The sequence below is a fragment of the Centruroides vittatus genome, unplaced genomic scaffold (assembly GCF_030686945.1).
Source record: "Centruroides vittatus isolate TY-2023 unplaced genomic scaffold, ASM3068694v2 contig_383, whole genome shotgun sequence".
NCBI classification, from domain to species: Eukaryota; Metazoa; Arthropoda; class Arachnida; order Scorpiones; family Buthidae; genus Centruroides; species Centruroides vittatus.
The window spans coordinates 17,058-89,146 of record NW_027122201.1 but is presented as its reverse complement, the minus strand read 5'-3'; the positions used below and the strand labels follow the sequence as shown (position 1 = coordinate 89,146).

The following is a 72,089-nucleotide window of genomic DNA, read 5'->3' as shown; positions in this document are numbered from 1 at the left end:
CAAATTATAAAATATTTTTGCAGTTTTTGGCACCGAAGTTTTGTATTTAATGTTTCAGAATAATTTACTTTCGTTACATATTTTGGTTTTCCTGTTTTCAATTTCATTGTGGCACAATAAACCATTAGGAGAGTAACTGAAAAACAATTTAAGGTTTGTTCTATTTGATTCCCACGCTATCTTATTTTACTTTTTCTCCAGCGGGGACATCAACTAGCGCCCTACCATGGCTAATACATAAAGTAAGAAGACTCAATTTACACGCCAATTACACTGGACGACAAAAAAATAACGCACCATGAAGGACTTGTTGCATTTGAATAACAATTGGTATGTGACATCGTCATAGCTAGACAGGTATATGATTGCAACCATAAAGCAAAAACATACTTTATTGTGCAGTAATGTTCAACACAGTGCAGGCACTAATATCCCGTTGGGCCGCCTCTAGCGCGGATACAAGCTGTGATACGCCTCGGCATGGCGGCATAAAGGTTGCGTATAATGTCCTGTGGCATATCTGTCCGCGCGTGATGCAACTGGGACTCACGATGCGTCAGATCCCGCGGCTGTCGCAGCTGGCACCCCAGGTAGTCCCACACATGTTCGATTAACGATAAATCTGGAGACCGTGCAGGCCAAGGAAGTGTGTCAATGTTACGTATGCATGCTTGGGAGACCGCTGCGGTGTGTGACCGGGCATTATCCTGCTGGAATATGCCTGTCTGAAGCCCTGCCATGAGGGGCAACACATGTGGCCGGAGGATGTATTGCACATATCGTTGGGCTGTGAGGGTAGTACGCATGATAACTAGAGATGTCCTACTGTCGTATGTTACTGCTCCCCACACCATAACATCGGGGGTTGGGCCCGTGTGCCGCTCCACAGTATAGGCTGGGTTGACGCCTTGACCAGCGGGCCACCATACCCTCACACGGCCATCGTGAGCCCCAAACAAAAGCGGAATTCGTCGCTGAAGACAATACGCTGCCAGTCGGTAGCTGTCCATGATTGTCATGCAAGACGCCACTGCAGACGGAGGCGTTTGTGGGTGGCTGTTAATGGTATAACACATACTGGGCGTCAGGAGACCAATCTGCCTTCTACTTAGCGCCTGGAAATGGTGCGGCTGGATACACAGTTCCGTAACGCAGGTGCCACTTCTGCATGAATGGTAGACGACGAAGCTGTAGGCGCTGTCCGTGCTTGACGTACAATGAGACGATCCTCCCTCCTGGTGGTCTGTCGATAGCGTCCGGAGCCTGTTTGCCGTTCATGCGTACCCCTACGTACCCACTGCTCATAACACATCGTAAGAATTCCATCAGAACGGTTCACATGGCGGCCTATCCGGCGGTATGACATCCTCCTTCTCTCAATCCAACGATGCGACCTTTCTCAAACTCACTTAACTGAGTGTAAGGCCGTCGAATGTGTCGTAGAGGCATGTCTTTCACTCAACGAAGTCACAACCATCAACACAAGCGCAGGACATATGCATAAGTCGTCACAGCGTGCACCTTTATACCAGACAGAGGAAGCACTTTTCTACCCTCTGGTGGCGATACAACACAAGAACCTGATCCCAAAAGCTAATCATTTACATATCTAGCTATGATGATGCAACATACCAATTTTTATTCAAATCTAACAAGTCCTTCATGGTGCGTTATTTTTTTTTTTTTTTTTTTTTTGTTGTCCAGTGTATATGAATTTAATACGGAATAAAATAGGATATAATACTGTATAATCATGCCTATGTGTATACGAGAGTAGTATTGAGTTTCATATATTGAGTTTTACTATATATGTATGTACTGTACTACAGATATATAGCAGTACAGTAGCTATATCTCGGCATATAGCAATCAAATTTTACTTCCATGATTATTTTAGTATACATAGTGATCCACTTTAATCAATCCACTAGAATAACTTGAATAATACGCAACCTACTATAATGGTTCATTAAACCAATATGTCAGATTCAAGGGGGACAGAAGATGGGACTACTGGTTACATCAGAAATGGCGCCGCAATCAATGAAAAGAGACTGAACTTCTTTTTCTTAAATGGATACCCATATTTTTCTATTAGATGTTATAATTATATATCAAAAGCAAAAAAACTTTCACGTGAAAGATTACTTCAAAGAGTAAATATCAGAAGTTACGAGCGTTTGAAATTTCGTGCAGCATCCACAAATGCAGGGCCATTTACGTTGAAATCGAGATCATGCCTTTTTGAAGTCGAACAATTTTGTTTTAATAAATTCTTTAGGATCAATATTTTTCCAGTTATCCCATTGCATTGAATAAAATAGATCACCTGTACGCAAAGATTACAATATACGTATTGTGGATAAAATACATCTGTGTATTTGAAGAACGTGAAATAAAAGTGTGTATTAACAGTTCTTCCAGCATTTCTAAATACATACAGTCACTGGCAAAGATGCAAACATTAAAATATTTTCATATGTGTAACTGAACCACACATTTTTATCTAAAACCTCCAAATCAGTACGGCTGGTTCGGATATCATTTTAGGATAAGAATGGAACGTCAACTAATATGCACAAGGATTACTAGTAACAATTATTGGCAAAAATCACAGAAAAGAGAAATGAAAGAACACTCTGAATGTTACTAAAGAAGGATGTCAATAAAGGATCTGACATTCGAAATGCATTTATCAAACGGATTAGAAGGGCCTGATTTGTCCTTACACTAGCAATTTAATCTCTACCTCGTCTTAATTAAAAATTTTTAAAAATTCTCTTTAATTTTAAGAGAATCACATAAAAAATAACAGTTATATTGCTTTAAAATGTAACGAATAAAGCTACCACTTACCTTGTCGACACTTGACAAATAAAATAAATACACAAAAAATGTCAGAAATTCAACTATGACACACACAATAATCATGAATGCTACTCTGTCCTCTACATTGGAATTTCTCAAAATACTTCTTCCTAATGATAATTCGATGCAGATTACGTAAATAACAAAGAAAATGGTTAGTCGAGTCTGAATGAAATTGCCTAATTTCAAAGTATCTTTCGAGTTTTGTAAGCATTTCCAAATACGTTTTAAAGGAAGAATGGTTCCTCGTCTGCTGTATTCTTGTAAACATGAAAACTGCATTTTCATCAATTCGCACATCGTGACTAGAAAAAATATAGAAGAAAGATACAACGAACAAATATAAAATATATTTATGCCGAACGAGAATAAACAAAAACTATCGGTAAGTGTCCATTTGTATTTTCTCAACGATAAGTAAAGTCTACCAGGCGCATATGAAAAGAACAAAGTAATACTCAGATTCCAACTTATCCAAATCATGATAAATATGTATTGAATATTTAGAAGTTTTGATAAGTGAGTGTCTCTGAAGAAAGAATCATTGATTAAATTTCTCAAGGCTATCTCATGCATTTTCAATTTATTTCGACAATGTTCGGAATTCCACATTTGTAGAAGTTGCCAGTTAAGTATATTAATTACAAACTGCAAAAATTTCATGCTGATGGCATGTTCTTTAAAACATGTAGAAAAATCACAAAGAGCCAGTGCAATACTTTCGTCTTCGGTGTAAAAACTTATGGCATAAGTTACAGCTTTAATAAACACTAAACTTTTTACCATAAAAACGTAAATGAACATTAACTTACTTCTTTTTTTGTTGGAAAAAGAAAGATCGCAACCAGAAATTCTCAATATTAATAATAAAGGAGTGAAAATGACGTCCGGTAAAAGTTGCTCTTCGTCCATTTTAAATGTTCGTTCTTCGACAGGAATGCGCCTTCAAGAAAGTAATATGGATAAAACATTAATTTTCAGAGGAAATTATTCTTATATAATCCTGAACTGTACGGTATCAATAAACTATCAAAAATCAATTAGTTTCTATGGCAATTGATCCTAGATAATGTTTTGCTACTTCGAGTTAATGTCTGCTATCAAGCTATAATTAGTGGAAATATTTTCTAGAAATAGCGCAGATAATGTTTGAAGTTTAAACATTAATTAGTTGCTATGGTATTACATATTTCTCATCTCCAATAAACGTCGCGATCAAGCTATACCCTGAAGAAGCTTAATTGACAAAACATAAAATTTCTTGTTTATAATTAGTTATTATTACACGTAGATTACTAATAAAGTATTCTATATTACTTCCAAAACGATCGTGCAGTACAGCGCAGATTAAGTAAATACATAATACATTGGGTTTACCAATTCTCCAAATAATGACGCTGGGTAGTCGAATACAAACTCGTGTCTAGATCTCGCGTAGCATTGAAATACGGATTAAACTCTACTACTGCACACCATACAACAAGATTTTAGTACACGTAGTACCGAATAAACGCAGTGTATGTACTGTACCTTGTATATTCCAAAATTAAATCCTGTCAAATTAGTAAATACAGTAGTAGTTTTGGCAAGCCGAATATAATGGATATTCGGCTTGCCAAAACTACTACTGTATTTACTAATTTGACAGGATTTAATTTTGAAATATACAAGGTACAGTATATACACTGCGTTTATTAACTACTGACTGAATTCTTACGTTTGCTTTAAAATAACGTTTGGAATTGCGATCTAGAAGTTTTTCTAATAAACAAAATTATTATTTTTTTAAATACTAATGCTAGAGATTTAAAACTTATCGAGCCTTAAAAACTTAACTTTAATAAAATGCTTTATTAAACTGAAATAATCGTCATTCCTTAATGAAAACCCATAGGCCACGTGATGTCAGTCGACAGAACATGGCGGCGATGAGCGCGTTCTTTTATTCCTCTTCGTAACCCAGCGAGAACGTCATCCGTTTAAAAATCCCAGCGGAACGCGTTCCTAAATTCCGGTGGAAGTGCGCGCCGTCGAACGGCAAAAACGGCCGTTTGTAGCAGTAGTTTACGGTGGAAAGCAACATGGCGTTCTCCATGGTTCAGATAGTTTCGTTTCGGGGTCCATTATGTAGTTTTATGAATGAAAATTTAGAAGTTGTGAAAGCGCAGGTTAGTGTACGCAGTGATGTGTCTTTTCGAATTTTTTCCGAATGGTAGCCGGCATTCTAATTTTTCTCGTGGCTATTTTGAATGCTCTTTCAACAAATAATCCATTTTATGGTTAAATTTTACATACATACATACATTCTTTATTTAGGTACAAAAGTACATTTCTCGGCCCCGCGTATGCATTACCGAGAGGTTTGTAAAATATTAAATAGAGTAACATTGAGTAAATATATATATACATTAGTACAATTAAAGTAAGTAAAGAATAAATAGAATAAGTACATAAGTATATGTAAGAACAATATAGTATTTGTAATAATAATTCATAGTGTTTAAATGAATAAATTAAACGAATAAAAAACAAAACAAAACACAAAAAAAAATTATAGTTATTATAGGTAATTATAGTTGCTGAAAACTGTAGGCACATCCGTGGTAGTCATAGTTTTATTCAGCAATTAAAATGTCAAAATGTTTGCCTGTAGGAAAAGCAGAGATCCAAAATGGAAAATGCCTGATGAGTGGTCTACAGGTGATCCAGTATGTCTATAGTTTAAGACACTTTGCCTTTGACAAGGCGCAACTCTCAGACGATGTAGAGTTCATGCACTAAGGGACGACCTAAAAGCAGCACCTCTCAATGCACAACTGAAGCATACATAAACACATTGGTTTCCACAAAAAACTGAAATTTCGTACTACAGTTAAAAACACGTCGAATACATCAGGGCACGTTGATTACTTGAAACACGCTGAACACTAAGATATCGAGGCACACAGAGAAAACCCATTGCACAGATTTAGGAGCTTGCCGAAACTTATTCGAAGCACACTTGACCCATTGAAAACACCACAATAATATGTTGAGACACACTCAAGCACATTGAACTGATTTAAACATTGAAACACACTAAGCACTAAGCCTATTAGGCACACTAATGCACACGAAGCACATTAAAACACTTATGAACATACTGAAGACACATTGGAGGACGTTGAGGCACTTAAGTGGTAAATTAAGAAAACTAAACTAAAACTCTAGAATTCGTTGAAAGATATTATAGACATGTTGATCGCACTAAACACGCCAAGCGCGTTGAAGGACATTGATGAACACCACTGTAAAGAAAAAAAAAGGTCGGTTTGCTCCCGACGAGACCGTCGAAGATTACAGTAGTTCACCACACCTATAAGTTCAATATCAAAGGAGCACTTCTCCATCGAAACGTTTTATTAATAACGTAGGTTGTTCGTTAAGCATCTCACCCGTAAGGGTTGACACTGACATAGTAATTTCTCTGTTCCGTCATAAGCTGTTAAAAGTACATTTCCAGCTGGTGAGTATTACACTTCTTAGAGTGTGCTTTATCAGTACACAGATTGCCGTTCTTAGTGTGTGCTCTGTTAGTACTCAAATTAATAAAACAGGCTGCGGTACAAACTGGTAGTTAGAACTCGCCAGTACAAATGTATTCTGTCAGTACATATAATTAATACAGTACTTCTTTTCGTAGGGCAATCACTAAGATAGTTAATGTTCAGTTGATTGGGAGAAAGCACCTGGTCATCGCTTCACTCAAAGTGTAGACACTTTTATTAGAGAGAAATTGAGCATAGAATATCAATAATGAATGTAGTATGTAAATGGAATTGAATATAAGCAATGATACACCAAGTTATTTTATACTAAGGATATACTAATTATATATGAGTTGATTTGCAATTTTAACAGTTTGTTTGGCAAGTTTTACAAAAGCATTGTAAACATTTTTGTTTATCCAAATATCTGATAAGTTGCATGGCCATCTCACACCAAGCTCCTCCATCAGTACCCTTAGTTCTTGTCTTTCTCTCTCAGTCATTACACAATTATAGAAGTAGTGTTTCGAGCCATCTATGATATGGCAAGTAGGGCATTCATTCGATGTCCTATTAGTGAATATGGCCAGATAGCTGGCGAACTTCCCATGGCCAGTAAAGAATTGAGTGGTATAATAATCCGGGGTAAACCATTTTAATTTATAAAATTGTTGTATGGTTAAATTTTACAATTGGGACCCTTCTCTTGCCTTTAAAAGCTTATATTTTAGAATTATAGATTCCTCCATCACGATACTATCGATAGTGCGGGCGCCGCCACTTTCTTTCTTTCACCGTCGTTTTTAAATGCCAACAAACAGCAGCGTACTCCCGTAGTAGCGGAGACGCAGAGCGACCGCTGTTAACGAACGCACCCAATGACTCTGATAATCAAGGGCGTCGCCAGCCAATGGGCCAGGGGGGGGCAAGATGATATAAATTGATAGAGGATATGAATTGTATGTAGGTAAAATAAAAACGATTCATAAATTTTAAGAAGCTTAAGAAGATTATTTTAATTAAAACATAATCTTCTTGGGTTTTTCGCGCGGGAATTATAAATCGGGCAATAAATGACTTAGCATTTAAATAATTTTTTTCGCATGTCTAGGGAGGGGCAACTGTCCCTCTGCCCCCTCTGGCGACGCCCTTGCTGATAATCTAGGTACTTTATACCCGGAAGAGTTAAGCAACTCGTTGTTGCATGTTTTTCTATATTTTAGCAATTTTTTCCCTTTTCAGTTTTACGGTTTCACCTGTTTTACTCCTACGTTTTTAAAATGGTTATTCGAACAATCAACTATACAAAGACCGGTAAGGGAAAATTGACCCGTGATGCATTTCGTGCCAATGCATTAATTTTACAACGTAAACTTTGATAGAATTTTTTACGAAAAATTGTTATGTAATCTATTAACTTCGAATTGTTATTAATTAGGAATGATTAAATAAATATATTAGTTTTAAGTTAATAAGTTGCTTTATATAAATTATTTAATAAAATTAGGAAATTTAGGTAATCTCGTCTCAAGTAAAAGTTCCATCATCTGGCAACACTATCTCGATTCGATAGCCGTTGGCGCGGCAAATGTTCTTTCGGTTGACGGCCCACGAGCGACAAATCGGCATCCAAACGGAAAGACGCTTTTCAATGATTACTGAATTAATATTATCGTCTTTCGAAGAGGATCCGACATAAACGTAAGTTTTAAACTCTTAAATGTCGAAATTCATTACCGGAAAAACAATGACGAAGTCAAGTCCCCATTTTGCGATTTTGAATTGCGACGTTGGTTGCAGACGACTTCTGATTTAGACCGAAGCGAAAGGTTCCCGGCTCGTAAAAGATCTTAGCCTTAATAGAAATGAATATGCTTATACGTATTTGGATACAACTTCGCGGTACAAAAAAAAAGTTAGGCGAGATCAACTGTGTAGAAGTTACGAATGGTATTCTGCCGGAGTACATTTGCCGCCATATTACATTCTGTCTACAAAAAGAAAAGGCGTTTACGAATAGGGTTGCCAACTGAAAAAAATAAAAGTAGCTGAAAGCAAACAAAAAACTGTCTAAAAACAGCTTAAAAATTTTCAAAAAAATAGCTAAACAAAAAATATAAACCTACCTTTAATTAATCTATTTTTAACTTTATTCAAAGAGTCCATTCGTCGCTCAATTCGGTTAATGTTACCCTAGGTATACAAAATGGCGGCTCGTCTCTGACTCCAGCGTACAGAAGCCAGGAAACAGTGGGACGCACGTTTTCTAAACCTAACATATTCTAATAATTATGGTAATTTATTAGAATAGGTTAGGTTTAGAAAACGTGCGTCCCCACTTTCCTGGCTTCTGTATGCTGGAGTCAGAGACGAGCCGCCATTTTGTATACCTAAGGTAACATTAACCCTAAAGTCCATTACTACTACAATTTCTTCATTGTGTTCAAAAGATGGTCCTGCTTCAAGCTGTAAATATTGATATGATTTTAAAGTGCCTATTTTTCGAATGACATTTGCTGGCAATTCATAATCATAGCTTCATTTCCCTAATCTTTTCAAACCATATCTAATCGTTAATATGCTACTGAGTGAAATAATATTCAATCTATTCTGCAGTTTGGTCTTAACAACATTCATCTGGCTAAATAAATGCTCTACTTCTGCATTTGAGTGAGGTAATAAAAGAATTTTTGAAACAAAATTGACCAAATCTTGAAAGGGATTTTCTCTGGCAGCATCTCAGTATTGAGCTACCTCCATCCACAGGTTTATCGTGCTGGAAGTTTCTTTCCACTGGATTGTATGGATTTTCCTCCATTGAAAGTCAATGCGAGTAAATACTGCATCATCAGTGAAAAACATTTTTGCAAGGTTTATTATATCACTTTTAATTGAGTTGAGACAATGGTCAGTACTTAGTGTCATGGTTTTCAACATTGATATATCGTCGGGTAACCTTTGCCGAAGTTGTTTTATGAGAGACAAAAGGAAGGCAATGCAGCAACTACGAATATTTTTCTTTTCTTCATCTAACAGTGCAGAATTGTTTATTTCAATTTCAAACTGATAACCCAAATATGGATTGAGTGCTAAATGGTTTTCAATCACTACATCATTTGTTATTTTTGTTCCTGGAATAACAATCTTAGAACAACAAGATTCTATTAAATGTAGCAAGTCCTGTAGCAACTTCATAGGATCATTATTCTCAGATTCAAATATTTTATTTAATCTCTGAACTTCATCAAATACAGGTTTAAGAAATCAAAGAAATAAGAAATTTCTTTGATCATCAAACATTGAGAACAAAATTTCTGCCGTATAACATCTTTCATTTGTTCTGGCCAAATTAAAATTTGTCTTTAAATCATTCCATTGTTTCAAAATTCTATCAATAGCGGTCTGAATTGACATCCAACGAGTCTCAGTACTTTGTACTAATTTTAATGGTTTATTTCCATCATTCATCAAAGAATAGAGTTCCTTGTATTTGGATTGTCTAATCGCAGAATGAGAGAACCAATTAAATGTTTCTTTAATAAGAAATTCTATATTTGTTGGAAGGCCTTTTGTAGCATGGGAAATAGCTAATTGTAATGAATGACTGAGGCAATGTACCAGAATCAAAGAAGGTACATACTTCAGCTTTGAGTTTATCATATACACCATTATTGGTTCCTATCATTACAGAAGCGTTATCTGTTCCAATTGCAACGAGTTTATGCAAATCCAAGGCATTATTTCTCAAAGAAAATTTAATTGCTTCACAAATTGTATCAGCATTGCACTCTTTAAGTGGTACTAAATCTAAAAAAGTTGTAGTTATGCATTTTTTATTTTGAGAGTAATATCTAATTACAATACCTAAAAGCTTGGAAATTGAAATGTCATTACTTTCGTCAATTAGTAAACTATAGTTGCTATCACCCATATCAACTATTAAATTTTCTTTAAAATGTGGTGCTAAAACATTTGAAATTATGGCTGAACATTTTGTTTGTTCAAGAGTCTGATTATTACAACTTTTGCTATCTGAAAAATTTGTACAGAATTTTGTTAGTTTGTCTACATGACTTATAGGACAACTTTCTGCTACAAAAAGTGCCATATTTCCCTCTGTTCTATGAATATTTGAACTTTTCATAAATGGAAGAATATTTGCACTCCGCTGAATACTAAACGATGGCTCTGTTTTTATATGTTTTTGAGTTTTCCTATGCTTTTCTAAATCAATCACTTTTGCTATCAAAATGCAGTTACAATATTTACAGTGACACTTTGTATTTTCTCCTTCTATTTCCTGCAACCAGTTTTTATACCTATCATCACGTAGCCATTCTATTCGAAATTTTTGAGTGTATTTTCTTTCATTTGGCATTTTCACTGATATCGGGGTAATAAATAATAAATTACGATACCAATAAATAATAGTAAATAATATTATCACAAAATGACACTATATTGGTTACTATATTGGCACTTGGTTACTCACGATGCGGGATAGGTAACTTATAAGGATTCCCAAATTTTGAATGTAACAACGATCACTATCAAACTTTAAGAAAATTGACAAACTATTTGAATCAGGATACTGCTAGTTGCGACGATAATGTCGATTAAGCTCCGTCCCCTTTACAAATGTTTATCATATTTGGTCATGATAAGAAAACTTGAGCTCTGATTAGTGTTGCCACTTATTAAAAATAAGATTTGCGACTCATGCACATAACTATTGCACATTAAAGATAATATAAATGAAGAAATTTATTAAATTTTAATAGTTTTATGAAATTTTTTGATTTTGTGAAAAATCTCTAAAATGTAGCTAAATTTACTTCAAAAATCTGTAGAAAAATCTCCATCGCTAAATTTAAAAAAGGGGGGGCGCTAACTAAAGCAAAAACTCGCCAAATTGGCAACACTATTTATGAAAGATGATGTTGGAAAACTGACCAATTACAGTTACCTGTCGAGAAAGACGTCAGCGTGACGTCACTTAATTTTTCATTTGTAGGGCGCATGGAGGAATAGGAGATGGTCATGTGACCAACATTATGATATGGGATAAGAAATGTGTTTACTCATGTATGTATATGTATAGGGTGCATACACTTTTGTAATCAAACTGATCTCTGATCGTTCAAATAGTGGCAGCTATACTGGATTGACCCGATTGCTATACTGGCAAACTATAGCGATCGGGTCAATCCTATTCATTTAGGATCGATTGGATTGCGATTGGATGGCAGCATCCGTGCTTAAACCTTATAGTTAAGAGCAAAGAAATATGTTTAAATGTTGAAACGAAAAGTATTTTAAAACTATAAATAGTAAGTAAAAACATCATTATTAAAATATCCGATAAACCGAGATGAAAAAGTAAAGCATTAAGAGACATTTTACGAGATTGTACAGCAAGAATGCGTGGCTTGCACTCTCCCATTTTGCCGTTTCGTTCTCAGAGTAAATACGATTTGATCCTACTTGTATACTCTTCGCCAACTAAAACCTGTGACATAAGTGATCTGTATCAGGCGACAAAGATTGATCCATCTGAAACAAATAGTATACATTCAGTTATACAGTATAGTAGATTAACTGTAGGGCCTAATAAAGTTTAATGTAAAAATGTATGAAGCATTCTGCTATTGTATTTCTTTGAAGTTTTCTGTTACTTTTTCTCCAAAAGATGCAATAGGTCTTACTTTCAGGAGATGTCTTGTCTAAATGCTTCCACTTGGGTATTTACAAATATTAATTAATTAATTTTATTTGCCAGGGAAAGTTTCCCTATAAGGAGGTGGTACAAATACATGTATTACTTAAAGAATTAATACATGATGAAGATACATATTACATATTTTTGTAGTAATTATTAACCAACATAATTTATTGCAAGGCACTGTTAGTACCTTTAGGGTATATTATTATAAATGATTTGCCTAAATGTACAACAACAAATAATTAGATGTTACCAAGAATTTTTTCAGTGATTTTAACAGAGTAGTTACAAATTTCATAGGCATCCTTTCTACTGATGAAATTTAGGTTAATTTTAAAGTCGAGAAGTGATCCATCGTTGCATATTCTTATAATGTCATATTTTTCACACAGTTTAGTTATTGCTTGGCAATTTTGGAGTAGGTGGAGCATAGAAATGTCATCAGATTGGCATAATTGACAGTAAGTAAGCAAGTTTTCAGTCTTGAATCGTGTCTGTGAACAGTAATTCTGATATACCAAATGTACAGTATTTAAGATTCATCAAAATTTATAATGCCAAAGTGCTTGTTCTTTCTCGTTATTGCACTGCTTTATCATTTTTTGATATACAAATTCGGTATTATCGACACTTTTATATTTAAGTCTGTGGTAGAAATTTTATAATACGTTTTAATATATGGGGAAAAGCCCAAATAAAACTTCTCATGACGGAAGGCGTTTCCAGGTATTGTATTTTCAAGATGGAATAACTTTCAATGGAAGTAAATATGCAGAGTTTCAAGGTTGTATAAGTAATCCAGTCCCCATATTGGGCTTGCATAATAGATGATAGGATTTACAATGGTATTGTAGAGTATAAATTGAATATTCAAATTTGATGTTTTCATTGTTGCCCATAGAAGTAATAAATTGTCAATTACTTGTTTAACTTTGATATCTATTTGCCCTGACTCTTCCGATTGATATAGTAAGGAATTGGTTGTTAGAAGAAAATTTACGGGCTTGAAGTTTATCTTGTTTGTTAATTTGTCATTTAGTTATATCTATTCTTGACGACAGAAGAAAAGTGTCTACTTGTACCAGTTTTCCAGTGGTTAAACTGTAGGTTTACTTTTCATGGTTGATTAATAGAATATCATTACGCAGTTTAACCTGCGAATATTGTTTACGTAGTTCGTAAAAAGTTGGTAATAAAAATTTCCGTTTAGCTCTTGAATTGTTAGTTAAGTCCGGAGAGATTTGTAAATTATTCCATTCTTCTAACGAGTTTTGTTGTTTTTTCTGTATAATAGTAGTAAAAATACGGTCTCTAATTTGATTATTGCTGAGAGTAACTCTTAATGTTATATTGGGCGTTTTAGACAGTTGAACTATCTCTAGTATATCCTCTTGAACTATATTTTGTAAATTTAAAAGAGAAGTAATAAAATTATGTATTTCTGCTCTTGAGGTGGTTTTATGGTTTGGATAGTTGTACAGTACATAATAATGTTGTTATAGTGATGTTCGTTAATTAACGAGTCCATTTTAAATTGAATGCAATCCTTGTTAATTTGTAACTTATCTACCTGTTGTTTTAAGTTAATTAATTGTTCCTCCATTTTTAGCTGGTGGTCCTTCGTTTCACGGATATTTTCGTGAATAGTTTCTAGATCTTGTTTTATCATAACCATTTGTCTAAAGAGTTTGTCGTTAGCAGTATTAATCAAATCCGATATTTTATTCCATAACACTGAAGTAGAGGTGTCTGGAAGTTTATCCGGTTTAGTAGAGAGATAATGGTCAGACTTGGTTAACTCACCTGGAATGTTATTTGCACTTATTTGCGATGAATTTAAGATGGGATTCATTTCGTCACTAGGTTCTTCTTGAAGGTTTTTTCCAGAATTGAAGTTAAAGTCCAATATTGTCTTAGAATTTGACGAAAGAGGTTGGTTCTTCTTGGTATCCGGTTTGGCATGATTTATTGGAGGCCTTCCCCGCTTAGGTGGAGAACGTTGCATTTTTGTTAATGATGTTATTATTGAAATAATTTATCTTAGTAAGTTACAAATTTAAACTTTTAACAGCAATAAAAAGACAAAAACGTATGTTGCTTAGGCTTAGTATAGATGACCAGGAGCACATGAAAAAAAACGCCAGCAGCCTCGACCGATGAAAACGCCCCCCCCCCCCGGTATTTACAAATATTTATTTTAAATTTTAATGTCAATAATATTATCATTTATTTGTATACATCAATATTATTTTGTAACACGTCTGTCATGAGTTGCAATGGATGTATTAAAAATGACTGTCTGGCTGACAATCTTAACTGGGATTTATTTTGGGGGTAGGACTTGTATTAGGAGCTTCTTGAAAAATTGTGCTAGGGTATATTTTCGGGGAAGTATGATATGAATATAAATGCAATAATTATAGAAATAATGCAAAATAGAATTTTTAAAATATATATTTAAATTCCTTACATTCTTATATAATAATAAAAGATCTGAGTAGAGGAAATTAATACAAAAAATTATGTACAATCAGATTCACAGAAATAATATACATGATACGATCCAAAAGTTTGGGGACTGCAGTAATCTATGACAACAAAAGCATGTATTTGAAGTTACAGCGTATGAAATGGATTCTACCAAACCACCTCTATGTGTTCGGGTTAATTTCACCCATGTCATGTGATTAAACCGCGAGCGCTGCTGTTTTTTCTGGAGATAGTTACCTTTGTTCTGCGACGTAATAAAAGTGGAGTTTCAAGAACAACCTCCAACATTTCGACTTTGCCATGGTAGAATCACCGTACACCTTTCTTAGCAATTTTAAAGTCTCCGTAGGTGTTTTATCTAAACGCTGACAAAATTTAGTGTTGGAGGTTGTTCTTGAAACTCCACTTTTATTACGTCGCAGAACAAAGGTAACTATCTCCGGAAAAAAACAGCAGCGCTCGCGGTTTAATCACACAACATGGGTGAAATTAACCTGAACACGTAGATGGTTTGGTAGAATCCACTTCATACGCTGTAACTTCAAATACTTGCTATTGTTGTCATAGATTACTATCGTCCCCGAACTTTTAGATTGTACCACGTATATAGAATATACATAAAATTTTTATAGAAGTGATATAATATGTAAAAATGGGAAAAAAATATACGTTGACAGAAGTAGAAAATAATCAGAAACTGTCAAGTCAGAGATAAAATGACAAAATAAAATATATAAAGGAATGAAATAAATATACAGGTATCCCTTGTATAACACTATAGTTACATTCCAAAAATGCATTGTGTTTCGCAAATCCATGCTGTACAAAACAAAGGACTAAGACAAAACATGAGGTTAGGTTCCAGGAGTGAACAAAAGTATACTATTTGTTTTTTCTGACTAACAAGGAGACCTTATGAGGTGTCCGTCATGGATCTTAATAATGTTATGTGTGGATGAGTCTCCATATAAACCTTTATTTAAGAAAAGAAAGAATGTGCACTTCACAAGTGTTTTCGAGAAAATTGACTTTAAGAAATTCTCAATGACTTATAAACAAGTTTTACAAGCTTCATATATTGAATGCCTTGTGGCTTGGCACTATCATTTGAGCCACTCGCAAACCAAATTGATTAACTCCACAGTTTGAAATTTTTAAATTTTAGTGTGAAAGCACTTGATATACTCCTAAATTTATATTCACAATAAGTTTCTGTAATAATAATAATAATAATAATAATCAATACTACTAAAATTAATGACAAAGTTTTATTGGATGTCGAAAAAAAATATTATTTATTTCAGAACTCTGTGTTTCTAATTAACTCCATACTGTAATGTAAATCTGCCAGTGCACAATGCCATTGAAGCTTGCCTTATAGATAATTGTAAATTATTTAATATGTCATCATGAAAAGTAAGTAAAAGAAATTAGTAACAGTCCAACTGCTGCAGAAGTAAGTATACTTGTGGATTATTAAATGATTGTTTAAATTTTGGTGGTAATTGTTTTTAGGAAAAAGAAAAGTTATACGGTTACACGAAGACGGACGAAACTAAAAATAATTTGTTTCATTCCTTCTATTAACGTGATTCTTATAAACATTTAAGAAGTTGACGTGATGGGACTTCAAATACAGCCGACAAAGAAGACATCATTTATGTTGCTGAATAATCAATTTAAACAAAATATCTTTCTTTTGTTGTTTTTTTTTTATCTAAATCAGAGGTGTGTCCAACAACACACAGCTGCCGCCAGCTGTGTGTTGTTTGTGTCTTATCTTAAACTCCCGTAATCCAATTTTTGATGGTCTCCAATCCCCATAATTTTGTGTGTCATTGAATAAAAGCTACATCTATAATACAATAGAATGTCAATTATCTGAAACAATTCAGGATGGGTTGTTCAGATAACTGATCATTTATGAAAAATATATTAAACACAAAACTGTACTGTATATAATTTGTATCACCCGTCTTACAAATACACACCTTATATAATGTAGTACATTAAACTAGGCCTACAGTTTAAGTTGGCAGGGATAGGGAATGTGTTGCAGGGTCACAGCACTAGCGGATATTTGAATTTGACAACTAAATGCTTTTGGTTAACTGATGTTTTGGTTGATCGGTATTTGGATAATTGATGCTCTACTGTAATACATTCTACAACGTTTATTTGAATTTATATTTTAAAAGGAATTTTAACAAAATCTATATTACTTTGTCACTTTTTTCCATTTTGTTTTATGGAGTTAATCAATTTGGCAAATGAACGGCACATTTCTCTTTCACATCTGCAAGGTTGTGGGATCAAATTGCAGTGAAAGAATGTTTTTTTCCCTTTCAAATAAGTGTGAAATTTTTACATAAATTAAATAATTAAAACTTGCACAGGCTTAACATGTCTATTTAACTACTAGTAAAAATGTGTATTTTTGTTTTTAATCCTCTTGCCTTGTAAATGGATTAATGTATTTAAAAAATTCTCAAGGTCTGTTTTTACAGATAAGTAAAAAACTTTATCAAGCACCTGCAAATGTGTTCATTTCTCATTGAACAAAAATGCAAAATATCATTCTAAGATGACTGCATAAAAGTTCATTCAATCGTTTGTCATCAATTCTTGGCCCCAATATTCACAAAAATGTGGCATTACGTGTGGTTTGCATCAAAACTTACAGATGAGAGTTTTTATGAATGTTAATGAAGTATATTTTGGTGTTGAGGTTATAAAAGAAGCTGTTAAAGGTTAGAAAGCAGCATTTATTTGACATGCGAGATGATGATCTGATGTTTTACGAGAAATATTATTCTGTTTCATGTTCTGGTATCTGTTTCTAATGATTACTAAAACATTCTTTTGTTTACTTGTGTTTTTACATTTTTAACTTTTAGAAACAAAGATCTTTAAAAGTATTTGTAGTAGACAACAGTTCTAGAAAAAAGAAAAAAAGACACGAATTTTCGAGGCAAGAAGTGGTTTAAATAAAGAAAAATACACATTTTTATTAGTAGATAAACAAAATGTTTAAAGCTATGTGAGTTTTAATTATTTAATTTATTTAAAAATGTCAGACTTTGGAGGGAGAAAATATATTCTGTCACTGCAATTCGATCCCACAACCTTGCAAACTTGAAAGAGAAACAATACCGCCAAGACACAAACATTCAATAAATAAATTTGTTAAACTTGTTTATAAGTCATTAAAAATTGCCGGGACAAATTCACATTTAGGAAAAGATATATTTCTTACTAGACTATACATATACGTGTGTCCATATCCTTTGGTCCCTTCACACGCTTTTTTAGAGGCAATAACAAGTCTATGGCGGAACTGACTTTTATTGGAGGCTACTGTTTGCCATACAATGTAAAAAAGTTATAGAGTCCTCTATAACTCTATTATTTTCCTAAATGTGAATTCCTCCCAGCAATTTTTAATGTAATTATTATTTTTTAAGAGTTGTGTGCATTACCGCTAGAGGACTCTAAAACATTTTTACATTGGATGGCGGACAGTAGCCTCCAATAAAAAGTCAGTTCCACCGTAGACTTGTTATTGCCTCTAAAAAAGCATGTGAAGGGACCAAAGGATATGGACTCATGTATATGTATAGTCTAGTAAGAAATATATTTTTTTCCTAATTGTTTATAAGTCATTTAGAATTTCTTAATGTCGATTTTCTCAAACACTTGAGAAGGAGAAGTGCACTTTCTTCATATCGAGACTTATCCCCCCCACACACACAATATTATTAGAATCTGTGATGGTCATAAGGTTTCCTTGTAAGAGAAATATGTTTATTAAAGCAATCAATAATTAATTAACAATCACAATTGAAAGTATTGTATTAGTCATTAACATTAGTTTTAGTTAAACGAGCGTGTTTTGTTTTTACAAAGTATTGTTGTCTTCTGAGCTCTTTTGTTGTTCTTGATAAGAAATATCAGCAACATCTTCATTTTTTTTATTTTTATCGACAAGAAAATAGAAATATGTTGTTAATCGAAAATTTATTCTAGATAGTCACATTTGGTAAGTCGAATACCAAGTGATTTATGTTTTTATTTTTCAGAATTTGTGTTCAAGGTAGGAACCGTTCAAATACCGAGATACCACAATTCGTCATTTCAATGAATGAAGTAATCATTTGTGGGTAAGTAATTCCTTTGTTCAAAAATGATTAATCTATAAAAACAAAAACATAATGACAGTCTTAAGGGCTAAATTCTGAAAGCAATGACGACAACTGAGTTCATAAGAAAGGAAAAAAAAATTCTACAATTAGTTTTCATTAAAGTAAACCTGATGAAAGGTACTGTACACGTACAAAACAAATCGAAAATTTCAATATTCCAAAATCCTTGAGACAACATGCATGTTTTTTGTATAAAAAAAAATATCAAATAACAGAATTTAAAAATTATAAAACTTTGTACGGAGGATTTACCAAACCATATTAGAGCAAAAGTGGAAACTGTGTTGTATGCAGATTTTCTCTATTTTCAAACCATGTTAGAGTGAATCTGTGTTGTAGAAGTGGCATGTTGTATGAGGGATACCTGTATTTTTTTTCTCGAGAATGAGTTTTTGATTTCTCATTTTGAAGTTTCATATAATTATTGATTATAATTACACAATTTTATGATTTTTTTTTCTGTAAATGGTAATATATGCAGATGGACCTGAATATATAATGATATCATCAAATAAGTGTGTGTCCGTCGAATCTATTTGTTTTCATTTGAAACAAGTGACGTCTGTTATCATCAAGATTAGTTAGATATTCAATTTCTTTAATAATTTTATTCACTTTCATAACTTTCTGATATCTAGTAATTTCATTTTTAATAATTTTTCGCAACATTTCTTGTCAAGATAATTTTACATTTTTACTTTTTTGACTCTGTTGTGTATATGTGGTAGGCAGCAAAAGTTTCCATTGTATACTAGAGACTGTCATATACTATTTTGTCTACCAGTGAAATTGTACTGAGGCATTCTGTAAACTGCAGAGAGTTGTTAATGGAAAATGGATGGTAAGTAGCTTTATAGTTGTAGAATTTCACTAGCTGCTTCTCAATCGAAAATGTTGGAGATTTACATTTCTCGACGACTGGATGTAGTTGGTTTCCCAGCTTTTGAGTCTTGGTGAATGCGAAAATTTGCAGTGTTTTTGGTGCTTGGACTGTGGAGCAGTGCATATATAATGGTTGTGCCAAAGGAGTGGATGTGAACCTTTGCTGTAATGATTCTAAAAAGTTGATGGTTGATAGCTGGCATTCTGTGGTTGTAATATATTTCCTTAATTTCTCAATGTTTTTAATTTTTAAAGGTATGATTTTTTTTGTGATTGTTAATTACAGTTGAGCCATTTATAAAAGGACCTTTGTTTTCATCTAAGTTTTTTTATTAATCACACAAATATTTGATTTCTCTTATTAATTAAAATCCATTTTTCATCAAAATAATTCTTATAGTAATGGTTAAATGGTTATAGTATGGTAATGGTACAAGTGTCCTCTAATGCCATGTTTCTCAACCCAAAACTCATTGCGGACCGGAAAATATCTGCTTTTCTTTACACGGACCGGTGACAATATTATTTTTAATAAAAAACATTTTCTGTTGTAAAAAAATCTGCAAACTATATTGAGCAATAAATATTTCTCATTTATTTACCAGTACATTAGTGTACAAATCAATGTGATTGCTGCTTTCTGCTGATCTTTTTTCCTAGTAAGATCATCAATTTGTGGATTTAAGGTGGTAACTGCAAGGCTTAAAGCGGAACTAACACTCAAATGATTTCGTTGTTTCGATTTTATCATTGCTGTTGCTGAAAATGTTGATTTACATAAGTACGTTGTCGAAAAAGGTAGTAACATCCTAACTGCCTTTTCGTGTAAAAGTGGATATTCAGTTTTAACTTTAATCCAAAACTGTGTTATGGGCATTGATTCAAACAATGCTTTTAATTCCAAGTCTGAACTTAATTCGATTAGTTTTTCCAGTTCAAAGTCGTTCAATCTATTAGTTTGCTGACCAACAAATGGATTAATAATCCACATATATCCTATTCGTGGATAATATTCGTTGAATGCACAAGAAAGTGCTTGCAGATGTTTCCAGACTATATGATTTATGTATTTTATATCCAGATCTCCTGAATTAATAAAATCTGATAAAGAATGGAACATATCATAGTTGTCTTCTTGTATTTGTTCATTCCACAGTATTAACTTATTTTTAAATGCATCAATTTTACTGTATAAGTTAAAAATGGTAGTGTTGTTTCCCTGAAGGCCTAAATTTAATTCATTAATAAGGGAAAATATAACCGATAAGTATGACAGTTTTGCAACCCAATTATTGTCGTGGAAAAATTTGGATAATTCGGAGTTTTTTTGACATAGAAAAGATTGAACTTCCTCTCTTAATTCAAACAAGCATTTCAAAACTCTACCTCGCAACAACCATCGCACTTCTGCATGAAGTAACAAATGTTCATGCTCAGATTCCATTTCTTTACACAAAATTGCAAACAATCTGGAATTCAATGCGTTACACCTAATAAAGTTTACAATTCTTACACATTGGGAAAGTAAGTCATTTAGTTGGGAAGACATTTTTTTTTGCTGCCAAATGCTCTCGATGTATAAAACAGTAAGTAAAATATCATCCCATGTGCAGCTACTGCTTTTATTTTTGTTATAACTCCAGAATGTTTACCTGTCATACATGCTGCTCCATTGGTACATACACCAACACAATTTTTCCAGACAATGGAATTATTTTCAATGTAGTTATTAACAGCTTTGTATATTTCAGTACTAGTTGTATGACTTTCTAATTCCAGACAACAAAGTAATTCTTGTTTTACATCGTTGACTTCGTAATCAATGTCGGACATAGCATAAAAGAACGGCATTATTTGACACATCAGTTGATTCGTCCATTTGAATTGCAAACAATATTGATTCTTTTAATTTTTGAATTAGTTGATATTCTACATCAGCCGATAATTCAGAAATTCTGCGTTGAATTGTGTCATTAGATAGTTTTCATTTTATCAGCAGCTACAGGGCCTAGCAATTCTGAACACACATCGATTAAGCATGGCTTTACTAAATCCTCGATAATTGAGTAAGGCTTTTTGCATTTTGCATCTCGTAAAGCTACTAAATATGAAGCATTCACAATTGGTTTTTCAACCAAAAAGCATTTTTTAAAAGATATTTCTTGTTTTAATTCAAGACTGTTTCATTCAAAAAAGTTATTGGCATGTTTTCCAGTTGTGGATGTTTAGATTTTTAATGATGTAAAAGTTTAGCTGGTTTCATGCATTCATTTGTCAGAACGTCTTTACAAACAACACACTGTGGTTTCTGCGTATTTTTTTTTAGATTCTGGCCAAATAATGAAGCCAAATTTTAAATATTTCACATTATAGTAATGTACAAAGGTACACTTTCGTTTTGTTTCAGGTGAACGTGTTTCTTGATCGTTAATATTATTTGTGCTAGTACTAGTATCTGCACTTGATTTTTTTTAAAAAATCAATCGGGGTTTTTGTCGCTTTCTTCTTACTCATTATTATGCAAGGGCTGAAAAAATAGGCATTTTAACAATTATTGTTATTGATATTTTAATTAAATTTTACAATTTAATTGTAGCAGATAACAATACAAATACACGTTCAATGTCAGAGAAAAACGAAGCAGGAATACATACACATACAAAATTCACTGAAACTCATCTAAAGGTTCACATGAAATAACAACACTGATGGTTAACCCTTCTCTGATGGTGTGGGCTCTACCAGAAGCCCTCTGGCGGTTTTTTTAGTTGCATTTTTTCCGAAATTTTTCAAAACATTCAAGTTCTCTACTTTCTTCAAGCTGCGAAAAATGCAATAAATAACATTTTTATTGCACGCCGAGCAATTATCGACATGTGATGTGAGAATTATATGTTGGTGCGGCTTTTATTGAATTAAAAATTTATCTAAATATATATAACTCATTCTTTTTCAACATAATTATTGCTACTAGAACTTGATAAAAACTGATCTATCCCTGTGTCATACCAATCACACACACACAAACATGTGCAGTTTTTTTTTTCTCCTGACTTATTTAAATATATATTTTTAAAGTTTTCGCAGATTGGTCAGATTAGAGTTGCGGACTGGTGGTTGAGAAATGTTGCTCTAATGAATTTACTTCCATTGTTTCTATGTAGCTCTGACATTACTCAAAACTTTCTTGCAGAGTTGTTTTTATACCTTTAATATATAAATGTTTTGCTGTATATGTAGATAATATGATGAATTTAGCCTCTGTAATCCAAATTATTATTGGTAGACTAATCTCACAGCAATATCATTGGCAAAATTGATTTTATTTTTTAAAAATTACATCATATGCATTTCGGGCTGGTCTAATGTTTTCCAACCCCTCCTCAGTGCTAAAAATAAAAAAGTTTTATGTTTAACTATCTAGAACACGACATCAATGTATGACAACAAACAGAATTTACATAACAAGGGGAGGAACTTACAATATACGTTGGGGGGAATTACAACAATATTTCCATGGGTGGGAGGGCAAACCTTCCTCACATTTACTGGTATCCTAAAATTACAATTTTTTTGTAGACAACTTATTGATATATGGCTAATATAAGTAAAATTGTAAACAACATTTATACTCACAAGTTAAAAAATTGTTTCCACCACAAATGTATAATAAACTCACTAAAACATCCAGTAATAAGCTGATGAACAAATGTATAGATATTCCCAAAGCATGAGTTATACCACAAATTTAGAACATTATTAGTTCCAGTATACTTCATTCGACACTTTTACAACAGTAATCATGTGATGACTTCATATTACTTATTAATTTATTTTAGCGCCATCTATTAAATTGTACCAGCGGTAATTAATTTCCATACCTTTCGAATGATTAATTAAATTATTATTTTTTTGTTTTTTTATTTCTATATGTTCGTTAAATTTCCTTTTATACATGTCTTTTTCAATATGCAAAATTTTTATATTGTTTCGGTTAATGTTACGATTATTATTATTAGTGTGGTTAAACCACGGAGAATTATTGTACTTGAGTCGAATGGCCGCTTCATGTTCTTTGACTCTTACTTCTAACACATGCCCGGTTTCTCCTATATACGTACACGGGTTATGACAATTACATTCAATTTTATATACAACACCAGCTTTTTTTAAAGGATCTAAATTATTATTACTACTTTTATTAATATATTTACAAATATTTTGTGAAATTTTATTGGTCAAAGATGGGGCCAAACAAATATTATGATTATTAATACTTTTCTTACAATTCTCAAAGATATTTTTAATGTATAAAAACTTTTTATATGTTTTATCAGCTTTAAACTTAGTATTGTGCCTATTCTTTAAATAATATGTTTTCCATTTTGTAAGAATGAATTTTGGATAATCGTTCATTAGGAATTTTGTTTCCAATTCTTTTAGTTTAATATTTATGTTATAATTATCAGATATTCTTGTATATATGTTTTTTAATTCAATAAGGTATGAATTCTTTTTAATGTAATCAGGGATATATGAATGGTAATTAATAGTTTTGTTAACGTTACATGATTTTTTATAAGTTATAAAATCAAATTTTTTAGGGTTATTACCTATGGTAATATCTAAATAATTAATTTTCTTATTTATTTCCTCTTCAATATCAAACTGTGTATCCCTGTCTATATTATTTATTGAATTATATATGGTTTCTTTATTAGTCAAATTTCTATTATATACTATCAGATAGTCATCTACATACCTCATTATTAACATTATACCCCTGATTTTACTAATTTTTTTATCGATATCAATCATTACCAATTCAGCTAATTTTGGCCCCATCTTTGACCCCATACTGATACCATTTTTCTGTCTATAAAACATACCTTCAACTTCAAAATAATTATTTTTGTAAGCAAATTCTATTAAATTTATCAAATTCTTATGGATATTAAGATCTTTTAAACTATTTTCTATCATAATTCAATTTATACTAGGATACATATTTTTTATGTCTAGCTCATTAAGCAATCTGAATTCTCCTTATTTGATTTCAGTAATTTATTAATAACGGTATCAGCATTTTTTATACTATAGACAGAATTATCTATATCTTTTAATTGTTGTTTTATGTATTCTAGATTATACAGGATAGAAAATTTAAAATCTACAATAGGTCTGAATTTTTCTTCTATTTTATGGGTTTTTAATCTAATATTAAGTTTCGGGGTTCTATTATTTTTAGGATCCAGAATAAAATTTTTATCTATATTGCTTAATTATTTATTAAGTTATTTAATACATTGATGTTGTGTTCTAGATAGTTAAACATAAAACTTTTTTATTTTTAGCACTGAGGAGGGGTTGGAAAACATTAGACCAGCCCGAAATGCATATGATGTAATTTTTAAAAAATAAAATCAATTTTGCCAATGATATTGCTGTGAGATTAGTCTACCAATAATAATTTGGATTACAGAGGCTAAATTCGTCATATTATCTATGTTTTTATACCCTTTTCAACATGAGAGTTGTCATGGTTTTGTTCCATTTGAGTTTTTACTTAAATATTTTGGTAGCCAGGAAATGTTGGTATGGCATTTGAATATAACTCGAATGTTTTTGAAAGTATACTTTTATTTTACCTTTCACTACATATCTTTTCTGATATCATGCTTGATGCGCACTAGATGTTTTCTGTATTGAATCTTTTGAATTTCAAATAAAAGTCTGTTTTGGTGAGATCATTTATTGCATTAGTTGCACTGTTTTGCATACGAAATGACTGTTTTCGACATATTAGTAAATTACAGTTTATGCTTGTACTTTGTGTGTTGCTATCTTTATTTTTGAATCAGTTTACGCATCTGCTTCAGGCCTATAAATTGGCCAAAAATGTTTGCTCTGTGATTAAAGTTATTGCTGGAAAAGTACAAATGGTAAATTTTTTTTAATATTATTATCAAATCTGGAAATATTAAAAGGGGGTTATTAAAATTTCAACAAAACAAATAAAGGAATTTTTGAGTCTGTTACTTTTGTTCTACTTATTAGAAAATTTTTGGCTACTAAAGCCAAAAACATCTGGTAGCTGTGTTCAGTATTCCAGAGACTTTGTTGCATTTATCTAATTGGTGTGTGAGTTGTGTCTAATAAACTGTATTTATTGAAAATTTTTTACCCTTCAATGTCAACTAAAAGAAAAGTTGATAATGAGTGCCGATTTTTCCAGCCAAAGTGGGAAATTTTGTATTTTTTTATTGAATGGAAGGTAAACCACCGTGTTTGGGTTGCAATCAGATTATTGCCGTTTGTAAAGAATTAAATGTGAAAAGACACTATAAGATGAATTATGAAGACAAGTTTGAGTTATTTATTGACGAAATTAAGCAAGAAAAACTTGCTTCTTTGAAAACTAAACTTACGGGGCAGCAATCATTTTTAAAAAAAATCAAAAACTGACAGTGAGAATGCAATGAAAGCTAGTTATTTGATGGCACTACAGAATGAAAAAATCAAAAGCGTTTAGTGACGGCAAATTTTTAAAAGAATGTACACTAGAAGTGGCAGACATTTCATTCCCATTGCGGAATCTAGTCATTAATGAAATACTACTGATTAGAAATACAATTGCTTCCAGAGTAAATGAATTAACAGAAAATTTGGACTTTCAACTAGAAGATAAAATTAAAGAACTTATCTGATATTCCTTAGCAGCCATGAAAGTACAGATATCAGTGATACATCGTAGTTTGCTGTATTTATTGGTGGGATTAATGAAAAGTTTACCATACGTGGAAGAGTTGCTGCAGTGCATACTTTAGAACAGGGATGGGCAACCGTTTTCTATGTAAGGGCCGCATTTTAAAACTTTTGAACTGACGCAGGCTGCATACAAGAGAAAAGAGAAAAAAACATGCCAATAAATCACAATTATTTATTCATATATAATTATAAATTAGCATATGTATATTTTTATTTAGCTTTTGAAACAGATGTAAATGTAATATATACTGGAAATATTTGGTTAAATATTAGTCACTGCTAGTTTTAAATTAGTTTTGACGTGTCTGTTACCCAGTTTCTTGTTTTAATTTTTACTAAATTTATTGCAGAAAAACTATTCACATACATAGAAATATTACACACACACACTTATAGAAATAATGTTTGAATTTTTGCTGGGGCACATGGGGCCCAAGGACCGCGGGTTGCCCATTCCTACGTTAGAAGACTACTACCACAGCTGAAGATATTTACTCAGCAATTGAGCAATTAGTACCAAATTATGAGTTGGATTGAAATAAATTTTGCGGTATTACCACAAATGGTTCACCATCAATTGTCGATAAATATGCTGGTGTTGTGTCGAAAACACAGGACAAAATTGTAAATGAAATTAAAGGTGAACGATCCAAAATTGCTGGAATTCATTGTATTGTACGTACATCAAGAAGCGTTGGCCTCTAAAGTGCTGAAAATTGTGTTCTGAATCCCATTATTAAAACAGTTAATTTTATTAGAAGTAGATGACTAAATCACCATCAATTCACACAATTTTTAAAAGATCTTGACAAATATTCAGATATTTTCTACTTTGCAGAAGTACGGTGGCTTAGTCGTGGATTAATGCTTAAGCAATTTTTTGAATTGCATAAACTTCTTGTTACGTTTATGGCCAAAAGAACAAACCAATGGAACACAGTGATCAATAGTGGATTGACTTTGCATTCTTAGTAGACATGATGGAACATTTGAATAACTTGAACGTTAAACTTTAAGGAAAAAATGTAATTGTTACGCAACTGTACTCAAGTGTTCAAGCTTTCGAAATAAAATTAAAATTGTTGGAGTCGCAGCTGCAAGAACAAAAACTTGACTATTTTCCTAGTATCCATGGGATCGGCATGTACAATGCAGATAAATTAGCAAATTTTTCTACCTGTTAGCTTGATTTTATTGCTGAATTTGATAATTGTTTTGCAGATATTTGCAAGCTCAATATGTACGACTTTCTTCTTTTTAATCATCTATTTATCTTTGATGTTGGTAAAGCACAAACTTACTTGCAAATGGAACTAATAGATTTGCAGTGTGATACTGCTTTAAAAAGCAAGTTCAATGAAGTTGACATTTTGGCATTTTTTACAAAGTACTTCAAAAATCAAAATAGCTATCCCAACTTCAGGAACTGTGCTGCCCACATTTTACACATTTACAATTTTATATATGTATGAACAGAAGTTTTCAACAATGAAGATTAATAAATCTAAATACCGATTAAGACTTACAGATGAACATCTTCAGTCCATTTTGAAAAGCAATACAACATTATTGACACCAAACATTGAGGAGATAATGACGCATAAAAGAAGTCGCATTTTTTTATCCTCAAAATAATATTTTGGTTTAATGTCTTTACTTAAAAAATTATAACATTTTTCTTCTTCAATAAAATCATTTTTAGATACTTCTTACTTATACTAAGTTTTACATTTGCATGCTATTTTCACTGTCATACTCTAGACAAAAAATTGGCACTTAAAGAGTTTGAGTTTGACACCCCTTACTGTGTGGTGTGAACTCATTTTTTTCAAGAGGGGAGTTGACTTATTTATTAATATATACATATTAATAAAAGTATTTATATATAAAATAATAACAGATAAACAAAAAGAAAATATACAATCTATATCAACGTCACAGTAGAATCTGATTGTGCATTTTCTCGTGTCATGCGTTATTTGTAGTATGTGTTTCACATTTCTGTTGGAAATGAGTGTCCAAAAGCTAACAACGCTTAGGCTGAAGGAAAAATACAAACTTGTTTCTGAAATTGGATGTAAGAAAACTTCGCAAGCCGAATTTGCAAAACAAAAAAATTTTCAAAAAACAACATTGGTGGAATCTTGAAGAAAAAAAGGAAATTAAGAAACGTTTTCTTGAATTTTTGTTGTGGCTGTCTCGAAAATGCTAGAGAAAGTCTCTGTACAAAGATGTCGGAGATACTCTGGTACTTTGGCTAAAGCAAATTCATTCATCAAATCTTCCTGTTTTGTGTCCAATACTAAAACAAAAAGTGATAGAAATTTCTGGGTACTTGGAGTAGAAACAACTTTAGTGCCAGTGACGGATGGTCAGAGAGGTACATTGCACTATTGTATTTTTTTAACCCTTTGCCCACAAAAGTACCGATCGATCGGTACCCTGGTTTGTTAAGCAAAACTTCAAGGGTACCGATTCATTGTTACTCTGGTAAATATCGATTTTTGTAAAATCTGTCGACAACAGATGTCAGCACGACAGCATTATCTTGTCAGTCGTCTTTTTCACATATTTTTGTCCAGGTGGTGTTTTATTGACTTAAGAAAAAAAAAGCATTAATTAAAATTTTTTAATTAATTTTTTTCTGGTAATTTTTTATTTTATTTTTAGCATATTCATGCAATAATATCACTATAATAAGTCAACGTGTTATAAATATTCAAGTTGTGACGTTCAGTTCTGATATTTTATATATTTTTTTATTTTTTGTTTTAATCGAAAATATCAGCAAATGTTACATGTATTGCTACTGGTAATCATATGTTTATTACAAAAATATATAATCTCGTTTGATAGAAGTTAATAAAGTATATTAGTTTATTATATTAGTTGATAGCAGAATAAAGTTTTGATTCCAAACAAACGTTTGATATAATGCACGATAATTTCACAACATATAAAGGTACATGCATAAGTGTTATATCAAATTGTACAAAACAATATTCTTCGTCTTTCTGGCTCAGTGCCAACAAACAACTAGGTAACTAGACAATGTTAATTTTCACAAAATGTTACAAATTATCATGTTTGTGTGTCATTTCTGGTTTATATATATACACATACAGTGGTGCCTCGTATAACGGACGCTGCGAACAACGGATTTCCTGTTTGGCCGTTACGTGACTCGAGCAACGGACTGGCTGCGAACAACGTACTTTCCATCATAATTGGTGAGTGCTCTATGGGTGCGTTCTTTAATAGCGGTCGCTCTGCTACTACGGGAGTGCGCTGCTGTTTGTAGGCATTTAGGAACGACGGTAAAACGGGTCTTTTTTCTTGTGATTTTGGGGCTCCATGGGTCTATCACTTTCCAGGGGCCGGTGCGGACTGCACCTACCACACCCCCTAGCTACGCCACTGGAAAGAAAGAAAGAGGGCGGTGCCTGCACTATCGATAGTATCATGATGGAGGAATCTATAATTCTAAAATATGAGCTTTAAAAAGCAAAAGAAGGGTCCCTATTGTAAAATTTAACCATAAAATGGATTATTTGTTGAAAGAGCATTCAAAATAGCCTCGAAAAAAATTCGTAAAGACACTTACATCACCGCGTGTGCTAACTCGCTTTTCACAATTTCTAAATTCTCATTCATAAAACCACATAATGAACCCAGAAATGAAACTAACTGAGCCATGGAGGATGCCATGTTGCTTTCCACCGTAAACTACTGCTACAAGCGGCCGTTTTTGCCGTTTGACGGCGTGCACTTCCACCGGAATTTAGGAACACGTTCCGCAGGAATTTTTAAACGAATGTCGCTTGCGCAGAGTCACACGGAGGAATAAAAGAACGCACCCCATGTTCATTTTTTATGATATATGGTTATTTTATGCTGCGGAACGAATTAGATGTTTTAACATGTATTTCTATGGGAAAATGCATTTTGTATAGCGGATGTTTCACTTAACGGACGTGCACCTGGAACGGATTAAGTACGTTATATGAAGCACCACTGTATATATATTTTTTCTTATAAATTTTTATAATAAAATGTATTGAAAAATATCATATTTAAAACTAAAGATATTAATAAATGTACATGATTTTTTTCATATAGATATAATAATAATTTGGTTTTTGGTGAATTTTTAAAATAATATTGCCTGACTGACCTATATTGCCTTAGGAGAGATCACAAAATAAACTTAAACAAGATGTCGGGGGAAAGGGTTAATCGTAATTTTGTGGTTTTTTTCAACTTTGCTTTAGTCATCATATTGAATAACTCAACACATTTCCACTTCCCCTTGGGGTGTCAACTTATGTGGACTTGACAGTAATTAAGTATGTAAATAAGGATGAATAAAACTGTCTTTCTTATCTGTTCTGAGAAGTCTTGATGGTACAAGTGGAGGGTGAATAGGAGGGATATTATTTCTTGGAATGGGAGTTTCCCTGCATAACAACATCATATACTGTCTGACTATATGATGAAAGCAACAGACATTACTCTAGTGGACAAAAAAGACAAAGTCCATTAGGAAAATAGGGTAGTTCATTTAAAGAATGAGTGTGGTTACATCAGTAAAGAAATTTGCAAATAAAATCAAAATTTAATTAATAGTTATCATATTAACAATTTACTTTTTAGAATCTATATCTATTAATTAATTTGGAGAACTTGTTTATAATTTTTTAGTGGTATGCACTCTTTACACTTTTCTCCCAAGTTTGGAAATAGTTTGTGGGAACTTAGTGAACCAACACTCAACATCTGCAGTAGGACAGTAACTGCACTTCAGGAATTTTTTTTTTCTTACATTTTGGATTTTTTGCTTTTCTCTAGCAGATTCTGCCTGGGATTCATTAGGTCTCTTTTTCACTACAAATTTAGGTAACAAAATTTGCATTTTCCTACATTTCATAATGTTATGGAACATTGTAAACATTACATTTTCATTTAACATGAGTTGTGTTATTAGTTTTGATTTCAATTTATGATAGTGTAAGATTTTCTTTGTCTTTAGCGCTGTGCTTCATAATTTAATTAAAAACGAAAAATATAGTTAAATGCATAATTTATGGAAGTAATAATTTGCTATTGTTCACTTTTCCTGAAAATTCAAAAAAGTAATTAATAATAATGTGTGATGATTAAATTTCTTTTTTGATTTACAGATACCTATGCTTTTTAAAAGGTGTTCATTAAAAGTTTGTGCATTTAATTAATACTGTTAAATATAATGCTGAACATTGATTACGTACTAATGAGAAGTAATAAAAACAAAAACATATTTAATAATAATTTTTTGTTATTTAATTTGAGTTAAGCATCTTTAAATATGAATTATTAGATGTCATTTATATCATGCAAATATCGATTAATGTAGTCTTTATTAATTAATTTGACTTAAATTGAACTGTGATGAATACTGAAAACTGGAAGTAATATCTTACCTGCATGCACATCAAAATCCAATTGGAAAAACATCATCATCGATGGTTTGTGTTGCGATGTTTGACACAAGGCAAATCTCGATGTCACTACTAAATCGAATCAGTAGTTCTGTTATTGATTGATCAGGCGTTGACTTCTTTTAATATAGGAAGTATAGGAGGTTGATCATTGGTTGCTGGCTCTGCTGAGTTGTTTATTTGGAAATCAAGTTATTGTAAGGTAATCAGAGCAAATATGGTATTCAAAATTTTGTTTATGAACAGAGGTGTTTGTTACTTGAGGTTTGACTGTGTTCCAAATCCTTTGATATTTTTAGGGAGAATCTACTGAATTGTTAGGTAGATATTAGTATCTCTTGTCATTTTGGATGGTAAGTGTTTGCTAAGAGACAGTTGAAGAGGACTTCAAATATTAACAATCAAAAAATAATTTAAGTTTCACTTGCGAATTAACCCAGATCACTGTTGACGTTGAAAGAGAGAAACTAATCTTGCAGATGTCTCTGCTATTTTCTTCCATTTTTTTTTTTTTTTTGTTTTTTTCCAGTTAGAGGAGCTATACTTCTCTGTCAGAAGTTTCATGTTCTAAAGAATTTAAAAACTTATCTGACAAATCTAAAATTACTTTGGATCTGAATGAAATAGTAAGTAACATATCAATGTGATCAATGAATATATCTGAAAACATCTACATCTGTCTGGAAGCTGGAAAGGCCAACTTCAGGTAGTTGATTTATCAGCTTCTTCCAGCAGAAGTAGCTTAAAATGGTCATACCTTGTTTACACTGAGCATTTTAATCTGGATTGTGATAAGATCAGCAACTGCCATGGTGTGACTTTTCTTGACCGAATCTGGACTGAAACAAGGTTCAATTGCAATGAACACGAGAGTTTTTGAACTAGATCCAGTCATAAGAGAGTTCCCACAATCTTATGCATGTGAGAAGAAACAAGATGGCCGTGGAAGAAGTGTCGGGTTTTCAACAGAGAAATAAAAAAGATATTTGGAAAGAAGATGAGATCTGACTATTGTTAGATATATGACAAGAAAAAATATTTATTTCTAACCAAAACTTCCCTTTTGTTTGTTGGTGTTTGTGAGTTATGAAGTAGTTATGTCAGTTTTATCATCATGTGCAATAACCAGGTTGAAGCAGACTGCCTGTACAAACAGCTGGACATTGGTCTGGCAACAGTTGCAATCGAGATTAAAGTGAGTTGTGGATTGTGTGTGAACACAGTATTACATAGGTTTCAGTTAATCACACATCATATCTGGGTCATTTTATTAATAAAAACAAATATAATGACAAGGTTCGACTTCTGTACTGGTGTGAGCAAATAATTCACATTCAACCTTTTAAAAACCAGTCATAAAAATTTGAAAACAAACGTTTTTGACTGTTAACTCGGTCTTCATCAGGTTCTAACTATTGAGATTCAAAACTGTTCCAGAACGTATTCAAATTTTCGAATAGAATCGTTGCGCATTCGTGTTACGTGTTGGCATGCGTAATACGTGTGGTGCAAAACACAACGAAATTACAATCCAAATACAAACGAATTAAATGGAGCTATGGGGAACATCCCCTTTGTAACAAAACTTCCAAGCTTGAGAAATGTTACACGCATCTTTAGAATTGATGCAGGTTGTGTGCAGTCCAGCCTTGTATATTTCCAGACTTTCCAGGGATCGCAGATGGTCCAATCGGTGGGATATTTTAATCAATTCCGCGTTTTGCAGATCAGCACTTATGCCCGGGGTCGAGGCATAAGCAGAGAGGGTAGTGGTGCCTCTGTTGCGGTCGATATCATATTTATGCTCGCGTAGACGCTTGTCGAGCGACCGTTTCGTTGAACCGATGTATACAAGCTCTCTTTGGAATCTGCTATCCCATAATGGAACAGAGTATACCCCCGGTGCCATTCTTTTATCTACGATGTCCTTGGAATTGCGCATGAGGTCATATATAGTGTTACGTCTCTTGTAAGCGATCTTTTTGTTGGTGTATGCGGCAATTTCCCTGTAAATGGAGTCTAGGTGTTTATTATATTCAACTACTACAAGTGCTTGAGTGGTATTGGAGTCGTTAGTGCGTGTGTTGGTGTTGTCAGTACGATGCAAATGTGCAGACGCAAGGTTATGAACTAATGTACGGCTATAGCCGTGTCTTGTGGCTATGATCTGGATGCGCTCTAATTCAGATATGGTGTCCTCGATTCTGGAGTGGTGCGTGAAGGCTCTTTTCGTAAGGGCACGGAAGGCAGCTACCTTGTAAGAGAAGGGGTCCTCCGAAACGGCAGGGATGAATAATGGAGTGTAGCATGGTTTGTAATGGACTTTAGTGGATATTGTGTTGCCATCTATTTGCATATGGATGTCTAAGAAGTTTGCATTTGTGTTGCTTATTTGGTCAAGCTTGATGTGGAGTCCATATGGGTTGTTGTTCATTGCATCGATGAATCTATTTATATTGGGCTTAGTTTTCCATAAGATAAAGATATCATCGACGTACCTCCTATAAATATGTATATCTGAATTAAAGAGGGGTATGATTCTTTGTTCCAGTTTTCTAATGACCAACTCGCATAAATCGCCCGACAGCGGGCTGCCCATCGGAACACCACGTTTCTGCAGATATGTTTTGTCGTCGAAACGGAAAAAGGAAGTGTTGCACAGAATGTCGGCTAGTTCCAGGACTAGTTTACGGTGCGCTCCGTGCGATGTTAGTAAGAGATCTCTAATCGCGCAAAAGCACGGTTGGATTTTTATCGACGGGTACAATGAAACGAAATCGAGAACAGTGATGTATGCACGGTCCGTTACGTTGAGGGGTCTCAATACGTCTAATAATTCTTGTGGGTTCCTGACTGTCCATGGATAATTGTTTAAGTCGTGAATTATGCGCTTGTGCACCGCCGCATCCAGCTCTCTAGTGGGGGATCTTGCCTTGTCAAGGACAGGTCTTAAGGATGGCGTATCTTTTTAATGACATTGAAAAGTAAACACAAACAATCAGCAATGTTTAAGGAATAAAGATGCAGTACCATCTTACGAGAAAAAGTAACCCTAGGCATTCAGACATGATGCCATTGCTTCACCAAGCATTAGATACCATATACTGGTAAAAAGAGGGATTGTGGTTGTTTTTTGAACAGTTCCAGTACTGAAGCCTTGAGTTTATCTTTGTGGAAGAGTTTGCTTTTGAGGAGGTTCTTGAGAGGTTTAAGGTAACAAATGAATTTCTTGATGTGAGTTCCTGTTTGTGGTGAGGGGATCTCTCAGAGATGGTTTAGTAATTTGCCTATGCCATTCTTGGGATATGAATGCCCATTGATGTGTTTGCCATGCATGGTGACCTATATGATATAAAGAGAGATCCTGGTAGTTGAGGGACAACACACTGCTTTGGTCCCTGCTTCATACAAACGGGAAGCTCAAATCAATGTCTATTTGAGTCAATTTGCTTGTTATTAAGTCATTGTTGACCTCGGCTCAACCGAATTATGCAGATTAAGTGGACATGTCCCTGCTTGACCTTCATGTGGGTTTTTGTTTGTGGTGAGGGGACCTCCCAGAGATAGTTTAGTAACTCTTCTTTAGCATCTTTGGGATCTGAATGCCCACCCATGTGTTTGCTATGCATAGTGGCCCGTATGCCAAAATGGGGTTCCTGGTAGTTGAGGGGCAACATAACATCTCCAACATACTGCTTTGGATAAACAGGAGGCTCAATCAGGCTTTGTTTGAGTCAATCGACTGGTGTTGAGTCATTCTTGACCTTGGCCTGGAGTAAACCAAATGATGCAGACTGGGCAGACACATCCCTGCTTGAGTTTTGTCATGTCATACAAGATGTGCTCTTCTTGACTTCATTGTGAGGGTATAGCCACGGCAATTGTTATTCAAGGCCTGCTTGTGTTATGATGTCATTTCCTTAACTGATCGTCAGTGCATTGCTGATCATTTATGTTATCTGCCCAATTTTGTAGGCTGGATAGTATCGAGTTTGCTTTATTACGAATAATTACCGAATCTTTCTCAACTATGATTACTAATAAGTCGTCTGTGAACGCAAAAAGTTCACTATTCTTGGGGATTCTAAGCCTGAACACTGTATTAAGTAGAATATTCCAAAAGGACGGACCACAGGAAGAGCCTTGTGCCACACCTAAGTCGACGCGTTTTGAAAAATCGGCACCATTAAAGGCTACTGTCGCTTTTCTGTTTACGAAGTAGTTTTGTGCCAAGTTGTAAAGGTTACCGGAAATTTTGGCTCGTCTGAGTTCGTGAAGAATTAACGGCGGCCATGCGTTATCAAAGGTGGAACCGATGTCTAACGAAATGATCAGACATATTTTCTTATTGCTGAGTGCATCAGCCATAATATTTTTGACTTTTAGGAGGGGTTGGACAGTGCTGGACTGTGAAGTGAATCCAAATTGATTTGGGTTTAAGAATTTTGTCTGTCTGAGGTAATAATTTATTCGGTTTATAATAATCTTCTCAAAACATTTCCCACAACAGCGAGAAGGCTGATTGGTCTAAAGGCTTTCAGATTTTTGGGTATTTTGTTCAGTTTAGGGATAAGTCTTACTAACGCGTGTTTCCAAATGTCGGGGAACTTACCAGTCGATAGACATAAGTTCAAGATTTTTGGGAGTAAATCAGGAGTTAGACCGTAAACCCTTTTTATTACTTCCGCTGTGATATAGTCTAGCCTGGGGCTTTATTCAGTTTGAGAGCCAAGATTGCGTCACTAACTTTGAAGCTTTTGAGGGGACGGTCATGCTCCGCTGAGTAGGCTTTGTGAATATTGTTTCTAATTTCCCGGTGAAAGGCTGTGTCATTAGTATTATTATCTTCCGAAAAGACATCATTTGCAAAGGCCTCAGCGACGTTTCTATCGTCGTACAAGAATTCTCCTTTTGAGTTTTTGACTAAAAGTTTTGGGGACTTTTCTTTCCGAACTAGCTTTTAAACGCGGGACCACAGATCCGAATTACCTTCTATGGTGCAGAAACGTTTACAGGAGTTGGTTTTTGAATCTCTGATCAATTTCTGATAGGAACTTCTAGCCTCTAGATAAGCTGCTTTACTGTTTGCACGAGAAGGGCCACTAGTGCGCTGAAAACGCCGTCGAAGCCTGTTAACAGTGTGTCTTGCCTTTGACAGTTCCGGGATTCATCACGGGACCGAGTGGGGTGAAACCTTTTCAGAGGGATGTTTTTGTCTAACGAGTTTTAGATTAATTTTGTGTAATTTTGGACTATAAGGTCCACCGGAGCCAAGTTATTTATTAGTTGATTGACAGTAGGTAAGCCATCAGCTACTGATCTATCAAATCCGTCCCAGTCTGCTTTTTTCATGTCATATTTTTTTACTAGGGAGTCTTTGACAGGGGGAGGAATGTTGGCGGATGTTATAATTTCGAAGTGGAGATACCTGTGTCCTGATAGGGTTTCCGTATAAGAGGTTTTCCAGTTTATTACGCTATTACCGACGTTGCCCTTCGATAGAGTTTGGTCTATGTAACTTTCGCCTTGGTGGGAAGAGAAGGTGGGGGAGCCGGGCCCATTATGAATTATTAGATACTGCTCATAGAGAAATTCGGTGAATCTCTGTCCACGCGGATTTTCCAATCTGTTGTACCAAATTGGTGACCGAGCATTACTATCGATGCCAATGATTACTGGAAGATGGAATAGTTTGAACAGGTCGGAGAGTTCTGTCAGTTGATCATCAATGCTGATCGAAGGGGCTAGGTATGTGGAGTTAAGGAGAAATTTTGAGCCATTAAATTGTAATAAGGCCGTGGTGGAGAATTGGGTTAAACAGTTTGGGCACCAAACAGACAGGAGGTCACGATTAAAGTTAATAATAGCGGCTTGAGTGCCGAGGTGGATGCAATCAAATCACCCAGGAAAGCCATGTATCTTGTCAGTCGCGTGGGGTTCCTGGATTAAGGCAATATCAGATTTAAAATCAATCGCGTGCTTTACAAGATGCGCAGTAGCAAAAAAAGATCTGTCTAGATTAATCTGTATTATTTTAAGATCCATTTTTGATGACATTACTTATATTAATACAATTTAATCTATATTTACTTATAATTACTTACTGGCGTGTGTTCGCTTTACTTATATCACAGTTATATTTATAGATAGGACAGCGTCTGTCCTTAGCACCGTGGTGGATGTCGACATGCTCGCTAGCATTTTTTTCTGGTGGCGTTATAACGAATGCAGTTGATGCATTTGAACTGATGCCTCTCCGCATCGCATTCCGAAGATATGTGGCTTTCAGCACAAGCTGGACAAGCAGTAGCAGACGAGCACTGGGACTGCAGGTGTCCATAATTTAAGCACTTGTTGCACTGTTTATAGTAGTAAAAATCATATACTTTCCTGCTTTTCCATCTTATAAAAAACCAATCCCGCACCCACGAAAGGCGCACTGAAGTTCCAGCGACATAGTGATCACCCAAGATCGTTCGCCCCGGTCCTCTTTGCCAAGGAAAAATATGTTTCTAATGTGCCTTTTAACATTGGCCAATAGATCACCATGCTGACTTTCAATGAACTTTCTAATGTCTGTTTCAGCCCACTCCCAGGAGACCCTCGGAATTATAATTCGCGGATCACGCAAGCTCGGCTAACCTAACTCTTATGTCGTTGCGCTTATTGAGTGCAGCAACGAGTTTCTTAGTAGCGTCGTGAGAGTTGCAATTTATTACAATACCATTTTTGATCTCTCTCGTGGCCATTATTCCAACTTTTAATTGAGTAAGATCGACATTCTGAGTGACTGTTTCCATCGTCTCTTGAATGGATTTAGATTCATCGTTGTTATAAGTGATTACCACTTTGTCGTTCACGGGAGGTGGTCGGAGCTTAAGTACTGATGCGTACGTTTTAGGGGCTGGCTGAGAAACGGCCTGACTGCAGGCCTCATCGACCAGAGCTACAGATTCTTTAGCCTCTAAAGTGACTATACGGTTGTAGTTCTCGAGTAATTCATGAAATAAGTCTTTAGCCTTACCCAAACTTTCAGTAATTTGTTTTTTAATATCCGTTTTTAAATTTCTGCTTTCCTAGAGGGCAGACATGGCGTCGTCAATAACCTGATCGAAAACTGCGTTTGATGAAGAGTAATTGCCAGACAGTTTTAGTATAATATATAAGGATTAATTAAGAATAAATTGGCCGCCGCACTTAAAAACAAGAAACACTTCAAGACGAACTCACCAGTAGCAGAAGCTTGAACGTCGAATCCCGAACTGATCATTTATGTTAAATCAAATATATTTTTTTTCAAAAGAATTATTTTAAAATTAATTTATTGATGTAATATTTAAATATTATAAATGTATTAAATATGTTTTAAGTAAAAAGTTTCATAAATAAAGAAAAACACTGCATGATTAACTTTTAAATTTATTATATCAAGTTTTTAAACAAGTAAATATATTTAAGTCTTGCAATTATTAATTTTTATCTTACAAAGAATAGTAATTCATTTTAAAAATCTTTATTTATTATTACATATTACTTCTGTAAATGTATTTACAAAAAGTTATATATAAAATAAAATAGAGAAATCTAACTTAATATATAAATATTTATTACTATTATGAGAATAAGTGCGAGTGAGTGGAAATGTGTTTAAAGTAATTAAATCATAAGACAAAAAACACCTTGATGCTGAGAACGTTTAAATTTAATCAAAAACAAACGTTTTCGGCCCATTTCATGAGCCATCGTCAGGCTAACTACATTCGAATACAATTTCGAACAAGCAATTTTAAATTGAAATAAACTACAAAAAAAAAAGAATTCACGCACTACGCTGGATAACGTAAACTAAAACTAATATAAACAACATAGAAAATAATAAAATATGTCAATGTTACATGTGTACATTGTAAAAATCTATAGTTTATAGTTCTCTAGGCAATTCTTTTGCCGTATCTAATGTATTCCTGTGACTTTTTTAATTAAAAACTTCCAAGCTGATGGTAAAATCGCCGCATCCTTGTAATTTAAGCATTTTTTGGTTAAGCCGGACTTATAAATTTCACATATTTCGGTTGTAGCCGCAAGTGTCGGCGAATGTATCGGTGTTGAGATCCTGGCTTCATCCCATTTCACTACGGACCTCTCAGTCTGCGCCATTTTTGCTAACGTTGTTGTGCATTAATTTTTGCTAATTAATTTACAGATTTATTGTAAGTTTGTAATTTCCTTTTTTTTCCAGGCATATCTTTCAAAGCTGGTGTTCTTGATGACAACAATTATTTAAAAAAATATTTGAAATTATATTTAAAATGTTTTTCAAAAGAAAATATGACATTGTTCCACATATACATGGAACACTGACAGATACTAAATCAATTAGTTCAATTCTTACAAATAAATGTTTAATAAGTAATTCTTTTCATTTTTTGCACTGTAGAAATTGATCTCCATACTTAGCTAGTAGTAAACATTGAAAAGCTTATATAATTTAACAGTTAACAAGAGAAATAAATCAGATGGATATGAAAGACCTCCTCTATCAATTTCCTTAATTAATATAAGTTCAGGGTGTATAATATCAAATTCTAATTTTTTATCTAAACAGGATATTACTGATTTACATTTTTCACATGAAATCTGTAATAATTTATGAACAGTATAACCAACAATAAAAACTAAAATTATAATTGTAGACAAAGGAACTGTTATCATTTCACATTCAATAGGAACATCATCAAAACATTTGAAACAAATATTTGTCTGTGATTTAAGATCACAGATGGATATAACAAAATGGCCCACATAACAAAAGGGAGGATCCTGGTGGTTGAGGGGCAACATAACTTCCCCAACATATTGCTTTCGATAAACAGGAGGCTCAAATCAGGTTCTGTTTGAGTCAATCAGCTGGTCATTGAGTTATTATTGATTTTGGCCTGGAGTCAACCGATCAATGCACATTGGGCCGACACATTCCTGCTTGACAGTTTTGTCATGTCAGACAGGATGTGCTCTACTTGATTGCATTGTGAGGGTGTAGATCCTGGAAAAGCCTGGTGTGTGTGACAGTCTATGGAAGTACTCCATGTGACAGCATCCCCTCGGGCCCCATGGTGGGTGGAATCACTAGGAGCTGAAAAATTATTTATCAATATGGACCCCCAAAAAAAAAACAAAATGGAGACAAGCCAAACACAACTGACGTAAACATTTCCAGTCAGCCATCCTACATGATGGTGCATGCTACTGGAGAAAAACCACTGTCCAAATGCTCCCCATTTTTGATTCAAAAGCTATTTGAATCCACCATTGGGCATCTAGAGAAAATACAGAAATAGAGGTCAGGGGACCTGCACATAGAAACAGCCTCACCTCAACAGTCGGCAAAACTTTTGGAAACCAAGACCTTAGGAGAAATGCAAGTCACTGTCACGCCACAGGGAAATCTAAACTCATCACGTTGTGTGATATTTGAGATTGATCTGATGTCTGAAAAAGAATCAGATATTCAGCTCGGCCTTTCAGATCAAGGAGTTACTGCTGTCCGACGCATCTCCACTTGTTGAGATGGCAAGTTAATTCCTACTAAACATTTCATTGTGACATTTAATAAACCGACATTACCATTTTTTCTTATAGCAGGATATTTGCACTGTCTGGTTTGCCCATATGTTCAAACTCTGTTGCGCTGCTTCAAATGCCAGTGGTTAGGACGTTCAGAAGCATCCTGCTGAGGGAAGAGTGTATGTGCACAGTGTGGAATTGAAGGCCACCAGAGTACTGAGTGTAACAGTCCTCCAAGCTGCGTGAACTGCAAAGATGCCCATCCAGCCCATTCCCGAAAATGCCCTGCATAGCAGAGAAAGACATTCAGCGGGTGAAAACTGTCAAGAATTTATCGTATCCAGAGGCTGGTCGCATGGTCACTTCAAGTGCACCACTGAAGCAGAAGACATCTGTGGCTGTTTTGAAATCCACAGACATGTGGAGTTCAAACAGATATTTCTGTTTTTCCAAACGAATCTCTCACTCACCTTGCTAATTCAAACAGAAGAAAAGGAGAGCATGAAGACAAAAACATCCCTAAGAGGAGTAATAACTAGAAATATTGGTTCTAAAACGGCTAATAAGAACCCACTCAACAAACAAAAATTGACAACAACCCTCTATAAATCATCAAAGAAATCAAGAGGCCCAGTCGATGAGTGAGTTTTCTGATATCTATGATGAAGAAAATAATATGGTGGTGACCCAAACAACCTCACCTCCAAAAGGAAAATCCTCAGTGAAATTGAGGAGGGACACTTTTGCAAAGAATGCTGCCTCAAACACAATGGATTATAAAATAATTCAATGGAACTGTTCTGGTTTCCACAACATTTCTGACATTAAACACTTGACATCATCTACCCCATCTCTCTGCATAGCACTCCAGGAAACCCTTTTAAAACCTGGAGAAAGAATTTCCTTAAAAGGATTCGATCTCTACCGCGAGGTCAATGATAGTCACAACTGTGCCAGTGGAGGTGCGGCTATACTGGTTTCAAACTGCATTCCATCCTTACTGGTACAAACAATCACTGATTTGCAAGCTGTGGCAATCAGAATTTCTATTGGAGTAACTCCAATAGAAATTCTGCCACCAGATGTCAGAATCAGTGATGATAAATTGGATTCCTTGGTTGAACAGCTGCTAACTCCATTTTTTTTTTTTTAATTTTACATTTGGATTGCGGGGTAATTTGCCAATTTTTATAAAAAACTTCCTACAGAATCGAAGATTTCAAGTCAGGATGGGCAACACTTTGTCTAGGCCTTTCACACAAGAAGAGGGTGTCCCTCAAGGTTCTATTTTGAGTGTAACTCTGTTCCTAATAAAAATTAACAGTATAACTAACTGTCTCCCTCCCAGTGTGAAACACTCTCTGTATGTGGATGACTTTCAGATTTCCTGTCAGTCTAGTAACATGGGTTTTATTGAGAGACAACTGCAAACCTCCTTAAATCGAATAGACAATTGGTCCAAGACCAACGGTTTCAGTTTTAACGTAGAGAAGACCTCGTGCATCCACTTTTGCCGAAGGCGTGGTTTGCACCTGGACCCTGAAATTCACCTAAATGGGGTTAAAATCCCAATGGTCAACGAAGCAAAATTTTTGGGTGTCGTGTTTGACCATAAATTGACGTTCTTACCACACTTGCGCAATTTGAAGAGTAGATGTTTAAAAGCTTTAAACCTGTTAAAGGTACTCTGCTGCTCATTTTGGGGAGCAGACAAATGTTATATGCTCAGGATTTACAGGGCCCTTGTTCGCTCTAAGCTGGACTATGGATGCGTTGTGTATGGCTCTGCGCGAGAATCTACTCTTTGGATGCCGTTCAAAGTTTGTATGTGGATGCTCACGAGCCTCCACTATCTCTTAGGAGAAAACAGTTGTCCTTTTTTTATTATATTAAACAGAGATCTCAGAATAAATTGTTAACTGATTGTTCAGATACTCAGCTGAAAAGACTATTTGCACCCCGTTCAAGTAGCGTCCCTACATTCGACATAAGAATGGAGAATGTCAGCAGCACGATTGACCTGGACACAAGCAACATTTTACAGGTAGAGGTTAATAGTATTTCACCTTGGTTAATCCCAGTGATAAATGTTGATTTAAGCTTAAAGCAGTTCCCAAAAGAAACCAGTCCAGACTACGTCTATAGACAGCACTTTGCAGAAATTCAACATCGTGACAGGAATTTAATTCCTATATACACAGATGGATCTAAATCAGATGACTATGTTGGCTTAGCCTTTGTTTGCGAGGATGAAATCGTGGCAGAACAAATAGCACCGAATTCCTCCATATTCACTGCGGAGTTGCAGGCTATTTATTTAGCCCTAAAGTACATAAATAGAAAAGGTCATCATTGCTGCGTGATTTACACTGACTCAGTTAGTGCACTCCAGGCTTTGATCTCGTATGAACCTACTTCTCACTCCATAGTGATTAAAATTCGTAAGCTGATTTGCCATCTTTTTGCGAGGAATTTCTCTATAAAATTTTGTTGGGTCCCAGGTTATGTAGATATAAGAGGAAATGAAGAAGCTGACACAGCTGCAAAGTCAGCAAGTCCTTCTCAGCATACAATGCAAGCTAGTCGTTAAAAAAAAACGACTAGAGGAGAGATGGCAAAATGTGTGGAATGAACAAGTCCACAATAAACTCTACGAGATCAAACCTATAATAGAAAATTGGACACACAACAAACAGTATGATAGGAGATCTGAAGTCATTCTTACTTGTCTGAGGATTGGACATACTCGGCTTACTCATCAATACCTTTTAAAGGGTGGCGACCAGCCAATATGCCAGTATTGCATTTGTACTTTAAGTGTTAAACATATACTTTTCAACTGTGTTGCTTTTGACCAGAGTCGCAGACAGCATTTTGGAAATGCAAGTTTTAGAGAGATTTTGGGCCAGAGGCCAAATCTTGATAAGATACTGAACTTTTTGAAAGTTATAAATATTAATAGGGAGATATAAATTAACTAATTTATTTATTTATTTATTATATACTTATATTTATCTTGTTGTTCTGTTTATTTACACCTGTTTATGTTATATATATTTAGTTTTGTGTAATTTCACTATTTATCGTGGTGCAGCATAGCCTATACGGCTCTTGTGCCAAAAGACACGAACCAACCAACCAATCTATTCTGTATCATCTATATTTTTTTATAATCCAGTACATTACATTAAAATCTATATGAATTAAATTTTGTAACTCAGTGTATCAAATCTATACTACTCATAGCAATTAAGCAACATATTGTTACGAACTGTGGGACTCGGGATATAAACCAACAGCCCAGTTTTCGAAATTCACACTTTTTAAACAACAAATGGAACTTTAAATATATCGTTGAAAGAACAAAAACAAAACTTTTCACCATTCTTTTTCTTTTCCACTTGTTCTTTCTTCTTTATTCCAAAAAAAACGTTCTGTTCTTTTTTTTCTTTTTAAATCTTTTTTTTTTTAAATCGTTCTTTTTCATTTTTTAAGTCTCCGCATCATGGCGTCTGTTTTTTTTTAAAGCCGGCGCGACAATATTGATGATTAACAGAACATAGCAATTAAGCATAACAAATCAAAAGTGTTAGCATCTGCCAACGTAAAAAAATACGCAGGTGGAGGGGAGAGATTTAGAACCTCAACTACAATCCAACTCTTTCCACGACCTCATTCAGTCGCTCTTGCCACAAGATTGTGACACAGCATGTCTTCGCGAAGCTTCTTTGAACGAACAGAGACGATGTTCCAAAGTTTGTTGGAATTGGCCGCTTGAATGGGGTCGTGATAGAGTGCAAACCAAATGTGTTCGATTGGGTTGAGGCCCGTCCCTCTTCTTGGCCATCCCATATCCACGACTTGTGGATGTTGTTTTAGTCATCTTTCATCAATCCTGGCTGTGTGCACTGGAGAGCGGTCATGCACAAAGAAAAAGCATTCTTTGCCATAGACAGCCCTCACTGTCAGCAATAATACTTGCTTCAGTATCTGAATATACTGCACGGTGGTGAGGTGACCGTCTATTTGGACCAACTTCCCACAACCAGCAGAGGTCATCCATCCCTAAATACCTGTAAACAGAAAAAGTCAATAAAGTTGTTATTTATAGAAAGAACAAGCAGATAAGTTGTCGTGTTCAAATAGTTAATGATATAAATACACGGAAACACAACATTAAAACATTCACCTATCGAAAAACACCTGCTTCTTTGGGTGCGCCACACATAATCAGGATCATACCTGGTAGATGGTGGGTGATGCACCCACACAGGCCCGCTGTTTGACGAAGAAAACATCATCTTATCAGAAAAGACAATGCTCTCCCAATCAGCGGCAGATCAATGTTAATATGTCTGAGCAAATTTCACCCTGTCCATCTGGTTTTTGATGGTCAATGTTTGTTTCTGGGCTGTTTTGCGCTCGAACAGATTGGCCTCTCGTAACCTATTAATAAAATAAAACATATGTATTATCCTGCTTCCTACATTTCTGTGTACACGAGCACGTTAATAAAAATGTCTGGCAGTTCATCATATCGATAGAAATACAGGGTGGACCAAAAAGAATATACGTATTTCAAACTGATATATTTAATAAACTGTAAGACATACAACTATGGAACTTGGGACACATATTTATGAAACGCTGTAGTTTAGATTACAGGTGTTCAATATGTCCTCCACCAGCGACACGAACAATATCACACTGATACTCAAATTCCTGCCATACTCGACTAAGCATGTCCAGTGTCACTGATGTAATGGCAGTACAGATCCGGTTCTTCAACTCATCAAGGTTCTGTGGTAGTAGAGGAACATAGACGGTGTCCTTGATGAAATCCCACAGGAAGAAATCACACGGCGTCAAATTCGGTGACCGTGGAGGCCAGCTGAAAAGTGCTAAATCGTCAGCTCTTTGACGTCCAATTTAACGGTTCGGAAAAGTTTCATTCAGAAACTGACGATTCCAGTGAGGGGGTGCCCCGTCTTGTTGAAAAATGAGGTTGTCCTTGTTCAGCCTCGGAAACAACCAGCTTTGCAACATATGAAGATACTGCGGACTGTTAACCGTGTTTCCATCAAAGAATTACAACAACTGTGAATATGTCATTGTTACCAAGCACAACTGACATCTGGGGGACATGGACACAAACTAGACAATGCACTTGTTCCTCTGATACCCGCAGCACACCGCTACTATCGATAGTTTACTAAATATATCAGTTTGAAATACGTATATTCTTTTTGGTCCACCCTGTATATTTCGTTGGAAGGTTGGATTATTATACTACAAATGTTACTTACCTTTGCTTGACGATGTTTACAGATACTTGTAAACCCAACGCGTGAGTTGAGGCGGTGGCGAATGGATGTGCCTGACCTTCTGCCCTGATCTGCTCGTCCTGAGTAGGAGTTGTCAGGCGTAATCGGCCAGATGATCGTCCAGGGGGGGGACTACTAGTTTCCCGATAGTTTTAAGATTCTGGAAACAGATCATGTGGATATTCGGAGGCTTTCCACAATCTCCTGTGTACTTTTTCCATCTTCCTCATGTTTTACGATTGTCGAATATCTCTACTTAATGGTTTAGGCATGTTGAACGATTAATTCAGCACTTCAACAAACACTTTATATACTGTTGCTTCCCTCAACAATAGAATTTAATTTCTGGGTAACAGACATAAATAATATAGAGGAACATGTGTCCTTGTAAAAGCCTTACTGTCCTTAAATTCTAATATTATTGTTAATTGTCTACTTGGACTTTACTTATTAATAGGACTTTATACTGGTGTTTAAGGATTGGCACAGTAATGAGTTAGTTCAGGAAAGAACAAAATTTCTTTATTATATCACCTGTAGTAATAATTTCTGTACACACATTATACGTGTTTTGGGCTAGTATGCCCCTTATCAGCAGTATTACTACCAAACACTAAAAAGTAACAGTAACAATAAAGTTTTTCTTAAGTTATTATAGACAATGTATGGTGATTGTGTTTTATGCTATGAGAATCAATTCCTTTATACAATTGGACAATGGCTGGGCTAATGGTGAACAGGTTATAATAATTGCAGAAAAACAAGTAGAAATGATTTACCAATGATTGAGTTTGTGCCAGCAGCTGATACTGCAACCAATGCCACCAAAACAGTAGAGGCAAGTCAAGTCAGTACATCATGCTGGGAAATTTCAAATTATTTTGAAGAAATTTGAAAAAAATAAAAAGTAAGTGTTCACCATCTAAGCTGTTTTGAAGTGATCTAAATAAATGGTAGTCAGAGGGTGCAAGGTCAGAAGAGTATGGTGGATGGACCAAAACATCCCAATCACGTTGTAAAAGTTTTAGTCGGGTGGCCAAAGACACGTGTGGTCTAGCGTTGTCTTCATGGAACACAATGCCCTTCCCGTTGGCTAATTCAGGTCGCTTCTGGTCAATTGCTCACTTTAATTCACGTAGTTGTGAACAGTATTTCTCTGAATTAATGATCTGATTTTCAGGTAGCGGCTCATAATAAATTATTCTCTTCCAATACCACCAAATGCACAGCATAACCACCTTCGGATGTAAACTGGCTTTTGCGCTGGTTGAAGGGGCATCTCCGTGCTTATACCATGATTTTTTACGCTTAACATTATTATACACAATCCATTTTTCATCACCTGTAATCATTTGCTTTAAAAATGGATTGATTTCATTGCGCTTCAATAGAGAATCGCAAGCAGAAATTTGGTCTATCAAATTTTTTTCTGTTAACTCATGCGGCACCCATACATTGGCGTTGCTAACCAATTCAAGTTGATGTAATCGCCTTGACACTGTTGACTGATTGATTTCAAGAATTTCTTCAATGTCTCAAGTTGTTTTATGTCAATTACTTTCAGTTAGTGCCAATATTTCATTGTCATCAACCTTGGCTGGTCGTCCAGAACGTGGTGCATCACTAAGATTAAAATTGTTTTTGCGAAACTTTCTGAACCACTTACGGCACGTGGAGTCATCAATGGCTCCCTCACCATACACAGAACATATCTTCTTTTGTGTCTGCGAAGCATTCTTGCCTTTTCGGAAATAAAAAAGCATAATATGTTGAAAATGCTCCTTATTCTCTGCCATTTTTAATGCTTAACAAAATTTAAAAAACAACTAAGTAACACAACTTTATTCTCAAATACTAGCGGAGATCTCTTTTGTCAAACAACATCAAAATTTTACACATGTGAAGGAAATAACACTTCAGTGTTGTGATGCAAAGCCAGCTGGCGCTTAAAAACGGACGAACTTTTGCATCAACCCAATATATACAACCGAAATTGTGTTAACATTACTGGAACTGTTGTTAGACAAGGGATACTGTCCAAATGGATTATTATTATACTTCCCCACAATTAGCAGATTATCTAATAACGATGAAAACTGATTGTTGTGGAACACTACAGACAACACGGAAAGATGTTCCAAAAGTATTACATAAAAAAAATTTAAAAAAGGAGAGACTGTGGCAATGCAGAGAAGTAAAGTGATGATTCAAAAATGGCAGGACAGGAGAACAGTCACTTTTCTCTCTACATTACACAGTCCAGCAATGGTAAGGAAGGAAACGCAAACTGGTAGTGAAATAATGAAACCACAAGTCGCTGTTGACTTCAACAACACTATGGGAGGTGTTGACTTGTTAGATCAGCATCTCCATGATTATACTGTGGTGAGAAAGAGGAAAGAAATATTACAAAAAAAATATTTTTTCAATTACTTGATATTTCTTTATATCAGGTCAGTCCATAAGTTCGTGCGTATTTTTATCTACAAAAAAAGCAGCAAAAGATTTTAATTAAATTTTATTTCAATCTATAATGTATTCACCATTATTTTGTACAATTTTTTGCCATCTCAATGGTAGCTTTTTAATCCCGTCTTCGTAAAATGATTTCGGTTTTGAATCAAAATATTCAGAAATAGCCTTTTTTACAGTGCAGACTAGTGCAGAGAGAGCATCGTCATCGAAAGTCAATGGGTCTTCCCGTACGAGCCTTATCCTCCACACTAAAATCGTTGTTTCTAAATCTTTCAAACCACTTCTGCGCAGTCCTTGAACTAATTACGATTTGATTATGTACAGTATTTATTTTTTGGCTGCATTTGTAGCATTCTCACCAAATAAAAAGTATAAAACGTGTCTTTTATATTTGTCGGTTACTTCCATTTTAACGAAAATAAACAACTGAAATGTTCACAATTCTGAACAGTATTATACGAATGAGATCCAATTTAACACTTCGGTGTAAAAATTATCACATTAGACTGACATTTTTAACAGCAAAACAAGATTTTTCTCAAGGTCATAAAAATGCGCACGAACTTATGGACTGACCTGATATAATGCGTATGTACTGTATCAGAAAAATGGTGAAGAAAAAACTAATTTGTGTTTTTGAATGACTCTGATAGAACGACTCATAACTATGTACCACACCGAAACGACGACCAGCAAACATGGTCGGGCGAGAACTCCGAGTCTGCTTAGACTTACGGAAAAACATTTCCCGGACTTTATTCCGCCGACCGACAAAAAAAGTTGCTCTAACTAGATGCTGTGCTGTCTGTTGCAAAAAACGTGACGACAAGGGGAAAAAATTCGAAGGGATACAAGGTACTGTACCAATGTGAACAGTGTAAGGTGGCCTTGTGTCTAGCTCCTTACTTTAAAATATATCATACGAAACTAAATTTTCAATTTTATTTTATATTGTACTGTAACAATAATTTTTAATATTGTGAATTACATTCTATTTTTATTTTTCTATTTTTGATCTTTTTCTGATTATAGATGTATATTTGTAAATATATAAGTTTTAATTTTATTTTTATTTTTTTATTTTCTATCCGTTTATAATTATAGATATGTTTTGTACAGTATATTTCTAAATATTTTATTATTTTTCATGTATTTTTTCATTTTTCATTTTAATTTTATTTTTGTCATTAAATTTATTTTCATTTCTTAAATTATTTTCAAACGCTTACCGACGCTAACTACGAATGGCAGCTTTCCAGCACGACACAGGAGTCATGCAGAGAAGTCAACATTGCAAGCCCTGTAAAGTTGGCTATCGAAAGGGAAAGGTGCCACTTAGCTATGGCACATTCAAAAAAATAAAAAAAATTTTTTTTCAATTAAACTGATGTTTTTTTTTAATATTCAAAACCAAACATATTTTTCAAATTACACTGGAGCCGTAAGGTAAAGTCTGAAGGGGTTAAAATCTTTGAACCTTTTAAAGGTATTATGCTGCTTGTCCTGGGAAGCAGACAAATGTTCTATGCTCAGGATTTATAGGGCCCAAGTTTGCTCTAAGCTGGACTATGGATGTGTTGTTTATGGCTCTGCGCGAGAATCTACTCTTCGGATGCTGGATCCAATCCACCATCAAGCGTTGCGTTTGTGCACTGGTGCTTTTTGAACTTCTCTTGTTCAAAGTTTGTACGTGGATGCTTATGAACCTCCACTATCTCTTAGGAGAGAACAGTTGTCTCTTATTTACTATGTTAAACAAAAATCTCAGAATGGACTGTTAGCTGATTGTTCAGATACTCAGCTGAAAAGATTATTTGCAGCTCGGCCAAGTAGTGTCCCTACATTCGACATAAGAATGGAGAATGTAAGCAGCACGATTGACCTGGACACAAGCAACATTTCACAGGCCAAGGTCGATAATATATTACCTTGGTCAACTTCTGTGATAAATGTTGACATTAGCTTAAAGCAGTTTCCTAAGGAATCCACCCCAGACTACATCTATAGGCAGCACTTTGCAGAAATTCAACATTGTGACAGGAATTTAATTCCTATCTATACTGATGGATCGAAGTCGGTTGATTACGTTGGCTCAGCCTTTGTCTGCCAGGATGAGATCGTGGCAGAACAAATTGCATCAAATTCTTCCATCTTTACTGCAGAGTTGCAGGCTATTTACCTAGCCTTAAAATATGTAATTAGGAAAGGTCATCGTTGCTGTGTTATTTACACTGACTCAGTTAGTGCACTTCAGGCTTTGATCTCACATGAACCTAGTTCTCACTCTATAGTGATTAAAATTCGCAAATTGTTTTGCCATCTTATTGCGAGTAATATTCTTGTAAAATTTTGTTGGGTCCCAGGCCATGTAGGTATAAAAGGGAATGAAGAAGCTGATGCAGCTGCAAAGTCAGCAAGTCCTTCTCAGCATACAATGTTTATTGAAGGAGGTGACTTGAAGCTAGTTGTTAAAAAACGACTAGCAGAGAGATGGCAAAATGTGTGGAACGAACAAGTCCACAATAAACTTTACGAGATCAAACCTATAATAGAAAATTGGACACACAACAAACAGTATGATAGGAGATCTGAAGTCATTCTTACTCGTCTGAGGATTGGACATACTCTGCTTACTCATCAATACCCTTTTGAAGGGTGATGACCAGCCAGTATGCCAGTATTGCATTTGTACTTTAAGTGTTAAACACATACTTTGCAACTGTTACTTTTGACCAGTGTCGCAGACAGCATTTCGGAAATGATTCGGAGAATTCGTAGATTTTGGGCCAGAGGCCAAATCTTGATAAGATACTGACCTTTTTGAAAGTTATAAATATTTATAGAGATTTGAGTTAACTAATTTATTTATTTGTTTATTTATTATATACTTATATTTGTTATGTTCTGTTTATTTGTACTTGTTTGTTTTTGTGTTATATTAATATTTTCTGATATATATATTTAGCTTTGTTTTATTTTACCATTTGGCATGGCGCAGCATAGCCTATATGGCTCTTGTGCCAAAAAACTCAAACTAACCAACCAACCATCAACTGAGAAGGTGACATTTCTCAGTGTTTTCAAAACCTACGTTTCTCTCCTCAACACTTTTTCCTTCTGAATTTGATTTCCCCTCCCCTTTTCGTAAACTCGCCACATTATTATTTACTGGTTAAGTTTTGCAAGTGCAGAGACAAAACAGGAAGTGTATCGGTTTGTAATTATTTAATAAAACATTGGAAAATTTTCTTTAATCTGATTTGTTAAGTGGTGTTAGTCACACCTTCTTCTACTTGCTTGATTGGGTATTTTTATTGGTCACACTCTGCATTCAGCTATTGGTTGTGAATCGTTACCGAACTATATCAGAATCGCGAATCATAGATAACAAATAAATCTAAGTAACCAATCTGCCAGCAATACACATTAATGACAAGTAACAGTTATAATAACAATAACGTTTAATTGTGCAATGTTTTTATCACTTCTTAGAAAACCACACAGATTAGAAAAGACTATTTACATTTATTAAACTAACAATAAAATAAAAATTGTCGTCTTGACATTGACAGTAAAGGAACATCGCAGATGGAGGGAAGAGGGTCAGTATCTTGTCCACATGCCGACTCTGTCCACGACCTCATTCAGTCGTGAGGGCATACTTGCGACAAGTTTGTCACATAGTTTGTTCTCATGAAGGTCCTCCCAGCGACCTCTGACAAGTTCCCAGAGTGCGCTGGGAGTTGCCGTCTGAATGAGGTTGTCAGAGAGGCGAGCCCAAACATGCTCTGTTGGGTTTAGATCTGCCCCTCTCTCTAGCCATCCCATGTGAATGATGTCTGGATGATCTTCGAACCATGGTTTGACAATTCCGGCAGTGTGTACCGGGGAGCGGTCGTGGACGAAATGGAATGGATGTTATCTACAGATGGCCCTCACCGTCGGCAACAAGACCTCTTCAAGTATTTCTATATATTGGACGGCGGTGAGGTTACCGTCTATACGGACCAACTCCCCGGGACCTGCGGCAGTCATCCATCCCCAAACGGCTGTAAACAGAATACGTCAATAAAGTTGCGATTTATGAAATGAACATGCCGATATGTTGTCATGTTCAAAGAGTTAAGGATATAAATACACGAAAACACTAAATTTAAAAACTCACCTAACGAGAAGCGACCACTTTTTTGGGTTCGCCACACATAGTCTGGGTCATGGCGTGTGCCTGGTGGTCGGCGCACAAACTTTTTCCCACTGCAAGCAGACGAGAATACTTTTTCGTCTGAAAAGACTACGGACGACCAGTCCGTTATAGACCACTTTTGGTATTGTTGGGCGAACCCAAGACGGTCAAATTGGTTGTGAATACTCAGGGCCTGTTTTTCGGCTGCCCGTCGACCAAATAAATTTGCTTCTCGCAACCTATTAATGAAATATATATATATATTAATCTGTTTCTTACATTTCTGTATACGCAAGAACACGTTAATAAAGTTGTATTTCTGGTGGTTCATTATATCGATAGAAATATATTTCGAAGGATGTTTGAGTATTATATTACAAATATTACATACCTTCTTTTTACTGTATCTGTTGATACATCTAAATTCAATACTTTTCGCAAAGTTGTCGCAGACTTAAACGGGTTGTCTTTGCTGCAAGACTGCAGTTGCGCATTTTGTTCTTTTGTCGTGCTGCGTTTACGTTTTTTCGCCTTGCCTGGGGACACGGAACCAGTGTCCTGGTACAACTTCACAATTTGCTGAACAGAACGAGTTGATATTTGGAACATTTCTGCAATTTCATCAGAAGGTGTTCCTTCGTTGTTGTGACGTATTATTAGTGAACGTATTTCCGTAGTTATTGCTTTCGGCATAGTAATGTCCAAAATAACACCCAGTCGGTTGAACAAAACACAAAGGTTATATTTACAAGACAAATATACAAAATAATACAAAATAACGTTACAACTAATTATGCACAGAACACTAATTTAAGTGACCACCGACTATTACCCGTACAGGTTTCGTCAGAAGAACATTTTATGATCTTCGGTTACAGATTGCAAATTAGAAACACCTCTGAGTTAAGAAAGTTTGTAATAGACTACTGGAGTTCACTTTCATCAGGTTTTCGTCACGACCACAGAGAGAGATAGTTAGAACTTCGATAGAAAACGATCCCATCCTTTCCATCGAAGGTTAAGGCGAGGATGCTTGGCTTGTGGTGGGAGAAATAAATCGAGGAATGTGGCTACGGCTGGGCCGAGGCATGATCCAGGGTAGGTCTTTCACCGGCCCGCGACTTCTCAGTGCATAAGGCGGCGTACTTTCTGCTTCTCTTTCTGTTTCGGAGACTTCGTTCTTAGATCTTCGATTCAATATAACATTAGTAAATTTTAAAAAAACCTAATTAATTAACCTTCAGCACTAATTAGCTACTTATATTACACTAAAATATGTATTTTGTTGTAAAAAAAAACAAGGTTACCTGTGTGACCAAAGGGTCGGTACATCTTTAATACTTCGTCAGGATTGACACTATCACGTCTCGATTGACGTGGAAGCCGCGGCGGCTCAGAACTAGGTCATGCGAACAGTCGCATTTCGGGCAAGTAGATTCAGGAGGGAGTGAGACACAGTCCAACGGAAGTGACTCACTCAGAGACTAGTTAATGGAGCAATGTTTATTTGTAACGGATGAAAAATTCTTTATTGTACAGGGCATAAATAGGCCTAAGGGCACAGTTACTAGAGAGAGAGTTTATAGTGGTTCCTGAGTTGATAAATACCTGGAGAAGAAAAGTCCACGTGAGTTGGAAGGGATGTTAATACGGTTAGTGTGTCGTTCTTTTTGCTGAGAAAGTTTATCTGAGTTGTTTTTATTGCACACTGTTATCCAAGGCGAGTAGGTGATATCTGGCTGGGCACTAACACAGTTAATTGTTGGAGAATTTTGGGATGATGGTACTTTTCAAAGAACGGGCAACGACTGATTATATCGGCCATCAATTTTGATATCAGTCTACTATCGCTTGACCAAGAGGTTAGCAGATTGTGGGAATGCGTCATTTTCGTCATTGGAAAAGTGTAAGTGGAGATTTACTCGGGTAGCTGATGATGACAACAGTTGAGCACGTATAATGTCATTATCGATTAAAATCGAATATTTCTTTGGTTAAAGTTTGGATTCTCATACCTGGTAAGAAGCAATAATACTATCAAGCAATGTTTGTATTTTCTCGGATTGTCCAGCTTTACGGGAACAAGTTATGCTTTCAATTTTATATGATATTTCGATAAACTTTAAAAATCCAGTAATTTTGTTTGGAATCAAAGCTGATGTTTGCAGACAGAGCACAAAAATGTACAAAACAATCTTGCTCATTTTTCTTGATAATACCACATAAAATGATGTGTCCTGCTAGTAATAATTGTTCTCCTTATATAAAATTTCTCAATGAACTGCTACAAGCAGCATATTTCATTATCTCAGATAGTAATATATAATTCATTTTACATTGACTAGATACAAGTAACCCACATAAAGTAGCCATTTTGTAAAAATATACGCCCTGTATAGTTCATGAAAAACTCGAATACGATTGGAACAAAAAGGAGAATTAGTGGTGAATAATGAACCAATAGTAAATAGTCATATGGTGGATTTAATGTTGTATCTTATGCGATCACAAAAATCATCGATTGTCCCTAGAGGTTTTTCAGAATTATAAAAGGGAACATATTAAAAGAATGGATTGGAAATAAAGTATTGTCGACTCGATTAACAATAGGAGAATTGCCCGTACTTCGTTTCCGATAGCCCTCAATTCCATCACCTCTGATTTGATTAATTAGTGTTAAAAAAAAACTTGCTGGAGCATCAGCCACAAAAATTCCTGAATGGATTGCATCGTCTAAAAAAAGCATATATCGTGGAAAGATTATTGTGATCTATTTATTATACTCCATCCCATCCCACATCGTTTGGTGGCATAACAAGCCTAGTAAAAGCAACAAAGTTGCCAAAAAAAACTCTCGAAGAATGGCTATCAAGTCAAGATACATATACGCTACATAAACCAGCATGAATAAATTATACGCGTCGTAAAACTAAAGCTTTATGTCGAAGAATTGTTTCAGTCTGATCTTATGGACGTTCGCCAGTTTTTAAAAGACAATAATGGAATAGAATATGTCTTAACAACAATCAATGTGTTTTCTAAATATGCCTATGTAATTACGGTTAAAGACAAAAAAGCGTAAAATGATATAAAGTACTATATTTACTTTGTTTGATTATTAACTGACACAGAACTGTGGCCTGTAAATTCTCCGTTAGGTTAACGGGTACTTTATGTGGATTCGTGTTTTATATTGCCAGGCCTGGACTTTCACGTGCACTGAAAAAAATACATACAAGGGTAAAAAATCAATTATTTAATATCACTCAAGTAAAGACTATTTACAGAATTAGTAACAAGCAAAAAACAATTCATTTAATGGAAAATCAACAATTAAATCAAAACCGACAGTATCAATTCAGCTACTTAGCTAACTTAAAAACTATTCTTTTTTGGAACTCTACAAAAAAAAATCACTTAAAACTATGTACAGATACTCTTACAAAACTACAATCCTATCATCACCTCAAATACTCAGAACCTGATTCCTAGAGTTATCTATTTTCTATCCTGCCTTTGATCTCTCTTTCTCTCTGGAAACAACCTCAATCGCCTTTGAATTGACTCGATTGCTCTCTGGACTTTCTCCCCTCGGTGTGGGCTTTTGTCCGTGGTGAGGGGACCTCCCAGAGATGGTTTAGTAACATTTTTTTACCATCCCTGGGATCTGAACGCCCACCCATGTTTTTGCCATGTGTGGTGACCCGTATTCCGGAAAGGGGGATCCTGCTAGTCGAGGGGCAACATAACGTCTCAACACACTGCTTTGGCCCCTGCTTCAGATAAACGGGAGGACCCCTCGATGTGGGTTCCTGTCCATGGTGAGGGGACCTCCCAGAGATGGCTTAGTACAGAGGTGGGGAACCTTTTTACCATTAGAGGCCACATTTAAATTAGGCAGCAATAAGAGAGGCTGCATAAGCTGATTGACCTAAGAAAGTGACTTTTGTGAAATTATTATAGTTTTTCTATAGATTTAACAATTTATTGCATTATATAGAAAAAATGAAATATAATACTACAAAATTTTAAATATAAAATAATATAAAAATATTATAAAAAAATACAATAAAAAATATTTTTTTATTCACTAAGTTAGTGACTTATTTGGCTTTGTTTTTTGTTTGACAGTAATTGTATATTTGGATCAAGCTTCGTAACACACAGCTTTAATTGATCCTCTAAATGTGCATCTGTAATTTGCGTTCTTAAATTTGTTTTTATTTTTGACATGAGAGAAAATGTTTTCTCGCAACAGTAGGTACTTCCGAAGCAGGAAAGTAAACGGCGAGCATGTTCTCGAAGGCATGGATATTCAACAGCATTTTTCCAGATTTCTATGGGATCCTTTTTAGCGTTAAAAAGGGATTTGATGATACTATCTTCCCCTAAATCAATTAACTCCATTTGTAGTTCTGCAGGAGCCTCGGATATATCTATTAAATATGGTTCAAATGCCAGTTTCATAGCAGGAGTGTGCTCGTCAAAATCAGAAAATCTATTTTTTTACTCTTCTATTAAACAATCCAAGACACCTACATATTCATCGAATATTTTATTTTCACAGTTCTGCTCATTTAACATTTTAGCTAGCTCCGGGAAGTGTTGTGCAGATATTTCCGATTGACAAAGCAATGTTTTGAAAAATGATAATTTTTTTCTAAACACTTGGATCTTTTGTAACATTTCATAAATATACCTCGTTTCACCTTGCAGGCAAACATTTAAATTGTTTTGTTTTGTCATCATATCAGACAAAAATGCAAGGTTTCTGAGAAATACTTCATCTGATAGATCACATTGTTTTCCTTGTTCTTGATAAAAGTTTAAAATTTGTCGTCGTAAAGACAAAACTTTTATCAAAACCTGACTTGTTGATAGCCAGCGAACCTTGCAGTAGTATGGTAGGTCAACACTATACGTTTCCTCATCTAAAGAGAGCATCTGCCGAAATTCACGATGACGCATTGCATTTACACGAATATAGTTGACAATGGCAATGGTTCTATCCACAGTGTCTTGCAAAATGGTAGATTTTGCTGATGCAAAATGCAGTGAAATGATATCAATTTTTTCAAGTTTAAGTTTTCCTTTTTTAACAAAGCAACGAATTCTTCTTTTTTTGCCTCTCATGGAAGGTGCGCCATCGGTGCAGACACTGACTAAATTACTGAATTTCAGTTGTAATTTATTACATACTTCTTTGAAGTTTTTGAAAATATCGGCTCCGCGAGTTCTTCCAGTTAGTGTACCCAACGCAAGTAGTTCTTCGTAACATTGAAAATCTTTAGTTATAGCACGAATAAAATATAAAACTTGTGCCGAATCTGTTTTATCAGTGCTTTCATCTAAAGCAATTGAAAAATAAACATCTTCATTTTGTATAATTGTATGAAGTTGCTCTGTTACATTTTGCGCTAATTCGTGCTGTCGATCTGTTACAGTTCTTCTTGAAAGAGGTAATTGTTCGTATTTGTCGACATTTCTTGGATCCAACATACTGCTTCAACAATACATTCTTCAATTATTTCAATGTCACTAAATGGTTTGCCCCTTTTTCCAAGTATATGTGCTATTTTATACGTAACAGCAACTGCAGCGGAATTTTGATTTACAAAGGCACTAAAAGATGCCTGCTGATGATGCTTCTCATTTTTCAACTTTTGAAGTGCAGCTTTTCGTGATTTACCTTCTAAAGCGAAATATTTATGTTCTTTATGAGTCAAATAGTGTTTATTTGCATTCGCTTTTTTTACAGTATTTAAAACTGTATTGCACAACAAACACATCATTTTATCTTTCTCAGCAGTAAAGAAAAAATCTAACTCCCATTCTACATTAAATGTTCTGTTTTCATCACCTAATTTTCTTCTCTTAGTATTTGACATGATGGATAAAAAAACGAATATCAAATAATATTTTTAACAAAGTGTATACTTTCTAGAAATACAATAAAACCGTGTAACTGTTATAAGCACGCACTATTAACTACAGTTTGCTGAAGATCGCAACAGGGAAGCGTTGAGAGATGCGAGTCAGAGAAGCCAAAGCAAGGTGTGACACTCAAATGGGAGATCTGAAACCGAGTTTTGTTTACTTCTTAGACAAAGTAGATGGCGCTGCTAGCGCTAATTTAAATTTTTTTTGCAAAGACAATCAGCTGACTAATGAATTGTATGACAAATTTTGTAAATAGTATTTTGTAATTTTAATTTATTTTCAAATAAATATTACATACAACATTATTCGTTTTTTTTAGATAGGTAAATTACATAAACATACAGACTAGTATTCCGACGTCATGTTACAATATGACTGTCTTTGGCGGGATTTTTCGCGCAACTGTCATGGCGTTGATGTACAATAGTTGTTTGAAACGAACTCTACCATTTTGTACTAGGTGGCAAAGGGCCGCACAAGAACCTCGCGGAGGCCGCATGCGGCCTCGAGGCCACAGGTTCTCCACCTATGGTTTAGTATCTCTTCTTTACCATCTTTGGGATCTGAACGCCCACCCACGTGTTTGCCGTGCGTGGTGTCCCGTATGTCGGAAAGGGGGATCCTGGTAGTTGAGGGGCAACATACCGTCCCCAACACACTGCTTTGGCCCCTTCTTCGGATAAACGGGAGGCTCAAATCAGGCTCTGTTTGAGTCAATCGGCTGGTCGTTGAGTCAACCGATCGATGCAGACCGGGCGGACACATCAGGCAAGATGTGCTCTTCCTGACTGCGTTGTGAGAGTATACCTCCTGGGAAACCCTGGTGTGACGGTCTATGGGAGTCTCCCATGTGACGGCATCCCCTTCTTGGGTCACTAGGAGCTGAATAGTTATTTCTAAACATAGATTTAACAAAATCAAAAATCACAAGCAATGATGCATCACCACGAAAGGAGGTCAGTTCCTCAGGCCAACCAGCTTATCTCATTGTGCATAGATCTGGTGAAAAACCTATGTCTACGTGTTCCTCTTTCCTAATTCAAAAGTTGTTTGAATCAAGAAAAAATCAAGAAAAGTTGTTTGAATCATTGGGCATCTGAAAAAAATACAAAAATTGAGGTCAGGGGACCTACTGATAGAAGCAGCCTCTTCTCAACAGTCAGCAAAGCTTTTGAAAATGACATCCCTAGGAGACATAAATGTCACCATCACACCACACGGAAGTTTGAACTCATCACGTGGTGTGATTTCTGAGATCGATCTGATGTCTGAAGATGAATCGGATTTTCAGATCAAGGTGTCACTGCTGTCCGACACATCTCCATTCGTCGTGATGGCAAGTTGATACCATCTAAACATCTGATTCTCACTTTCGGAAAGCTGACATTGCCATCATTCGTTACTGCGGAATATCTTCGATGCCCAGTTCGACCATATATTCCAAACCCACTGTGCTGCTTGAAATGCCAGCGGTTTGGACATTCTCAAACATCCTGCCGAGGAAAGAGCGTATGTGCACAGTGTGGAAGTGATGGTCACCAGAGTGCTGAGTGTACCAATACTCCATGCTGTGTGAATTGCAAAGATTTCCATCCTGCCTACTTTCGGAAATGCCCTGCATGGCAGAGAGAGAAAGAGGTTCAGCGGGTGAAAACTGTCAACAATTTATCTTACCTAGAGGCTCGTCGCATGGTCACTTCAAGTGCACCACTTAAACACAAGACATTTGTTGCAGTTTTGAAATCCACAAACACGTGTGGAGTTCAAACAGATATCTCTGTTTCACCAAATGAATCTCTCACTCGCCACACTAAATGTTTGCTAATTCAGTCTAAAAAAACAGAAGAAAAGGAGAACATAGACAAAATCAACCATTCCTAAAACAGGAGTAATAACTAGAAATGTGGGTTCTAAAAAGGCTAATAAGAACTCACTTAACAAACAAAAATTGAAAGCAGCCCTCTCTAAATCAAAGAGATCAGAGACTTTGTCCATGAGTGAGCTTTCTGACTTCTCTGATGAAGAAACTAATAAGGAGGTGACACCACCAACCTCACCTCCAAAAGGAAAATCAGCTGTAAAACTAAAGAGGGATACCTTTACTAAGAATGCTGCCTCAAACACATAATGGATTACAAAATAATCCAATGGAACTGTCATGGTTTCCGCAATAACTTCTCTGACATTAAACATCTGACATCATCTACCCCATCTCTCTGCATGGCACTCTAGGAAACACATTTAAAATTTGCAGAAATAATATCCTTACAAGGATTTGGTTTCTATTGCAGGGATGATGATAGCCACAATTGCGCCAGTGGAGGTGTGGCTATACTGGTTTTAAACCGCATCCTGTCCTTACCGGTACAAATAACAACAGAGCTGCAAGCTGTGGCAGTCAGAATTTCAATTGGCGTAACTGTCACAGTTTGTTCCATATACTTGCCACCAGATGTCAGAGTCGATGAAGATGAATTGGATGCCTTGGTTGAACAACTGCCGACTCCATTCCTTTTACTTGGTGATTTCAATGGTTACAATCCAATGTGGGGCAGTCTCGACCTAAACCGTCGAGGCAGGGCCATTGAGAGATTTTTAGGCAATCACCAACTGTATTTATTTAATACTGGAGAAGTGACATACTTCCACGCCCCAACAAGAACATTCACTGCCATTGATTTATCATTAGCAAACCCGAATCTGTTTTCAGCGTTTACATGGGAGGTTGGATCTAATCCACTCTCTAGTGACCACTACCCAATATTTCTAAAATATCGAGGCAGAGAAAGCTGTGAAACAACTTGTCCATTACGCTGGAAATTTGAAACGGCAGATTGGCCTGCATTTTCCTTTTTGGCTAACATCACTGAGGAAATGGTCAATGCTGCTGATATTAATGACGCAGTTGAATTTGTCACTTCCAGTATTATTCAGGCAGCTGAAAAAACAATGGGGAAAACGTCAACCAGATATCCAAAACATCCAAAACCATGGTGGGACTAGAATTGCGAGGCAGCATTTAAAAAGAAAAGAAAGCATGGGGGATTTTCAGAAGATACCCCACTGCTGAGAATTTGATCGATTTTAAGAAGGCAAAGGCAAATGCCAGAAAAATACGAAGGCAAAGCCAAAGGGATTCTTGGAGGAAGTATGTTTCTAGCATAACATCTTCCACCAGCTCAAAAGCAGTCTGGGATAAAATCCATAAAACTAATGGGAAATATGCTTCTCATTCTCTGTCCATGCTGGAAAATAATGGCACAATAATCAGCAACATACAGGGTATTGCTGATTTGATGGGTGAAACGTTTTCTTCTTCATCCAGCAATATAATGTATACAAAGAATTTTCAAGCTTATAAAGCCCAAACAGAAAAACAAAATTTAAATTTCCATTCTTTATCTAATGAGGAATACAATGTGCCATTTACCAGAACTGAATTACAAACAGCGATCTCTCGCTCGGGGAATACTGCTGTAGGCCCGGATAAAATTCACTATAGCATGATTACCAAAAGAATTGTTTGACAGATTTTTAATCTTCTGAATCTGTTTGTTCTGTCCATATTCTGTTATTATCCCTGACTCTTGGAGGCTATCAATCATTATTCCCATTCCCAAGCTAGGAAAAGACTGTAAGAATCCTTCTAATTACAGACTAATCTCTTTGACGAGTTGTCTCTGTAAACTCTTTGACAGAATGGTAAACAAACGTCTGATGTTCCTCCTACAGGAAAAGAACTACTTTTCACCACATCAGAGCGGATTTCGTAGGAACAGAAGTACTATGGACAATTTAGTAACCTTCGAAACATCTGTACGCGAAGCGTTTGTCCAACGACAGCACTTAGTGTCTGTGTTTTTTGATATAGAGAAGGCCTACGATCGCTGCTGGTGAAATGGGATACTTAGTGATCTGCATGAATTTGGATTGCGGGGTAATCTGCCAATTTTTATAAAAAACTTCCTGCAGAATCGTAGATTCCAAGTCAGGATGGGCAACACTTTTTCTAGGCCTTTCACACAAGAAGAAGGTGTTCCTCAAGGTTGCATTTTGAGTGTAACTCTGTTCCTAGTAAAAATTAACAGCATAGCTAAGTGTCTTCTTCCCAGTGTGAAACACACTCTGTATGTGGATGACTTTCAGATCTCCTGTTAGTCTAGTAACATGGGTTTCATCGAGAGACAACTACAAACCTCGCTAAACCGCATAGACAATTGGTCTAAGATCAATGGTTTTACTTTTAATGCAGAGAAGACCTCGTGCATCCACTTTTGTCGAAGGCGTGGTTTGCACCTGGACCCGGAAATTTATTTAAATGGGGTTAAAATCCCAATTGTCAATGAGGCAAAGTTTTTGGGTGTTGTGTTTTACCAAAAACTGACGTTTTTATCACACTTGTGCAATTTGAAGAATAGATGTTTAAAATCTCTGAACCTTTTAAAGGTATTAGGCTGCTCATCCTGGGGAGCAGACAAATGTTTGATGCTCAGGATATATAGAGCCCTCGTTCGCTCTAAGCTGGACTATGGATGTGTTGTCTATGGCTCTGCACGAGAATCTACTCTTCGGATGCTGGATCCAATCCACCATCAAGCATTGTGTTTGTGCACTGGTGCATTTCGAACTACTCCTGTTCAAAGTTTGTACGTGAATTCTTATGAGCCTTTACTATTTCTGAGGAGAGAACAGTTGTCTCTGTTTTATTGTATTAAGCAGAAATCTCAGATTAAATTAACAGTTGATTGTATAGTATCAGATACTCCGCTGATAAGATTATTTGCAGCTCGTTCAAGTAGTGTTCCTACATTTAGCATAAGAATGGAGAATGTCAGCAGCACGATTGACCTGGATATGGGCAACAATTCACAGCCTGAGCTTTACAGTATATCACTTTGGTCAACTCTTGTGATAAATCTCGATTTTAGCTTAAAGCAATTTCCTAAGGAATCCACCCCAGATTACATGTATAGACAGTACTTTGCTGAAATTCGACATCGTGACAGGAATTTAATTCCTATATACACCGATAGATCTAAATCGGATGACTATGTTGACTCAGCCTTTGTCTGCCAGAATGAAATTGTGGCAGAACAAATCGCACCGAATTCTTTGATTCTTACTGCCGAGTTGCAGGCTATTTATTTAGCCTTAAAGTATATAAATAGGAAAGGTCATCATTGCTGCGTGATTTACACTGACTCAGTTAGTGCACTCCAGGCTTTGATCTCACTCCATAGTGATTAAAATTCGTAAGCTGATTTGCCATCTTTTTGCGAGGAATTTCTCTATAAAATTTTGTTTGGTTCCAGGCCATGTAGGTATAAGAGGGAATGAAGAAGCTGACAGTGCTGCAAAGTCAGCAAGTCCTTCTCAGCATACAATGTTTATCGAAGGAGGTGACTTGAAGCTAGTTGTTAAAAAACGACTTGCAGAGAGATGGCAAAATGTGTGGAATGAACAAGTCCACAATAAACTTTTCGAGATCTAACCTATGATAGAAAATTGGACATAGAAGAAACCCTATGACAGGAGATTTGAGGTTATTCTTACTCGTTTGAGAATTGGACATACTCGACTGACTCATTAATACCTTCTGAAGGGTGATGACCATCATGTATGCCAGTATTGCAACTGTACTGTAAGTGTTAAGCACATACTGAGCAATTGCATTGCCTCTGAGAGGATTTGTAGACAGCATTTTGGAAATGCAAGTTTTAAAGAGATTTTGGGCCAGAAACTAAATGTTGATAAATTATTGAACTTTCTAAAAGTCACAAATATTTATAAACAGATATAATTATTTATTTATTTATTTTCATATACACCTTGTTGCTATATATATTGTTGTTATCAGTTTTTTGTTCCTTTTTGTTTTGTATTTTATTTTATTCATGTATTTATTTATACCATATGTTGTGGTGCAGCTTGGTTTGTGTGGCCCTTGTGTCAAAAAACTTTTACCAACCAACCAAGCTCTGGACTTTTTTTGTTTACTGCTATTTACACTTCAATATTAGGAGGTTATTTTGTTCGTCTTCTGTCGATGTACTGGCTTTATATTATGAGGTGACGTCACAAAGTTGTCTGGGTTACTCCCCTCATTTACATACTTATACTAACAATTACCTTTTTATTTCTTTTCTGGCAGCCTAGTTTCTGAGAATTTTTCAGGATGTTAAAATTTTGTCTTATACAGTTTAGCAAGTTTTTATCTAGTGCTTGTGTGGTTCTCTCTTCTACTGCGGAAGTTTGCTTTTTGCTTGGGAGAACAAGTGCACATGAGTTTTTACTGCGGCACTTTACTTTGATGGTGAGTTGGGCTTTATTCTTTGGTTTTTATCACTAAGGTGAGTTGTGAGGAATGTTTGTCCTAACAAAACATAAGCCCCAAAATAAAATAGAATAAAACGGAAAAATAATAATAAACTAAAAATAACACTAGGACTAAGTTTCTTACAATTGTGAGGGCAGCCGGGGGTAGGGAATGATGTTATGATTCATCTACCATCTATTCGGCTAACTTGTTGTAAAAGAAGTCCTCGGTTGTCATATGGGACGGCTTCCAAATTGGACTAATGAGTGTTTTGGAGGGACTTTTATTAAGTGATTATAATTGCGGAGATGTAATATTGTAAGATCTTGTCTTTTAACGTTTGGATTCCTAGACACCAGGTTATCTATTTTAGATGTATGCGCATAACCATTTATATAACTAATTTCATGGGAAGTCATGATAATATCGAGTGGGAATTTTATAGGAAGAATTAGTCAATAAATTTATTGTTATTTGTAAAATGCATATCTTTTGATTAAATGAAAATATAAATATACAATTGATCAATTAAAAACAAATAATATATCAAGTTCGTTAGTTCTTTCAATAAAACTATCTTAGCAACAAATAAAGGTGTAGTGTTGTGAATTAGACTAATTATTTACTGAGCACATATCTGCTTTATAATATATCATGAATGCAAATAAATGTAATTTCACAATATTTTTAAGCCTATCCTCTTTGGATATTCTAATCTATCTTATATCTATGCCTAATTTGCAATGGGGAGAGAGTTAACAAATTACTATCAACATATACTACCTTTGCAGTTTCTTGGTTTGAGAGTTTCTCAATGTCTTCTAAATATAGAGTTCTAAATGTCCATAATTCATGCTGCATTTAGATAATCAAAAACTTTTTATTATAAAGGAACAAGAACAAACATTTCAACATACTCTATCTTTACAAGATTTTAATGGAGAATTTATTACTTTAATCAAGAAAAATAGATATATAGAAAAAGTAAGAACCGAAAATTTTGTTAATACGTTACATATATTGAATGGATTATACAAACTAAAAGAATTTCTTAAATCATTTCAGATAATAAGTTTTAAGTCGCTTCCAGATAAAAAATTATGATTGAAAGTTCCACGGGAATCTTCCATAAAATTTAATAGTCAATTAAAAGATGCATTACGATTCGATCGATTAGAATATCTTGAAGGAGAATTTATAGGGACTTATCCTTTAGTTTTAAACGCTGGAATAATGGAAATATTTGTATATTCTAACTAGGGATTGCAATCCAGCAGTGTTTTCAATCGAGCTGGATTTTCGCTGGACCAACATCATTCCAGCTGGATCTAGTGCAGATGTATTTTTGGTACAATAAAGGGTTATCTATCTATCTATCCTGCAATTTATGGTTTTTTTAAAGAAACAAAACATTTTTTTTAAAAATACTTAAGAAACTATTATTTAGACTGGTCATCATAAATCAGTAAAACTTCTTACACATTTACCAGGTGTATAAGCTTAAATCCGCTGTTTTTTAGTCAGAAAAAAACATGTTTTTTCGTAGCAAGCAAAAACAAATTTATTCAAAGTACTTTCCCTGACTAGGGACACATTTTTTCCATTTCTCGGGCAATGTGTGGATACCATGCCAAAAAAATTTTTCGAGGCAAACCACTCATCAAGCCATTTCTGGACATTTTCGTAAGAATCGAAGTGGCGCTCAGCAAGTGCGTGGCCCGTCGACAAAAATAAGTGATAGTCAGAAGGGGCCAGGTCTGTAGATTGTGGGGAGGGCAGAAGTTATAATATCAAAGCGGATGTAACGGTGGCCCGAAAGCGTTTCTGTATACAGTGTTTTCCAATTTATTCATTTATTTTTGACTTTTCCTTTTGACAGTGTTAGGTCTATAAAACTCTCTCCCTGGTGGTAGCTAAATGTGGCCGGGCCTGGCAAGTTATGGATAATTAGGTCATGCTTGTAGAGGAATTCTATGAATCGCTGCCTGCAAGGGTTTTCTATTCTGTTGAACCAGATGGGAGATTGAACGTTGCAGTCTATTCCGATTATTATTGGGAGATTGATTAATTTAAGTAGGTTGGAGAATTCTGATAATTGGTCGTCGATACTGTTTGAGGGGGCTAAATATGTGGAGTTTAAAAGAAATTTTGCGCCATTTTGTTGTATTAGTGCAGTGGTGGAGAATTGGTTGGAAAAATTGGGGGCTAAGGATACGGAGATTTCGCAATTAAAGTTAATTATGGCGGCTGCAGTGCTTAAGTGTATGCAGGAGAAGCGTCCGGGAAAGCCATGTATCTTATCTGTCGCATGGGGATCTTGAATTAAAGCAATATCTATATTATAATCAATTGCGTACTTTACGAGGTGCGCTGTCACAAAAGATGATCTGTCTAGATTTATTTGCATTATTTTGAGATCCATTTTTAATTTCATTTTATACTAGCATGTTTAATTTAACTTTATTTCTCACTGGCGTGTATTTGCCTTGCTTATCTCGCATTGATATTTATAAATTGGGCATCACCTATCCTTTGCACCATGATTAACATCAACATGTTTGCAGCCATTTTTCCTAGTTGCGTTGTAGCGAATGCAATTTATGCATTTAAACTGGTGTTTTTCGGCATCACACTCCAAAGATTTATGCCTGTCGGCACAAGCTGAACAAACAGGATCAAGTGAACATTGGGACTGTAAATGCCCGTAGGCGAGACATTTATTACACCTTTTATAATAATAAAAATCAAAAATTCTTCTACTTTTCCACCCTAAAAATAGCCAGTCGTTCGCGTCACGAAAAGCGTGCAGTAGTTCTTGCGACACAGTAATTACAAAAGCATGTTCGCCATGGTCTTGTTTACCGAGAAAAAATATGTTTTTTATATGACACGTAACATCACCCAGCAAGTCGTAGTGCTGATTTACTATAAAGCTTCATATGTCTGATTCTGACAGTTCCCATCTAACTCTTGGGATTATTATTTGAGGGTCACGCAGACCAGGTGATCTCACCGTAATATTTTCCCGTTTGCTAAGAGCGGCGACGAGTCACTTCGTGGCTTCTTGAGAATTGCAATTGAGAAGTAATCCATTTTTAATTTCTTTAGTGCCGGTAATACCGACTTTAAGTTTAGTTAGATTGACGCTGGATGTGACGTCATCTATTACCTCTTGTAAAGATTTAGATTCGTCATTATTGTATATAAACACTACTTTATCGTTAAGAGGGGGGACGGAGTTTAAGAGCTGCTGCGTACGATTTAGGGGGAAGGAGGAGCTGACCTTGCCGACCGAACCCTCCGACGAAATAGACTTCGACTCTAACAATCGGTTGTAATTTTTTGTAAGATCTTCATGCTTCTTGCGAGCCTTAGCAAGGCTATCTAAAATTTTCTTTTTGAGATCAGTTTTTGGATTGCGTCTCTCCTCGATTGCAGCGAGTGCGTCGTTAAGTACATCGTCAAAAGATTGTTCCGCTTGCAAGTTTACAGTAGACATTATTTATATCGAAAATTGCAAATTAACGGAATAATTTAAACGAAATGGCCGCCGCACTAACAGCTAGAAAAAAACCTCAAAAGCAGACTTACCTTAGGAGAACCTATTCGATGAAATGTGAGTATTAGTAAAGAGAATTGGTGACCAGGTTGAAATAGGACCCAGAGGTCTTACAACGGGCCCAATAAACTTTACTAAGTGAGCTTTTTTTGAGGGAATTTAAAAGTCGTGAGTTGAAAGAAATGTAATTAATTTATTAAAAAATAAAACTATATGTTAAGATTTAATAAAAAGAAAATGGATTTTTGTTTATTTGCGTGGTGAATAATGTGATTAAGCGATTGATCAAGCAAATTAATAATTTATTGAGAAGAGCAATACACTTTTAACAAGTAGCGAGGGGGGCGGCGAGAATGTGCTAGCAAGGCCCAAGCCATTGGAGGGCGAGAAGACCCACCACGATGGAAAGCTGAAAGGCTCAGTGACACGTTAACACCAGTGCGTTCCGAGATATAGCCATTAACAGGTTACAAAGGCGGTAAATAGGTTGACATGACTGGGGGAAGAACAGCGCCTGCAAAACGGGGAATAGAAGTTTTAAGTTATTAAAACATGCCAGTAGTAATGTACGGGGTTGGGAGAGTTGTAACTTATCTGCGGCTTTCTTGGGCAGAGACGGGGCGAAGCGAGGGGGGTGGCAGTGCGAAAAAACTGCAAACGCCGAGCAAGAAGCAATCAGATTATGCCGGTTTTAGAATCTTTGAATGGAGGTGTTAAAAGGGAAGAGCTAAGGTCAATGTGTAAGCAACGCGTTATTAAAGAGAACGACAAAGTGCGCCCAGCAGGGCCGAATACACAGGAGGGCGGGGGGTCGCGCTATTGCGAAGCTGAACGACCTGGGAACACCGGGACACTAAAGGAACCCTTTAATTTAACTTCCATGAGATTTTATATCTATAGGCAGGTCGCCTAGAAAGATAGGAGATCGAGTAATATTGTATCTATAAAAACGGGCACCGGGGTGGTTGCTTAACAGATGACAGCTTTGATAAGGTAGCAAGATGAGAGGTTCTAAAGGGACCGAAAGATCGCCAGAGAGAAGTGACCAGAGATTAGTAACCTTGGTTACCAAGGGGCGGCATTTCAGGACGACAGAAAAGCGATACAATGAGTGGGGGAGAACAGAGTCGTGTTAGAGCGGAAAGCTTATAAGTATTTTAGACGATGACATGATATCTGGATAATAGAGGCTGACTGCCACAGAGTACTTGGTGAACGATAACAATGGGGACATGCAAACAGCAGGATTGCGGTGAGCGACATGCGATCACTGGCGGCAGGGGGGCGAAAGCCCTTAATCGTAACAAGGGCAAGTCAGCAACGTGTTACGTAGATGATTGTATAATGCCCTTTAGTTAAAGGACAGAGACCCACTATAAGTTTAGGTTAATTTTACCAGAAAGATAAGTACGGTTTTCTGTTTTGTGTCAGGGGCAACAATTGTAAGTAGGGGGAAGCAAGTTATGTTATAAAGAGGTATGATAAACAATTGCTTAATACATAGAATGAGGTGTAGCATATATAAGTGTCTTGTAGAGTTTTACTGGAGTGACAAGAAGCTATAGAGTCAAGTAAGAGAAGGCTCCAAATAGAGTAGTCCGTTACGCAACCCGTAGATTTTGTACGTATAAAACTTTTAGCATGATGAGCTATTAACTCAAGAGTGAGAGAACATTCAGCAGATATGTTATGTAACCATTGAAGTTCTGTTTTAGGGTAAACGACAGACAATAACTCTTTTTGTCAGTTTAGATTTAGATGAACAAAGTGTGTAGATTATCTTTCGGAGGGCCCCGAAGAGGAGAAGAAAGGAGTTTCTGCAACGACACTTAACCGGAAGTTGTCGCAATATGCCGGAAGTGAGGACGAAAATGGGGAGAACCCCATTTCGTTAGTGTGTTATCAAATTTTAGTTTAATTTTGAATCAGTGGTTGAGAGGTTAGCGTGACTTTGTCAATTAAGAGTCGGCTTGCAACAAGCCGCCACGGGCCGTAGATACCGATTTCAGAAAAATAGCTATTACTGTTTGAAAGAAGACCGTTTCAGCAAAATTCGCTGAAAGTTGCAGACAGATAGTACCACTGGGTGAAGAGAAAACGATAATCTTAAATGTAGCTTCTTCCGTGGGAACGAACAACGACAGACAAACACGTCGCCATAGCAACGACCGGTTACCAAGGCAACGAGCGAGCAACGAGTAGTTCAGGAGCTACAGGCTACCATATAGAAGAAGATAAGCTCAAGATTAACGTGGAAGGAGGTGAAAGAAGAGGAATAGCAGAAAATAGAGATTTTGGTTGATGTACTAAGTAGCTACGATGTTAGGCATGTGTTAAACCCCAAAAGAGTATGACCGACGCCCCAAAGGATTCCAGTAAATATTTATGTAACAGCAGTGAGAGACAACAACAGTTTTTGGGGTGAAGGGGGCAGAAGCTACTACAGTGTTACCATATAAGCGCAGATGTAGTGTAATTTTCAGTTTTTTAGCTATTTTGTGTAAGTTTTCCATTTAGAAATTTATATTGTATGTGTACCAATAAATTAACCTGCTAAAAGGTTTCATAAGTAGGTTCTAATAACATTATATGAGCAAATGACCTAAGAACAATGCACATCATGTTTCTAAATTAGCCTTCAACGCTGTATTGACCATTGATCTAATGATGTTTGTATTAATGAGTAAGCGTTGAAAGCCTTTGAGCATGCATTTATGAACAAACTCAGCATAAAAATGCAAGCCAATGCCTAAGAATGTGTCAAGACAGGCCACTGCAATGCAATAAGTGTA

General features: G+C 35.5%; 4 protein-coding genes across 4 annotated transcripts; 1 reads left to right on the top strand and 3 right to left on the bottom strand.

Moving 5' to 3' along the window:
- Positions 1–20,289: 20,289 nt before the first annotated feature.
- On the bottom strand, positions 20,290–21,542 carry LOC136975734 (zinc finger MYM-type protein 6-like). The gene is made up of 2 exons (XM_067270830.1): positions 21,344–21,542; positions 20,290–20,918 (listed from the first exon to the last, which is right to left on the bottom strand). The coding sequence occupies exons 1-2, from the start codon at positions 21,540–21,542 to the stop codon at positions 20,290–20,292; spliced, it is 828 nt and encodes a 275-aa protein (XP_067126931.1).
- An 11,940-nt stretch (positions 21,543–33,482) lies between these two features.
- On the bottom strand, positions 33,483–39,206 carry LOC136975733 (uncharacterized). The gene is made up of 3 exons (XM_067270829.1): positions 39,167–39,206; positions 38,579–38,909; positions 33,483–34,884 (listed from the first exon to the last, which is right to left on the bottom strand). Exons 1-3 carry the CDS (start codon positions 39,204–39,206, stop codon positions 33,483–33,485), a joined length of 1,773 nt encoding a protein of 590 aa, XP_067126930.1.
- An 18,782-nt stretch (positions 39,207–57,988) lies between these two features.
- Positions 57,989–58,981, bottom strand: LOC136975732 (general transcription factor II-I repeat domain-containing protein 2B-like). Its single transcript, XM_067270828.1, has one exon. It carries the CDS (start codon positions 58,979–58,981, stop codon positions 57,989–57,991), a length of 993 nt encoding a protein of 330 aa, XP_067126929.1.
- Positions 58,982–63,589: 4,608 nt separating this feature from the next.
- On the top strand, positions 63,590–67,095 carry LOC136975731 (uncharacterized). Its single transcript, XM_067270827.1, has 2 exons — positions 63,590–64,578; positions 66,999–67,095. The coding sequence occupies exons 1-2, from the start codon at positions 63,590–63,592 to the stop codon at positions 67,093–67,095; spliced, it is 1,086 nt and encodes a 361-aa protein (XP_067126928.1).
- The last annotated feature ends 4,994 nt before the right edge of the window (positions 67,096–72,089 follow it).

Excerpts from the sequence above, each read along its gene's own strand:
- LOC136975734 (XM_067270830.1), bottom strand. The coding sequence starts at position 21,542 with ATGCCGTTCTTTTATGCTATGTCCGACATTGATTACGAAGTCAACGAT. Across the intron at positions 20,919-21,343 it reads TGGAGCAGCATGTATGACAG|GCCTTCAGGGAAACAACACT; the intron begins GTAAACATTCTG and ends AATTAAATTTAG.
- LOC136975733 (XM_067270829.1), bottom strand. The coding sequence starts at position 39,206 with ATGATCAGTTCGGGATTCGACGTTCAAGCTTCTGCTACTG. Across the intron at positions 38,910-39,166 it reads CGTTCAAGCTTCTGCTACTG|TCACTTTAGAGGCTAAAGAA; the intron begins GTGAGTTCGTCT and ends ACAACCGTATAG. Across the intron at positions 34,885-38,578 it reads CGCAACGACATAAGAGTTAG|ACCTGTCCTTGACAAGGCAA; the intron begins GTTAGCCGAGCT and ends GCCATCCTTAAG.
- LOC136975732 (XM_067270828.1), bottom strand. The coding sequence starts at position 58,981 with ATGTTGGATCCAAGAAATGTCGACAAATACGAACAATTACCTCTTTCA.
- LOC136975731 (XM_067270827.1), top strand. The coding sequence starts at position 63,590 with ATGGGTTTCATCGAGAGACAACTACAAACCTCGCTAAACCGCATAGAC. Across the intron at positions 64,579-66,998 it reads GCTATTTATTTAGCCTTAAA|GGATTGCAATCCAGCAGTGT; the intron begins GTATATAAATAG and ends TATTCTAACTAG.